Raw genomic sequence first — 72089 nt, 5'->3', positions numbered from 1 at the left:
TTTTCCTGTAGTCCACATTCATCTCCTTAGTCTTGGTTACGTTGAGGGAGAGGTTGTTATTCTGGCACCACCTAGCCAGGTCTCTCACCTCCTCCCTATAGGCTGTCTCGTTGTTGTCGGTGATCAGGCCTACCACTGTTGTGTCGTCTGCAAACTTAATGATGGTGTTGGAGTTGTGCCTGGCCATGCAGTTGTTGGTGAACAGAGAGTACAGAAAGGGACTGAGCACGCACCCCTGGGGGGCTCCAGTGTTGAGGATCAGCGTGGCAGATGTGTTTCTACCTACACTCACCACCTGGGGGCGGCCCGTCAGGAAGTCCAGTATCCAGTTGCAGAGGGAGGTGTTTAGTCCCAGGATCCTTAGCTTAGTGATGAGCTTTGAGGGTACTATGGTGTTGAATGCTGAGCTGTAGTCAATGAATAGCATTCTCACATAGGTGTTCCTTTTGTCCAGGTGGGAAAGGGCAGTTGTTGAAGGAATTTAATTCCTCTGTTTTAATTCCCAATCAAAATTAAACACTCTGTCAATGCATAAGGGTTTGTAAGACCCTTATTTTATTAGAATGGACAGAGCCCCGGTCTTAAAAGTCAAGTAACAGCCTTTATCAAGAGAGTACTGAGTTCATACACATTTTACCACAGGTTATAAACTGAAAATGACGTCCGCGTTTTCTAAATGTTCCATCTCTTCTTGACACTGGTAGAAAGGCCCTATAGTTCTCAAGCCGTCCCTCCTCGCCTAGAGCCAAGGTCAGTCAGTGTAGATAAGCATTCTAGACAGTCTGGAGATAGTCCGTCCCTACCATCTGGAGATAGTTCATTCATTTGTACAAAGGAACAGACCGTCATTGTACTAAACTCCCGACTACATTCACTACATTATATTCAATACTGGGAGCAAGAGAGAAAATTCATACATGTACAGTAACATAACAGCATTTGGACTAGTCAGTCCTGATTGAAATGTATACATAATTAGTCATCATTGATAGAAATTCCCTTAACAGCAGTGTGGAGTGCAATAGAGACTGCATCATCTGTGGATCTGTTTGGGCGGTATGCAAATTGGAGTGGGTCTAGGGTTTCTGGGATAATGGTGTTGATGTGAGCCATGACCAGACTTTCAAAGCACTTTATGGCTACAGAGGTGAGTGCTACGGGTCTGTAGTCATTTAGGCAGGTTGCCTTCGTGTTCTTGGGCACAGGGACTATGGTCGTCTGCTTGAAACATGTTGATATTGCAGACTCAATCAGGGACATGTTGAAAATGTCAGTTAGCGATGTACACATCCATCTTATTACTTAGGCTTACATACTTGATGATGCTGACTTGATTATCGCCTTAGGGAAGTGTTATTTGGCATCACGTATACACAGAAAGATGTGGGATTTCATTACTGTATCTTTTATCAGTTTTCTGTTTCTGTGTCCAACAGCAGGGCTATTTTTTGCTAAGCCAATGAGATCACAGCGCTACGTGACGATGATGGACCCGTTTCAGCTTCGCTATGGAAACTCGATCACCGTCGCGTTGCTGCTTCCCGCACTGATTAGTGACGTGCTCTGGGTGGCCTGCATCCTCGCTGCCCTGGGTCAGTAACCCCTGACCTCTGACCCTAACACTCAAAACTAATGGTTGGCTATTGATTAACTCTGCATCCAAACAATGTATTTGAAATATGTGTGTGTGTGCGTGCGTGTGTTGCAGGAGGGACGATGAGTGTGATTCTGGGCTTGTCCTCGTACTATTCCATTGCTCTGTCTGCAGCAGTAGCCATCACCTACACACTGTTGGGAGGGCTCTACTCTGTGGCCTACACAGACGTCATCCAACTCTTCTTCATGTTCATCGCTCTGGTGAGAGAAACAGAGAGGTTTTTCCACTTCTCAGTCAAAGCACAGCGTAGATTAGATGTATGAATTACATCAGTTCTGGGTTATATTAGGTTGATTCTGCAGTATAATGTAAAGCCCAGTGTAAAGTGCAATATGAATAGTGTGGTTTTGTTTTTCAGTGGCTCTGCGTTCCCTTTCTGGTTCTCAACCCAGCATCCTCGGAGATCACACTCGCAGCCTTTTTCAACCAATCACAGCAGGTGCCCTTGATGGGCGAACTGAAGTTGGAACATGCTGGGAAATGGATAGATGATCTGCTTTTATTGGTTAGATTTTAGTTGTGTTTGTGTGTGTGTGTGTGTGTGTGTGTGTGTTGATTCAGTGTGGAGGGAAAAACCAGTACATGAGGATTTTAGGTAGAGTTTAGGGGTAAGTAGTTAGGGTAAGTGTAGGGTTTGTTTTGGTAGAAATTGGTTGTGAGGATTAAACTGCATTTCTGAAATGGTTTAGTTCTAATTTTTCACACCACCATTTTGTCTGGAACCTCCACTAGGGGTGCTCATGAGTAAAAGAGGGTCCTGAAAGATGGCCTCAAATGTGCACAGGAGCAAAATAAATTGTTTCATGATATATTATGTATGTTATGAACCATACATTTTAAATTTGAGTCCGAACATGAGGTAAAGAATTTACAACCAAAGTCCTGGACTGTCTTTAAAATGTCAACTATAGACGACACAGGGTTGTTGGCACCTTAACTGGTGAGGACAGGCTCGTGGTAATGGCTGGATTAGAATAAGTGGAATGGGATCAAATAAATCAAACAGATGGTTTCTATGTGTTTGATACCATTCACTCCGTTCCAGCCATTATTAGGAGCCACCCTCCCCTCACCAGCCTCCTGTTGTAGACAACAAAGTCTTCGAAAAGTCACCATCATATACAGTATCTCTACACTACATCATATCTCTACACTACATCATATCTCTACACTACACCATATATCTACACTACATCATATCTCTACACTACATCATATCTCTACACTACATCGTATATCTACACTACATCATATCTCTACACTACATCATATATCTACACTACATCATATCTCTACACTACATCATATATCTACACTACATCATATCTCTACAGTACATCATATCTCTACACTACATCATATATCTACACTACTCTATACTACATCACTACATCATATATCTACAGTACATCGTATATCTACAGTACATCATATATCTACAGTACATCGTATATCTACACTACATCATATATCTCTATACTACATCATATATCTACACTACATCATATCTCTATACTAAATCATATCTCTACACTACATCATATATCTACACTACATCATATCTCTACGCTACATCATATCTCCATACTACATCATATCTCCACACTACATCATATCTACACTACATCATATCTCTACAGTACATTGTATATCTACAGTACATCATATATCTACACTACATCGTATATCTACAGTACATCATATCTCTACTACATTGTATCTCTACACTACATCATATCTCTCTACACTACATCATATCTCTACACTACATCATATATCTACAGTACATCATATCTCTATACTACATCATATCTCTACAGTACATCATATATCACTTCATATCTCTACACTACATCGTATATCTACACTACATCATATCTCTACACTACATCATATCTCTACAGTACATCCTATCTCTACACTACATCATATCTCTACACTACATCGTATATCTACACTACACCATATCTCTACACTACATCATATCTCTATACTACATCATTTCTCCACACTACATCATATCTACACTACATCATATCTCTACAGTACATAGTATATCTACACTACATCATAACTACAGTACATCGTATATCTACAGTACATCATATATCTACAGTACATTATATCTCTACACTACATCATATCTCTACAGTACATCGTAAATCTACAGTACATCATATATCTACACTACATCATATCTCTACAGTACATCGTATATCTACAGTACATCATATATCTACAGTACATCATATATCACTACATATCTCTACATTACATCGTATATCTACACTACATCATATATCTACACTACATCATATCTCTACACTATATCATATCTCTACAGTACATCATATCTCTACACTACATCATATCTCTACACTATATCATATCTCTACAGTACATCATATCTCTACACTACATCATATCTCTACACTACATCGTATATCTACAGTACATCGTATCTCTACAGAACATCATATCTCTACACTACATCATATCTCTACACTACATCATATCTCTACACTACACCATATATCTACACTACTCTATACTACATCACTACATCATATATCTACAGTACATGGTATATCTACAGTACATCATATATCTACAGTACATCATATCTCTATACTACATCATATCTCTACAGTACATCATATATCACTACATATCTCTACAGTACTTCGTATCTCTACAGTACATCATATATCACTACATATCTCTACAGTACATCGTATATCTACACTACATCATATATCTCTATACTACATCATATCTCTACACTATATCATATATCTACACTACATCATATCTCTATACTAAATCATATCTCTACACTACATCGTATCTCTACACTACATCATATCTCTTCACTACGTCGTATATCTACACTACATCATATCTCTACACTACATCATATCTCTACACTACATCATATCTCTACAGTACATCGTACATCTACATTACATCATATCTCTACACTACATCATATACCTACACTACATCATATCTCTACGCTACATCATATCTCTACACTCCCTCATTTCTCCACACTACATCATTTCTCCACACTACATCATATCTCTACACTACATCATATCTACACTACATCATATCTCTACAGTACATCATATATCTACACTGCATCGTATATCTACAGTGCATCATATCTCTACAGTACATCATATCTCTACAGTACATCATATCTCTACTACATTGTATCTCTACACTACATCATATCTCTCTACACTACATCGTATCTCTACACTACATCATATCTACACTACATCATATCTACACTACATCCTATCTCTACAGTACATCGTATATCTACAGTACATCATATATCTACACTACATCATATCTACACTACATCGTATATCTACAGTACATCATATATCTACAGTACATCATATCTCTACACTACATCGTATATCTACAGTACATCATATCTCTACACTACATCATATATCTACACTACTCTATACTACATCACTACATCATATATCTACAGTACATCGTAAATCTACAGTACATCATATATCTACACTACATCATATCTCTACAGTACATTGTATATCTACAGTACATCATATATCTACAGTACATCATATCTCTACAGTACATCGTATCTCTACAGTACATCATATCTCTATACTACATCATATCTCTATACTACATCATATCTCTACAGTACATCGTATATCACTACATATCTCTACAGTACATCATATATCTACAGTACATCATATATCACTACATATCTCTACAGTACATCGTATTTCTACAGTACATCATATCTCTACACTACATTGTATCTCTACACTACATTATATATTTCTACAGTATGATGCATCACATGGCTGCTTTAAGACTAACGACCTCTATTTGTGGAGTGTGTAAGTATGTGGATGCTTGTGTGTGTGTTGTTTGTGCATCTCTGTGTGTTGCAGGCATTGGGAGGCCTGTCCTACCAGGCTCTGTATCAGCGTATCCTCTCTGCAGCATCGTCCACTCAGGCTCAGGTCACCTGCTTTGCTGCAGCCGGAATAGTCGTCATCATGGGAGTACCCTCGGTCATCATAGGAGCAGTGGCAGCCTCCACAGGTGCCCAGACAGACAGACAGTCAGTCAGTCAGCCAGTCAACCAGCCAGTCGGTCGGTCAGTCAACTAGGCAGTCGATCGGTCAACCAGGCAGTCGGTCAGTTGATCAATCAGTAAGTCAGTCAACCAGCCAGTCAACCAGTCAGTCCGTCATTTAGTCAACCAGCAAGTCGGTCAGTCAGTTGGCCGGTCAGTTGATATATCAGTCAACCAGTCAACCAGTCAGTCCTTAAGTCAGTTGGTTGGTCAGTCGGTCAGCCAGTCAGTCCGTCAGTCCATCAGTTACCCAGTCAGCTATCCAACCAGTCAGTCACTCCTCCCTGCCATCCCATTTTCAGACTGAACCATCTCTTTACCCCTTCCTCTCTCTCCCTTCTCTCCCCCTACAGACTGGAACCAGACAGGGTATGGCCTGCCCTCTCCGTTTGACCGTTGGGGAGGCAGGCAAGGTGCTGCCTCTGGCCCTGCACTACCTCACCCCTCCCTGGGTGTCTGTTGTGGGCATCGGGGCCGTGGCTGCAGCTGTCATGTCCTCCATGGACTCTGTCCTCCTCTCCTCCGCATCCATGTTCACTCACAACATCTACAAGCGCACTCTCAAGGCACAGGTGTGTGTGTGTGTGTGTGTGTGTGTGTGTGTGTGTGTGTGTGTGTGTGTGTGTGTGTGTGTGTGTGTGTGTGTGTGTGTGTGTGTGTACACACTCAGGGGTTTTCTATTAACTGAAAGTATGAATAATTTACTTGTGAAAATTGCTGTTATGTCATTCAAGAAAAGTATACACGTTACAGTGCCTTCAGAAAGTATTCAGACCCCTGGACTTTTTCCACATTTTGTTACGTTACAGCCTTATTCTAAAATGGATTAAATCGTTTTTTCCCCCTCATCAATCTACGCACAATACCCCATAATGACATCACAATACCCCATAATGACATCACAATACCCCATAATGATATCACAATACCCCATAATGACATCACAATACCCCATAATGACATCACAATACCCCATAATGATAAAGCAAAAACAGAAATATCTCATTTACATTAGTATTCAGACCCTTTTCTCAGTACTTAGTTGAAGCACCTTTGGCAGCGATTACAGCCTCGAGTCTTCTTGGGTATGACGCTACAAGCTTGTATTTGGGGGACACACCTGTATTTGGGGAGTTTCTTCCATTCTTCTCTGCAGATCCTCTCAAGTTCTGTCAGGTTGGATTTGGAGCATTACTGCACAGCTATTTTCAGGTCTCTCCAGGATTGTTCGTTCCGTTTCAAGTCTAGACTCTGGCTGGACCACTCAAGCACATTCAGAGACTTGTCCCGAAGCCACTCCTGCATTGTCTTGGCTGTGTGCTTAGGGTCGTTGTCCTGTTGGAAGTTGAACCTTTGCCCCAGTCTGAGTTCCTGAGTGCTCTGGAACAGGTTTTCATCAAGGATCTCTCTGTACTTAGCTCCCTTCATCTTTCCCTCGATCCTGACTAGTCTCCCGGTTTTTGCTGCTGAAAAACATACCCACAGCACAATGCTGCCACCACCATGCTTCACCGTAGGGATGGTGCCAAGTTTTCTCCAGACGTGACGCATAGCATTCAGGCCAAAGAGTTCAATCTTGCTTTCATCAGAGCAGATAATCTTGCTTCTTATGGTCTGAAAGCCCTTTAGGTGCCTTTTGGCAAACTCCAAGTGGGCTGTCATGTGCTTTTTACTGAGGATTGGCTTCCGTCTGGCCGCTCTACCATAAAGGCCTGATTGGTGGAGTGCTGCCAAGATGGTTGTCCTTCTGGAAGGTTCTCCCATCTCCACAGGAAGAGTCTTGTTAGTTCCAAGCTAGTTACAAACATCTTCCGTTTAAGAATTATAAGGCCACTGTGTTCTTGGGCAGCTTCAATGCTGCAGAAATGTTTTGGTACCCTTCCCCAGATCTGTGCCTTTGACACAATCCTGACACAATCCTCTAACGACAATTTCCTTCAACCTCATGACTTGGTTTTTGCTTTGACATGCACTGTCAACTGTGGGATGTTATATAGACAGGTGAGTGCTCTTCCAAATCATGTCAAATTAATTGAATTTACCACAGGTGGACTCCAATCAAGTTGTAGAACATCTCAAGAATGATCAATGGAAACAGGATGCACCTGAGCTCAATTTTGAGTCTCATAGCAAAGGGTCTGAAAATGTATGTAAATAAGGGATTTTATTTTTTATTTTGCAAAAACTTCTAGAAGCCTGTTTTTGCTTTGTCATTATGGGGTATTGTGTGGAGATTGATGAGGAAACAATATAATTTAATACATTTTCGAATAAATCTGTAACATAACAAAATGTGGAAAAATTAAATGGGTCTGAATACTTTCCGAATGCCCTGCATGTGACTCCCCCCCCCCCACCCTCTATCTATCCCCCCCCTCCCCTCTCTCTCTCTCTCTCTCAGGCGTCGGACAGGGAGTGTGTGTGGGTGATCCGTGTCAGTGTGTTGCTGGTGGGTCTGGCTGGTACAGGCCTGGCGTTTGCTGAGGACAGTGTGTTTGCCTTCTGGCTGATCAGTGGAGACCTCATCTACTGCGTGGTCTTCCCCCAGCTGATCTGTGTTCTTCACTGCCGCTGTGCTAATGGCTACGGTGCTACCGCTGGTTACCTTGTGGCAGTCACTCTGAGGCTGCTGAGTGGAGAGCCTCTCATCCGTCTTCCAACGGCCCTCCTGTTCCCTGGTTGGAGGGAGGAGGGAGGAGTCATCCGCCAGTACTTCCCCTTCAGGACTCTGGTGATGTTGTCGTCTCTTGTGTGTATCCCCCTAGCCTCCAGCCTGGCCACTCTGGCCTTCAGCCACCGCCTGCTGCCCCGCTCTTGGGACCTGCTGGCCGCACTGGGGGAGGAGGAGAGGGGAAAGGAGGGTGACGATGGGAAACCTGCTGTCACCGAAAATCTCCTGGCCATCTCCAGCACCAGCTGCTAGGAACAGAGGGAGGGAGGGGTACGCTGGGAGTCAAGCAGCAACTTCTCCCCCCTAAGGATGGGCAGGGGTGTTCGTGTGTTTCTTCACTGTCTAATCATGCCATGGGGTTGTTTAGTGACAGACATGTATCTAAAATAAATCTATCGCTTGACAGTTTCATATTAGAGAGACAAATAACCATGTTGTTATAGCAAAATGCTGTATATCCTCCTCACTCCGGCTAGGTTTTACACAGTTAAAAGTAATAAATAATAAATAAAAAAATTATAAAGAACTGTATAAATTATACAATTGATACATCAATATTACATTTTTAAAGTAATTAAATACAGTAATATGAGATCTGTTTGTAAAACATTTACTTTTGTAACATTTTTGTTTATTAACAGATGCTCTTATGCAGAGTGACTTGACAGTTAGTGCGTTCATCTTAAGCTAGCTAGGCGAGACAACCACATATCACTGTCAAATATACAGGGTACGAACATTCCATTCCAGCTAAACAATGGTTATATAGTGTTTCTGAGAATTCAAATATTTTACACACTTGAAGTTACCCATGATGAGCAATCTTTTCTCATGAAAAAGCACACATGAAAAATTGGTGGATATAACATTTTGGAATTAAACTCTTCAATAACACTGCTTAAGGAGGGAGAAGTAATTGCTTGGAGGGGCTAATGAGTACTGAATAACTGCTCTGTTATTGTGACTGTCTAAGTGATCATTGAGTATTTGGTATAGGGTCAAGGGTCATAGTTAGCTTTAATCTCTGGAAAGATTTTCAGTTGTATGTTTTCCTGCATCTTCATTGTGTAATCTCTCTCTGCCATGTATGTACAGGCTACTCTGTCTTGCTTCAGAGTAGCCTATAGTCAAAGTCCCACCATAGAAACGTGGAGGCAATTACTTTTTATAAAGACTTCCTCATTATGCTTTCTCCTGTACTATTGGTTTTCTTTCAACTTCATTGTCTAGCAGCCAAAGGCATTATCATATTATCAACCCGTGATAGTGTAGTTGTTGAGTCTTTAAATCCCCTCTCCTTTTACATTTCTAATGGATATTTCCATCTCTGTCCATGTAACCTCCCACATGTGCAGTCGGCATTTTAGAAACGTGTTTTGCCGCAAATTGCATTTCAGAACATATACAAGTAGGCCTACCGACGTGCGTACATTGCTGTGCCTAAAATTTGAGTAAATAATAGTTTACCACAATTTTAAGTTAAACATTCCTATCGGTTCAATCAGTCTTATTAATTGATACAGCCTATACCTCCACTACACTACTTTGATACAGTGGGGAAAACAAGTATTTGATACAAATCAAATCAAATGTATTTATATAGCCCTTCGTACATCAGCTGATATCTCAAAGTGCTGTACAGAAACCCAGCCTAAAACCCCAAACAGCAAGCAATGCAGGTGTAGAAGCACGATTATGCTGGTTTTCCTACTTACAACGCATGTAGAGGTCTGTCATTTTAATCATAGGTACACTTCAACTGTGAGAGACGGAATCTAAAACAAAAATCCAGTAAATCACATTGTATGATTTTTAAGTAATTAATTTGCATTTTATTGCATGACTTAAGTATTTGATACATCAGAAAAGCAGAACCTAACATTTGGTACAGAAACCTTTGTTTGCAATTACAGAGATCATACGTTTCCTGTAGTTCTTGACCAGGTTTGCACACACTGTAGCGGGGATTTTGGCCCACTCCTCCATACAGACCTTCTCCAGATCCTTCAGGTTTCGGGGCTGTCACTGGGCAATACAGACTTTCAGCTCCCTCCAAAGATTTTCTATTGGGTTCAGGTCTGGAGACTGGCCACTCCAGGACCTTGAGATGCTTCTTACGGAGCCACTCTTTAGTTGCCCTGCCTGTGTGTTTCGGGTCATTGTCATGCTGGAAGACCCAGCCACGACCCATCTTCAATGCTCTTACTGAGGGAAGGAGGTTGTTGGCCAAGACCTCACGATACATGGCCCCATCCATCCTCCCCTCAATACGGTGCAGTCGTCCTGTCCCCTTTGCAGGAAAGCATACCCAAAGAATGATGTTTCCACCTCCATGCTTCATGGTTGGGATGGTGTTCTTGGGGTTGTACTCATCCTTCTTCTTCCTCCAAACACGGCGAGTAGAGTTTAGACCAAAAAGCTCTATTTTTGTCTCATCAGACCACATGACCTTCTCCACATGACCTTCTCCCATTCATTGGCAAACTTCAGACGGGCCTGGACATGCGCTGGCTTGAGCAGGGGGACCTTGCGTGTGCTGCAAGATTTTAATCCATGACGGCGTAGTGTGTTACTAATGGTTTTCTTTGAGACTGTGGTCCCAGCTCTCTTCAGGTCATTGACCAGGTCCCGGCGTGTAGTTTTGGGCTGATCTCTCACCTTCCTCATGATCATTGATGCCCCACGAGGTGAGATCTTGGGTGATTGAGGGTGATTGACCGTCATCTTGAACTTCAGACCGAGGGTGATTGACTGTCATCTTGAACTTCTTAAATTTTTCTAATAATTGCGCCAACAGTTGTTGCCTTCTCACCAAGCTGCTTGCCTATTGTCCTGTAGCCCATCCCAGCCTTGTGCAGGTCTACAATTTTATCCCTGATGTCCTTACACAGCTTTCTGGTCTTGGCCATTGTGGAGAGGTTGGAGTCTGTTTGATTGAGTGTGTGGACAGGTGTCTTTTATACAGGTAACGAGTTCAAACAGGTGCAGTTAATACAGGTAATGAGTGGAGAACAGGAGGGCTTCTTAAAGAAAAACTAACAGGTCTGTGAGAGCTGGAATTCTTACTGGTGTGTAGGTGATCAAATACTTATGTCATGCAATAAAATGCAAATTAATTACTTAAAAATCATACAATATGATTTTCTGGATTTTTGTTTCAGATTCTGTCTCTCACAGTTGAAGTTTACCTATGATAAAAATGACAGACCTCTACATGCTTTGTAAGTAGGAAAACCTGCAAAATCGGCAGTGTATCAAATATTTTTCTCCCCACTGTATGTATCAGTGGGGATTAAGAAGTGAGTATACACAATGCCCACTGGGAAAAAAAGTGGGTGTTTGGCGTATACCTGCGTATACCCTCCACCACATCACTGATTGAAAGTAATATGTATTGTGATCATCAGGGTCAGGGTAGGGGCTAGGTCCGGTTAACACCAGATCAGTAGGGTCAGGGTAGGGGCTAGGTCCAGTTAACACCAGATCAGTAGGGTAGGGGCTAGGTCCAGTTAACACCAGATCAGTAGGTTCAGGGTAGGGGCTAGGTCCAGTTATCACCAGATCAATAGGGTAGGGGCTAGGTCCAGTTAACACCAGATCAGTAGGGTAGGGGCTAGGTCCAGTTAACACCAGATCAGTAGGGTCAGGGTAGGGGCTAGGTCCAGATACCACCAGATCATCAGGGTCAGGGTAGGGGCTAGGTCCAGTTAACACCAGATCAGTAGGGTCAGGGTAGGGGCTAGGTCCAGTTAACACCAGATCAGCAGGGTCAGGGTAGGGGCTAGGTCCAGTTAACACCAGATCAGTAGGGTAGGGGCTAGGTCCAGTTAACACCAGATCAGTAGGGTAGGGGCTAGGTCCAGTTAACACCAGATCATCAGGGTAGGGGCTAGGTCCAGTTAACACCAGATCATCAGGGTAGGGGCTAGGTCCAGTTAACACCAGATCACCAGGTGTGTGTTAGTGTTACCCCAGGTGTCTGCGTGTGTGTTAGTGTTACCCCAGGTGTGTGTTAGTGTTACCCCAGGTGTGTATTAGTGTTACTCCAGGTGTGTGTTAGTGTTACCCAGGTGTGTATTAGAGTCAGTATAGTACAGTCTACATTAAAAGAACCCAACATTTTCTAGAAAGTACAGTCTCTGTTGGCTCTTTTTGTAGATCAGGTCTGTACATTTACTCCACTGAAGCTTATTGTCCAAAAAACCACCCAGATATTTATATTCCTCTACGATTTATATATTCTGACCTCTGATAGATGTTGCAGAGGGAGGTGTTGTACGCTTCCTGAAGTATATGCATGTCTTTGGTCTTGTTGGTATTGAGGACCAAGTGTGATTCCTCACACCACTCTACAAAGTAATCTAGGACCGGGCCATGATGTTCCTTGTCATCATGCAACAGGCTGATGAAGGCAGTGTCATCAGCGAACTTAACGAGGTGTCTGTCAGGATGGGAACTAGTACAACTATTAATGTACAAGATGTACAGAAGTGGGGACAAAACACATCCCTGAGGAGAGCCTGTGTTGGTATTGCGTATATCCGACACATGGGGACCTATTTTGACTCGCTGTGAGCGTTGGCTCAGGAAGTCCAACAGACACAAAACCAGCCTCCCATCTAAGGAGAAGTCCTGAAAGAGTCTCTGTGCCAGAATGTAAGGCTGGATTGTGTTGAAGGCAGAAGAAAAGTCAACAAACAGAACCCTGACATGGGATTTGGCTCCCTCTAGATGTCTATAGACCATGTTAATAGCCCCTCTAGATGTCTATAGACCATGTTAATAGCCCCTCTAGATGTCTATAGACCATGTTAATACCCCCTCTAGATGTCTGTAGACCATGTTAATACCCCCATGGTCTGTAGACCATGTTAATACCCCCATGGTCTGTAGACCATGTTAATACCCCCTCTAGATGTCTGTAGACCATGTTAATACCCCCATGGTCTGTAGACCATGTTAATACCCCCATGGTCTGTAGACCATGTTAATACCCCCTCTAGATGTCTGTAGACCATGTTAAGGAGGTTAAGAATGGCATCATCAACTCCTCTGCTAGGCTGATAGGCAAACTGAAACGGGTCGAGGAGCTACTGGGGGATGCTGAGAATATGACTCAAGGCATGTCATTAATAAGGATGTCAAGGCGACAGGGCGGTAGTCATTCAGCACAGAGGGATTAGATGCTTTAGGAATGGGTATAATTTATGTTTTTCCACCACTGGAACGTGTTGCTGGTTGAGTGAGGATTGGAAAATGTCTGTAAAAACACCAGCCAGTTGTTCAGCACAGTGCTTTAACACATGCCCACTTATTTTGTCTGGGCCTGGGCTTTTGTGTGTGTTACATCCCCTGAACAACTGAAGAACATCAGACTGTTGAACAACAACTCCCTCAAACATTTGTAATGATGCTTCCATTTGTTTTACTTCCGACACGAAGTTGTCTGATTCAAATCTTGAGAAGAAAACATTCAGTTCATTAGCCATGTTCTGGCCCTCATATCCCCCAAGGTCAGCACTGGGTTTTCCCCTGCCTATGTGGGGGGCGCTAGTCATGGATTTAATGCCTTGCCAGGCCACCCTTGTGTTTCCTGAGGAGAGGGTCCTCTCTACCCTTGTGTTTCCTGAGGAGAGGGTCCTCTCCACCCTTGTGTTTCCTGAGGAGAGGGTCCTCTTCACCCTTGTGTTTCCTGAGGAGAGGGTCCTCTCCACCCTTGTGTTTCCTGAGGAGAGGGTCCTCTCCACCCTTGTGTTTCCTGAGGAGAGGGTCCTCTCCAACCTTGTGTTTCCTGAGGAGAGGGTCCTCTCCAACCTTGTGTTTCCTGAGGAGAAGGTCCTCTCCACCCTTGTGTTTCCTGAGGAGAAGGTCCTCTCCACCCTTGTGTTTCCTGAGGAGAAGGTCCTCTCCACCCTTGTGTTTCCTGAGGAGAAGGTCCTCTCCACCCTTGTGTTTCCTGAGGAGAAGGTCCTCTCCACCCTTGTGTTTCCTGAGGAGAAGGTCCTCTCCACCCTTGTGTTTCCTGAGGAGAGGGTCCTCTCCACCCTTGTGTTTCCTGAGGAGAAGGTCCTCTCCACCCTTGTGTTTCCTGAGGAGAAGGTCCTCTCCACCCTTGTGTTTCCTGAGGAGAAGGTCCTCTCCACCCTTGTGTTTCCTGAGGAGAAGGTCCTCTCCACCCTTTGCTTGTATGCCTCCTTGTCCACCAGTATCTGTGTTTTTATCTCACGTTGTACATCTCTAAAAGCCTGTCTATCACCCCCAGCATAAACTGGTGTTACCCGAGGTGTGTGTTAGTGTTACCCCAGGTGTGTGTGTGTTAGTGTTACCCCAGGTGTGTGTGTTAGTGTAGTGATCTTGTGTTAACTGGGCCTAGCCCCTACCCTGACCCTGCTGATCTGGTGTTAACTGGGCCTAGCCCCTAACCTGACCCTGCTGATCTGGTGTTAACTGGGCCTAGCCCCTACCCTGATGAACTGGTGTTAACAGGGCCTAGCCCCTACCCTGATGATCTGGTGTTAACTGGACCTAGCCCCTACCCTACTGATCTGGTGTTAACTGGGCCTATCCCCTACCCTGATGATCTGGTGTTAACTGGACCTAGCCCCTACCCTGACCCTGCTGATCTGGTGATAACTGGACCTTGACCCTACTGATCTGGTGTTAACTGGGCCTAGCCCCTAACCTGAACCTGCTGATCTGGTGTTAACTGGGCCTAGCCCCTACCCTGACCCTACTGATCTGCTGTTAACTGGACCTAGCCCCTACCCTGACCCTACTGATCTGGTGTTAACTGGACCTAGCCACTAAATCAAATCAAATCAAATTTATTTATATAGCCCTTCGTACATCAGCTGATATCTCAAAGTGCTGTACAGAAACCCAGCCTAAAACCCCAAACAGCAAGCAATGCAGGTGTAGAAGCACGGTGGCTAGGAAAAACTCCCTAGAAAGGCCAATACCTAGGAAGAAACCTAGAGAGGAACCAGGCTATGTGGGGTGGCCAGTCCTCTTCTGGCTGTGCCGGGTGGAGATTATAACAGAACATGGCCAAGATGTTCAATGTTCATAAATGACCAGCATGGTCGAATAATAATAAGGCAGAACAGTTGAAACTAGAGCAGCAGCACAGTCAGGTGGAAGTTGAAACTGGAGCAGCAGCATGGCCAGGTAGACTGGGGACAGCAAGGAGTCATCATGTCAGGTAGTCCTGGGGCATGGTCCTAGGGCTCAGGTCAGTTGAAACTGGAACAGCAGCATGGCCAGGTGGACTGGGGACAGCAAGGAGTCATCATGTCAGGTAGTCCTGGGGCATGGTCCTAGGGCTCAGGTCCTCCGAGAGAGAGAAAGAAAGAGAGAAGGAGAGAATTAGAGAATGCACACTTAGATTCACACAGGACACCGAATAGGACAGGAGAAGTACTCCAGATATAACAAACTGACCCCAGCCCCCCGACACATAAACTACTGCAGCATAAATACTGGAGGCTGAGACACTACCCTGATAATCTGGTTTTAACTGGGCCTATCCCCTACCCTGATAATCTGGTGTTAACTGGGCCTAGCCCCTACCCTGATAATCTGGTGTTAACTGGACCTAGCCCCTACACTGACCCTACTGATCTGGTGTTACCTGGATCTAGCCCCTACCCTGACCCTACTGATCTGGTGTTATCTGGACCTAGCCCCTACCCTGACCCTACTGATCTGGTGTTATCTGGATCTAGCCCCTACCCTGACCCTACTGATCTGGTGTTATCTGGATCTAGCCCCCTACCCTGACCCTACTGATCTTGTGTTTTCTGGACCTAGCCCCTACCCTGATGATCTGGTGTTATTTGGACCCAGCCCCTACCCTGATGATCTGGTGTTAACTGGACCTAGCCCCTACCCTGATGAACTGGTGTTAACTGGGCCTAGCCCCTACCCTGATGATCTGGTGTTAACTGGACCTAGCCCCTACACTGATGATCTGGTGTTATTTGGACCTAGCCCCTACCCTGATGATCTGGTGTTAACTGGACCCAGCCCCTACCCTGATGATCTGGTGTTAACTGGACCTATCCCCTACCCTGATGAACTGGTGTTAACTGGGCCTAGCCCCTACCCTACTGATCTGGTGTTATTTGGACCTAGCCCCTACCCTGATGAACTGGTGTTAACTGGGCCTATCCCCTACCCTACTGATCTGGTGTTAACTGGACCTAGCCCCTACCCTGATGAACTGGTGTTAACTGGACCTAGCCCCTACCCTGATGAACTGGTGTTAACTGGGCCTAACCCCTACCCTGATGATCTGGTATTAACTGGGCCTAGCCCCTACCCTGATGAACTGGTGTTAACTGGGCCTAGCCCCTACCCTGATGAATTGGTGTTAACAGGGCCTAGCCCCTACCCTGATGATCTGGTGTTAACTGGACCTAGCCCCTACCCTGATGATCTGGTGTTAACTGGACCTAGCCCCTACCCTACTGATCTGGTGTTAACTGGGCCTAGCCCCTACCCTACTGATCTGGTGTTAACTGGACCTAGCCCCTACCCTGATGAACTGGTGTTAACTGGGCCTAGCCCCTACCCTGATGATCTGGTATTAACTGGGCCTAGCCCCTACCCTGATGATCTGGTGTTAACTGGACCTAGCCCCTACCCTACTGATCTGGTGTTAACTGGGCCTAGCCCCTACCCTACTGATCTGGTGTTAACTGGACCTATCCCCTACCCTGATGAACTGGTGTTAACTGGGCCTAGCCCCTACCCTGATGATCTGGTATTAACTGGGCCTAGCCCCTACCCTGATGATCTGGTGTTAACTGGACCTAGCCCCTACCCTGATGATCTGGTGTTATTTGGACCTAGCCCCTACCCTGATGATCTGGTGTTATTTGGACCTAGCCCCTACCCTGATGATCTGGTGTTAACTGGGCCTAGCCCCTACCCTGATGACACTTGCCAGTTGGTCAGCGCATGCTCGGAGTACAGGGCCTGGTAATCCGTCTGGGCATGCGGCCTGTTCCAAGGTCTTACATCGGCTGCGAAGAGCCTGATCACAGTCGCCCGGAACAGCTGATCCTCTCATGCATGTTTCAAGCAAGTATATAAGTTATATAAGTTGTGTCACTGGGTAGCGCTCAGCTGTGCTTCCGCTTGTAGTCTGTAATAGTTTGCAAGCCCTGCCACATCCGAGGAGCGTCGAAGCTGGTGTAGTACGATTCAATCTTAGTCCTGTATTGACACTTTGCCTGTTTGATGGTTCGTCGCAGGGCATAGAGGGATTTCTTATAAGTTTCCCGGTTACAGTCCCGCTCCTTGAAAGTGGCAGCTCTATCCTTTAGCTCAGTGCGGTCGTTGCCTGTAATCCATGGCTTCTGGTTGGAGTATGTACGTACAGTCACTGTGGGAATGACATCATCGATGCACTGATGTGGTGTACTCCTCAATGCCATCGGAAGAATCCCGGAACATATTCCAGTCTGTGCTAGCAAAACAGTCCTGTAGCTTAGCATCTGCTTCATCTGACCACTTTTTTATTGACCGAGTCACTGGTGCTTCCTGCTTTCATTTTTGCTTGTAAGCATGAAACAGGAGGATAGAATTCTGGTCAGATTTGCTTAATGGAGCGCTTTGTAAGCGTCTCTGTGTGTGGAGTAAAGGTGGTCTAGTTTTTTTCCCCTCTGGTTGCACATTTAACGTGTTGACATGAGGTAAAACTGATTCAAGTTTCCCTGCATTAAAGGCCCCGGTCACTAGGAGCACCTCCGCTGGATGAGCGTTTTCCTGTTTGCATATGGCGGTATACAGCTCATTGAGTGTGGTCTTGGTGCCAGCATCGGTCTGTGGTGGTATGTTGACAGCTATGAAAAATACAGTTGAAAACTCTCTAGGTAGATAGTGTGGTCTACAGCTTATCATGAGATACTCTACCTCAGGCGAGCAAAACCTTCCATACTATTAGATTTTGTGCACCAGGTGTTCTTTACAAACCCCTTGTCTTACCGGAGGCAGCTGTTCCGTCTTGCCAATGCAGCGTAAAACCTGCCAGCTGTATGTAATTCATGTCGTCGTTCAACCATGACTCGGTGAAACATACGATATTCGTTTTTAATGTCCCGTTGGTAGGATATTTGTGATCGTAGTTTGTCTATTTTGTTATCCGATGATTGCACGTTGGCTAAAAGTACTGATGGTAGAGGCAGATTACCCACTCGCCGTCAGATCCTTACAAGGCACCCCAATGCGAATCACAGGGATTTGGGCCTTGTCGGGTGACTGAAGTAAATCCTTCATGTCCGACTCGTTAAAGACAAACCTTCTTCCAGTACGAGGTGAGTAATCACTGTCATGATATCTAGAAGCGAAAAAACACAATAGCATAATTGGTTAGGAGATCGTAAAACGGCAGCCATCTCCTCCGGTGCCATTATCCAGAGGCAGTTTGGTAGTGAGTGTTGCAACTGAGGACAAGACGATTTTTAAGAGCTATGCGTTTCAACACTCGCCGTTCCCATTCTGTAAGCTTGTGTGGCTTCCCCCTTCATGGCTGAGCCGTTGTTGCTCATAAACGTTTCCACTTCACAATAATAGCACTTACAGTTGACCGGGGCAGCTCTAGCAGGGCATCCTGTGGCGGTGCCACATTGAAAAGCCATTCTACTGCCAATGTTTGTCTATGGAGTTCGCATGGCTGCGTGCTCGATTTTTATACACCCGTCAGCAACGGGTGTGGCTGAAATAGCGGACTCCACTAATTTGAAGGGGTGTCCACATATTAGATAGGTTTAGATTCTGAGCTTTATGTATTATCATCATTTGATATAATAGAGACATGAGGGGTGCAATAATGAAGCTTGGGAGGGGCTGAGTGCAGGGACTTGTAGCAGTACTGAAAAGGGGAGGAACCGTTTAAGGCCCAGATCACTCAGCTCCCTGCCTAGCAATAACGATGCAATGTTTAGCGATAAGGAGACTCCACCCAAAGTGTGGTATGTATACTACCACAGGTGAAACCATGCCTTTGTCTAATGCAGCTGTATTGACTCTCTGGGAAGAATAAACTTGGTTTAAAGCTTGCATAGTGTCCGTTGAGTTTGTCCTCTGAAAGTTAGAACCTAACAGTGTAGATGTGAAGGATGCAGTGCCTGATCTTTGGGTTCCCACATCAGACAACTCTAAACGATCTGTATTACTCCCACACTGCAATACCAGCTATACACCACCATGGACCAACTGGTTTCCTGGTTGATGTCTGGTCGGCCACACATTGTCCGTCTGCCTACCTACACAGTGGGAAGTCAATTGCATACTTCTCTCGTCTCCTTCTTAAAACCCATCGGAGAAGGACAAAGGGGAGGGACCTTTGGCTTTCTCGTCCAATGGGTTTTGAGAAGACACGGGGGGACACGAGAAGTATGCAGTTGAGATCTTCCATGTGTTCACTACCAGGCCTAACCAGATGTTACCATGGAAACAGAAAAAACAACGCTGACCTTATTTGACCTGTGTTGTACACTGTAGGGCCAGACACTGGACATGCGTTACTCTGTTCAAGTGGCCAAACCTAAATAAACATACCTTTGTCCTTCCTTGAACTATCACAGCTCTGACAAAGTTGGCTCAAGGTCTCCGCCATGATTTCACGTGTTCCACTTAAATGACACATACCAGAAATAGCCGTTTCACACGGGAAATGTTGAATAATTTGTATTGGGCCAGTCCCAATACCCTGCTCCAGAGCATGGCCATCTAATCCTGAGCTAAGGTTGGTATTACCCCACAACAGTATATACAAGTGTGAAAGAAAACTGCCAGTGTGAAAATCCCTCGTCATGTCAGTGCTGCACTCAAGGAGGGAATGAGAAAAGGCAAAACTTTGGATATATTTGTACAGGACCCCATTTGATCATATCCCTGAAGCATCAAAGGTTGTTGTTTTGGCCTCCCGGGTGGCGCAGTGGTCTAGGGCACTGCATCGCAGCGCTAGCTGTGCCACCAGAGACTCTGGGTTCGCGCCCAGGCTCTGTCGCAACCGGGAGGTCTGTGGGGCGACGCACAATTGGCCTAGCGTCGTCCTGGTTCGGGAAGGTTTGGCCGGTAGGGATATCCTTGTCTCATCGCGCACTAGCGACTTCTGTGGCGAGCTGGGCGCAGTGCACGCTAACCAAGGTCGTCCGGTACACGGTGTTTCCGCTGACACATTGGTGCGGCTGGCTTCCGGGTTGGATTCGAGCTGTTAAGAGGCTTGGTTGGGTTGTGTATCGGAGGACGCATGACTTTCAACCTTCGTCTCTCCCGAGCCCGTAAGGGAGTTGTAGCGATGAGACAAGATGGAAACCACGAAATTGGGGAGAAAAAGGGGGTAAAATTTTTTTAAGGTTATCGTTTTAATAGTTTTTTATTTTATTTGTCCACTGTCCTGTAGATAAATCTCAATCATGTTTGCGTCCTCTCCATGCCTCCTCCTTAAAACGCATTGGAGGAGAAGATCTGAGGGAGGACCTCAAGGGAATACAATTGAGATTTACCGTTTAGCTCGTCTTGTGTGCGTTTTAACACAGCGGGTGTGAATGTCAACAAGTGAGTGTGTGTGTAGGTGCATCAAACAGGAACAGTAAACACACACCTGAAATAGAAACAGGAAGTATTTAATAAATTTGCTGAAAGCAGACGGTCGCCATGGTGACTGAATGGGTCCAATACTGACCAATAACAGGGCTCAACAAAACTGACTAATGACGCTTTAGGAACTCAGAACGGCCAATCAACAGTCAAAGCAGGTCTTCAGATGGTATGGAAAAGTCCAGCTAGAAGTTAGAATGAATGGAAACCTAATAGGGCTGGGACCTCACCGTACGACATTATCTCACAATTAAAAAGATTGAGAACAAGCTATAGGATGAAAAATAAGAGTTTAGACACAGGTTCAGCCAGCTAAAGCTTCCTCTATTCTGAACAGGCAGTGTATTGGCAGCCCAGGGGTCCATCGTCAGGACCAGGTGTGAAGAACTATGGGTAAGTTAATCATACATTCACAGCTCACTAGCCAATAAGAAACATGAACATTGTCCAAAGGGGCGGGGTTAAAGCTATCGCCGGCCACTCCTACTGGAGCCTTTAAACGGGTCAAAGTCCTCCTGAGAGAGAGAAGGGAGGTTAGACAGACACACACTACAACCGGCATATTTCAGTCGTCTCACAGGTCTAATACCTCATCATCGTCGTCATCAAATGTCACTCCTCTGTATGATTGGCTCTGACTCTGGGAGCCCCGCCTACTGGAGGAGGAAGAGGAGGTCGTCCTAGAACACAAAACGCAGAACCGTTAGTGGTCCAATGCAGCTGTTTTTTACTCTTATCAAATCATTACAGGGTAACAGTTAGGTGCCTTACTGTGATTCTTTTACATTAAACTGGTCCAAAAAAAAGAAACAAAAATAGCTTATCAAAAAGCTATATTTCAAGCAAGAATTTAGCTAGAAGTGGTCTGAGTGAGGAGCCTAATGGGAGGGAAATGCAACCTGAAAACTAGCTGTTATTGGTCTATAAACTCCAACCATGCAAAATAAGCTGACATTTCAAACAGCTCTAACACTAAAAAGGAAATGTATAGAAAACAGAAAACCACGTTTATGACTGCACTGCCCCTTTAACACCCTCTACAAACAGATCACTAATCAATGTCCAAATCCTACACAAAACACACTTTCCTACCTCTGTGTTGGTCGTGATGCAGGTGTTGGTCTTGATGCAGGCTTCACAAAGGAAACATCGTCAGAGTCATCATCATCAATGGTTATCTAGAGATGATGGAGGAGGGAGGAGAGATGGAAGATGAGGGAGGAGAGATGAGGGAGGTGGGATGGAAGATGAGGGAGTAGAGATGAGGGAGGTGAGATGAAGGAGGAAGAGGGAGGAGAAGAAAGGAGAGATTGAGATGGAGGAGGAGAGATGGAGGAGAGATGGAGATGGAGGAGAGATGGGAGGAAGGAGAGATGGGAGGAAGGAGGGAGGAGAGATGGGAGGGAGGGGGGAGGAGAGATGGGAGGGAGGGGGGAGGAGAGATGGGAGGGAGGGAGGGGGAGGAGAGATGGGAGGAAGGAGGGAGGAGAGATGGGAGGGAGGGGGGAGGAGAGATGGGAGGGAGGGGGGAGGAGAGATGGGAGGAAGGAGGGAGGAGAGATGGGAGGAAGGAGGGAGGAGAGATGGGAGGAAGGAGGGAGGAGAGATGGGAGGAAGGAGGGAGGAGAGATGGGAGGAAGGAGGGAGGAGAGATGGGAGGAAGGAGGGAGGAGAGATGGGAGGAAGGAGGGAGGAGAGATGGAAGGAGGGAGGAGAGATGGGAGGGGGGAGGAGAGATAGGAGAGGGGAGAAGAGATGGGAGGAGAGATGGGAGGGGGAGGAGAGATGGGAGGGGGAGGAGAGATGGGAGAAGAGATGGGAGTGGGAGGAGAGATGGGAGGGGAAGGAGAGATGGGAGGGGGAGGAGAGATGGGAGGGGGAGGAGAGATGAGGGAGGAGAGATGGGAGGGGGGAGGAGAGAGGGGGGAGGGAGGAGAGATGAGGGAGGAGGGAGGAGAGATTGAGATGGAGGTGAGATGGAAGGAGAGATGGAGGAGAGATGGAGATGGAGGTGAGATGGAGGAGAGATGGAGGAGAGATTGAGATGGAGATGAGATGGAGGAGGGGGGATGAGAGATGGGGGAAGGAGAGATTGAGAGGGAGGGGGAGGTGAGATGGAGGGGGAGGAGAGAGGAGAGATGGAGGAGGGAGGTAAGATGGAGGAGAGATGGAGGAAGAGGGAGGAGAGATGGAGGAAGAGGGAGGAGAGATGGAGGAAGAGGGAGGAGAGATGGAGGAAGAGGGAGGAGAGATGGAGGAAGAGGGAGGAGAGATGGAGGAAGAGGGAGGAGAGATGGAGGAAGAGGGAGGAGAGATGGAGGAAGAGGGAGGTGAGGACACCAACATTAGAACATCTATGTACAACACACACATTCACTTCAAGACCAGTAAGAAGGTCTATAAAAGCAAGCAGAGATGGGAGTGTGAGGGACTAACCTCATCTGTGTAAGATTTAGCCGCCACCGCCCCTCTGGATGGGCGCTGAGGTGGCGCCAGGAACGCTGCAGAATGGAGGGAGGAGAAAGAGGGAGGGATGGAAGATGAGTAGTAGATCAGTACAATAATACACACACACACACTTAGGTTTGAGAAACACAGCAGCCACTCACCATCCATGATGTTTCTGCCCTGGGTGGGGTTGACCACTGAGGCCTTCTGAGAACGGGCCCGACCTGCTGGCTTTGGCTCTGCTGCACCTAGACACACAGGCACAAATACATTCACACACAAAACGCACCCACACATACAAACAAATGCAGTCGTTAATATATACATGCATAAATATAATTTACCCTTTCTCATGAGTGAATAGATCTTGGAGAGAAACAAACCTCTTCCTCTCCTGGCTGTGGTTTGGCCCCTCCCCCTTCCCCTGCCACCCCGCCCCCTGCCCCTGGTGGGGGGAGGTGGGGCAGAGTCCTCGTCCGAATCCATGGAAACATCAGGCTCATCTGATAGGTCCAGGTCTTCGCCTCGCTCTATGCGGTGAGCTTTAGCTCTGTTGAGGGCCTACACAGAGAGGAGAGTACTGGTATGAACGTATACATGTGGTGTGTGTGTGTGTGTGTGTGTGTTCCTGACTCACCACCTGAACCTCTTCATCCTCCTCTGCAGTGTTTTTCTTAGATTCTCTGAAACGGCGAATCTGAGGAGAGAACAGGTTGCTGTGGTTACTATCATCTCTCCCCTCTCCACCTCCTGGTCAATCTCCTCTGTCAGTACTCCTCTCTGCTGCAGGTGTCTACCCCCATCTCTCCCCCTCATGGTCAATCTCCTCCTCTGTCAGTACTCCTCTCTGCTAGAGATGTCTACCGCCTCTCCCATTCCCCCCCATCTCCTCTGTACCTCCTGGTCAATCTCCTCCTCTGTCAGTAATCCACTCTGCTGGAGGTGCCTACCCCCTCCTCTGCACCTCCTGGTCAATCTCCTCCTCTGTCAGTACTCCACTCTGCTGGAGGTTACTACCCCCTCCTCTGTACCTCCTGGTCAATCTCCTCCTCTGTCAGTACTCCACTCTGCTGGAGGTGTCTACCCCCTCCTCTGTACCTCCTGGTCAATCTCCTCCTCTGTCAGTACTCCACTCTGCTGGAGGTGTCTACCCCCATCTCTCCCCCTCATGGTCAATCTCCTCCTCTGTCAGTACTCCTCTCTGCTGGAGGTGTCTACCCCCTCTCTCCATCCTCTGTACCTCCTGGTCAATCTCCTCCTCTGTCAGTACTCCTCTCTGCTGCAGGTGTCTCTGGGTTTTCTCCAGCTGGTATCTGATCAGTTCCTCGATGGCATCCTTCTCCTCCTTGTCCACATACTCCTGCACCGCCTTCCCCATGCCCTGCTCCGTCAGCAGGGAGAGCTGCACTGTCTACACACACAGTCATGTTAACACACATCCACACACACAGTCATGTTTACACACACACACAGTCATGTTAACACACACACAGTCATGTTAACACACACACACACACACACACAGTCATGTTAACACACACACACACACACAGTCATGTTAACACACACACACACACACACAGTCATGTTAACACACACACACAGTCATGTTAACACACATCCACACACACAGTCATGTTAACACACATCCACACACACAGTCATGTTAGCACACATCCACACACAGTCATGTTAACACACATCCACACCCACAGTCATGTTAACACATATCCACATCCACAGTCATGTTAACACACATCCACACCCACAGTCATGTTAACACACATCCACACCCACAGTCATGTTAACACACATCCACACACACAGTCATGTTAACACACATCCACACACACAGTCATGTTAACACACATCCACACACACAGTCATGTTAACACACATCCACAGTCATGTTAACACACATCCACAGTCATGTTAACACACATCCACAGTCATGTTAACACACATCCACACACACAGTCATGTTAACACACATCCACAGTCACGTTAAAACACGTCCACACACTCACTTGGGTTGTCCTTAAGAGGTCGACCGAATATGGTTTTTCAACGCCGATATCGATTATTGGAGGACCAAAAAAGGCTGATACCGATTATTTAAATGTATTTGTAAAAATAACAATTACAACAATACTGAATGAACACTTATTTTAATATAATACATCAATAAAATCAATTTAGCCTCAAATATATAATGAAACATGTTCAATTTGGTTTAAATAATGCAAAAATAAAGTGTTGGAGAAGAAAGTAAAAGTGCAATATGTGCTATGTAAAAAAGCTAATGTTTCAGTTCCTTGCTCAGAACATGAGAACATATGAAAGCTGGTGGTTCCTTTTAACACGAGTCTTCAATATTCCCAGTTAAGTAGTTTTAGGTTGTAGTTATTATAGGAATTATAGGACCATTTCTCTCTATACGATTTGTATTTCGTATACCTTTGACTATTGGATGTTCTTATAGGCACTTTAGTAATGCCAGTGTAACAGTATAGCTTCCGTCCCTCTCCTCGCCCCTACTTGGGCTCGAACCAGGAACACATCGACAACAGCCACCCTCGAAGCATCGTTACCCATCGCTCCACAAAAGCCACGGCCCTTGCAGAGCAAGGGGAGCAACTACTCCAAGTCTCAGAGCAAGTGACGTTTGAAACGCTATTAGCGCGCGAAAGTGCTGTTTAAATGAATGCTTACGACCCTGCTGCTGCCTAGCACCGCTCAGTCAGACTGCTCTATCAAATATCAAATCATAGACTTAATTATAACATAATAACACAGAAATACGAGCCTTTGGTCATTAATCTGGTCGAATCAGGAAACTAGCATTTCGAAAAAACTAAACGTTTATTCTTTCAGTGAAATATGGAACCGTTCCGTATATTATCTAACGGATGGCATCCCTAAGTCTAAATATTCCTGTTACGTTGCACAACCTTCAATGTTATGTCATAATTACGTAAAATTCTGGCAAATTAGTTCGCAACGAGCCAGGCGGCCCAAACTGTTGCATATACCCTGACTCTGCGTGAAATTAACGCAAGAGAAGTGACACAATTTCACCTGGTTAATATTGCCTGCTAACCTGGATTTCTTTTAGCTAAATATGCAGTTTTAAAAATATATACTTCTGTGTATTGATTTTAGGAAAGGCATTGATGTTTATGGTTAGGTACATGTTGGAGCAACGACAGTCCTTTTTCGTGAATGCGCACCACATCGATTATGTGCAACGCAGGACACGCTAGATAAACTAGTAATATCATCAACAATGTGTAGTTATAACTAGTGACTATGATTGACTGATTGTTTTTTATAAGATAAGTTTAATGCTAGCTAGCAACTTACCTTGGCTTCTTACTGCATTTGCATAACAGCCAGGCTCCTCGTCAGGCAGGTGGTTAGTGTTGGACTAGTTAACCGTAAGGTTGCAAGATTGAATCCCTGAGCTGACAAGGCAAAAATCTGTCGTTCTGCCCCTGAACAAGGCAGTTAACTCACCGTTCCTCGGCTGTCATTGAAAATAAGAATTTGTTCTTAACTGACTTGCCTAGTTAAATAAAGGTGTTAAAACATTTTTTCATTTTTTAAATAAATAAAAAAAATCACACAAAAAAATTGGCATCCAAAAATACAGATTTCAGCAGGAGTCGGGGCAAGAGCGGCCTCAGCAGAAGTCGGGGCAAGAGCGGCCTCAGCAGAAGTCGGGGCAAGAACGGCATCAGCAGAAGTCGGGGCAAGAACGGCATCAGCAGAAGTCGGGGCAAGAACGGCATCAGCAGAAGTCGGGGCAAGAACGGCATCAGCAGAAGTCGGGGCAAGAACGGCATCAGCAGAAGTCGGGGCAAGAACGGCATCAGCAATGTTTTGAAAATGTTTTGTTTGATAAAGTTCATATTTATATAAAAAAATCTGAGTTTACATTGTCGCATTACGTTCAGTAGTTCCAAAACATCTGGTGATTTTGCAGAGAGCCACATCAATTTACAGAAATACTCATCATATGTTGATGAAAATACAAGTACTAGGCATGGAACTTTAGATAAACTTCTCCTTAATGCAACAGTTGAGACAGATTTCAAAAAAGCTTTACCGAAAAAGCACACCATGCAATAATCTGAGTACAGCGCTCAGAGAACAAAACAGCCAAACAGATATCCGCCATATCGTGCAGTCAACAGAAGTCAGAAATAGCATTATAAATACTCACTTAACTTTGATGATCTTCATCAGAATGCACTCCCAGGAATCCCAGTTCCACAATAAATGTTTGATTTGTTCGCGCGTTTAGTACATAATCCAAAATCACGACGCACCGGCAAGTCCATGCGAAAGTTCAGACGAAAAGTTATATTACAGTTCGTAGAAACATGTCAAACGAAGTATAGAATCAATCTTTAGGATGTTTTTATCATAAATCTTCAATAATGTTCCAACCGGAGAAATGCAATGGAACAGAGCTCGCTCTCACGTGAATGAGTGCCACGAGCTCATGGCACTCTGCCAGACACCTGGCTCAAACAGCCCTTATGAGCCCCCACTTCACAGTAGAAGCTTCAAACAAGGTTCTAAAGACCGTTGATATTTAGTGGAAGCCTTAGGAAGTGCAATATGACCAATATCCCACTGTATCTTCAATATGGCATGAGTTGAAAACTACAACCTCAGATATCCCACTTCCTGGTTGGATTTTCTCTCAGGTTTTTGACTGCCATATGAGTTATGTTATACTCACAAACATCAGTCAAACAGTTTTAGAAACTTCAGTGTGTTTTCTATACAAATCTACTAATATGCATATATTAGCAACTGGGCCTGAGTAGCAGGAAGTTTACTCTGGGCACCGTATTCATCCAAGCTACTCAATACTGCCCTCCAGTCCCAAAGAAGTTAAGTGTGCCTTGAATTCTAAATAAATCACAGACAGTGTCGCCAGCATAGCATCCCCACACCATCACACCTCCTCCATGCTTCACGGTGGGAACCACACATGTGGAGATCTTCCGTTCATTTACTCTGAGTCTCACAAAGACACGGTGGTTGGAACTAAAAATCTCAAATTTGGACTCATCAGACCAAAGGACAGATTTCCACCAGTCTAATATCCATTGCTCATGTTTCTTGGCCCAAGCAAGTCTCTTCTTCTTAATGGTGTCCTTTAGTAGTGGTTTCTTTGCAGCAATTCAACCATAAAGGCCCGATTCACACAGTCTCCTCTGAACAGTTGATGTTGAGATGTCTGTTAGTTTTACATTTATTTGAGCTGCAATCTGAGGCTGGTAAATGAACGTATCCTCTGCAGCAGAGGTAACTGGGTCTTTCTTTCCTATGGCGGTCCTCATGAGAGACAGTTAACTCTAATGAACGTATCCTCTGCAGCAGAGGGAACTCTGGGTATTCCTTTCCTGTGGCGGTCCTCATGAGAGACAGTTAACTCTAATGAACGTATCCTCTGCAGCAGAGGTAACTGGGTCTTTCTTTCCTATGGCGGTCCTCATGAGAGACAGTTAACTCTAATGAACGTATCCTCTGCAGCAGAGGTAACTGGGTCTTTCTTTCCTATGGTGGTCCTCATGAGAGACAGTTTCATCATAGCGCTTAATGGTTTTTGCGACTGCACAATAAAAGTTATCGAAATGTTCCATATTGTCTGATCTTCATGTATTAAAGTAATGATGGACTGTCATTTATCTGTCATTTATGGACTGTCATTTATCATTTATCTTCGTGGCCCCATCCTCGGATGGGGCCACAGTGTCTCCTGACCCCTCCTGTCTCAGCCTCCAGTATTTATGCTGCAGTAGTTTATGTGTCGGGGGGCTGGGGTCAGTTTGTTATATCTGGAGTACTTCTCCTGTCCTATTCGGTGTCCTGTGTGAATCTAAGTGTGCGTTCTCTAATTCTCTCCTTCTCTCTTTCTTTCTCTCTCTCGGAGGACCTGAGCCCTAGGACCATGCCCCAGGACTACCTGACATGATGACTCCTTGCTGTCCCCAGTCCACCTGGCCATGCTGCTGTTCCAGTTTCAACTGACCTGAGCCCTAGGACCATGCCCCAGGACTACCTGACATGATGACTCCTTGCTGTCCCCAGTCTACCTGGCCATGCTGCTGCTCCAGTTTCAACTTCCACCTGACTGTGCTGCTGCTCTAGTTTCAACTGTTCTGCCTTATTATTATTCGACCATGCTGGTCATTTATGAACATTGAACATCTTGACCATGTTCTGTTATAATCTCCACCCGGCACAGCCAGAAGAGGACTGGCCACCCCACATAGCCTGGTTCCTCTCTAGGTTTCTTCCTAGGTATTGGCCTTTCTAGGGAGTTTTTCCTAGCCACCGTGCTTCTACACCTGCATTGCTTGCTGTTTGGGGTTTTAGGCTGGGTTTCTGTACAGCACTTTGGGATATCAGCTGATGTACGAAGGGCTATATAAATAAATTTGACTTGATTTGATTTGATCTTTGCTTATTTGAGCTGTTCTTACCATAATATGGACTTGGTTTTTTACCAAATAGGGCTATCTTCTGTATACCACCCTACCTTGTCACAACACAACTGATTAGCTCAAATGCATTAAGAAGGAAATTAATTCAACAAATTCACTTTTAACGAGGCACATGTGTTAATTGAAATGCATTCCAGGTGACTACCGCCTGGTTGAGAGAACGCCAAGAGTGTGCAAAGCTGTCATCTAGGCAAAGGGAGGCTACTTTGAAGAATCTCAAATATAAAATACAGTGGAGCAAAAAAGTATTTAGTAAGTTCTCCCACTTAAAAAGTATTTAGTAAGTTCTCCCACTTAAAAAGTATTTAGTAAGTTCTCCCACTTAAAAAGTATTTAGTAAGTTCTCCCACTTAAAAAGTATTTAGTAAGTTCTCCCACTTAAAAAGATGAGGCCAGTAATTTTCATCATAGGTACACTTCAACTATGACAAATAAAGAAAAACCCTTGAATGAGTAGGTGAATGAGTAGGTGAATGAGTAGGTGAATGAGTAGGTGAATGAGTAGGTAAATGAGTAGGTAAATGAGAAGGTGAATGAGAAGGTGAATGAGTAGGTGAATGAGTAGGTGAATGAGTAGGTGAATGAGTAGGTGAATGAGAAGGTGAATGAGTAGGTGAATGAGTAGGTGAATGAGTAGGTGAATGAGTAGGTGAATGAGTAGGTGAATGAGTAGGTGAATGAGTAGGTGAATGAGTAGGTGAATGAGTAGGTGAATGAGTAGGTGAATGAGTAGGTAAATGAGTAGGTGAATGAGTAGGTGAATGAGTAGGTGAATGAGTAGGTAAATGAGTAGGTGAATGAGTAGGTAAATGAGTAGGTGAATGAGTAGGTGAATGAGTAGGTGAATGAGTAGGTAAATGAGTAGGTAAATGAGTAGGTGAATGAGTAGGTAAATGAGTAGGTGAATGAGTAGGTAAATGAGTAGGTAAGATGAGTAGGTGAATGAGTAGGTAAATGAGTAGGTGAATGAGTAGGTAAATGAGAAGGTGAATGAGAAGGTAAATGAGTAGGTAAATGAGTAGGTGAATGAGAAGGTAAATGAGTAGGTAAATGAGTAGGTGAATGAGTAGGTGAATGAGTAGGTAAATGAGTAGGTGAATGAGTAGGTAAATGAGTAGGTAAATGAGTAGGTGAATGAGTAGGTAAATGAGTAGGTGAATGAGTAGGTGAATGAGTAGGTGAATGAGTAGGTAAATGAGTAGGTAAATGAGTAGGTGAATGAGTAGGTGAATGAGTAGGTAAATGAGTAGGTGAAATGAGTAGGTAAATGAGTAGGTGAATGAGTAGGTGAATGAGTAGGTAAATGAGTAGGTAAATGAGTAGGTGAATGAGTAGGTAAATGAGAAGGTGAATGAGTAGGTGAATGAGAAGGTGAATGAGTAGGTGAATGAGAAGGTGAATGAGTAGGTGAATGAGTAGGTGAATGAGTAGGTGAATGAGTAGGTGAATGAGTAGGAGAATGAGTAGGTGAATGAGTAGGTGAATGAGTAGGTAAATGAGTAGGTGAATGAGTAGGTGAATGAGTAGGTAAATGAGAAGGTGAATGAGTAGGTGAATGAGTAGGTGAATGAGTAGGTGAATGAGTAGGTGAATGAGTAGGAGAATGAGTAGGAGAATGAGTAGGTGAATGAGTAGGTGAATGAGTAGGTGAATGAGTAAGTGTCCAAACGTTTGACTGGTACTGTGTATTTGTTACTGCTCAACTAAAACAATCTCGGTCGACCAACAACTGTGTGTGTAGTGGGGTCAGCCCTACAACAGTCATGTTAACACACATCGTCATGTTAACACACATCCAGAGACACAGTCAAGGTATGGAGAAATGTGTGTGTAGTGGGGTCAGCCCTACAACACACAGTCATATTAACACACAGTTAAGGTATGGAGAAATGTGTGAGTAGTGGGGTCAGCCCTACAACACACAGTCATGTTAACACACAGTCAAGGTATGGAGAAATGTGTGAGTAGTGGGGTCAGCCCTACAACACACAGTCATGTTAACACACAGTCAAGGTATGGAGAAATGTGTGTGTAGTGGGGTCAGCCCTACAACACACAGTCATGTTAACACACAGTCAAGGTATGGAGAAATGTGTGTGTAGTGGGGTCAGCCCTACAACACACAGTCATGTTAACACACAGTCAAGGTATGGAGAAATGTGTGTGTAGTGGGGTCAGCCCTACAACACACAGTCATATTAACACACAGTTAAGGTATGGAGAAATGTGTGTGTAGTGAGGTCAGCCCTACAACACACAGTCATATTAACACACAGTCAAGGTATGGAGAAATGTGTGTGTACCTTTTCTGCTGTCAGGAAGTACTCTTTAACGAGGTCCTCCACCCTCAGACCCTCAGTTGAGGAGTGACTCAGGAGCTGCCCAAAGTCAACACCCTCTTCGCCTACACTTACACAGCAAAGACAAACAGGAGAGTGATCTGAACATCAGAAAAAGTAGGCTTGTCAAATGTTATGATTATGGTTTGTGTGTGTGTGTGTGTGTGTGTTACCTTTAACTTTGGCCTTGTACTCCTTCTGTCTGATGAAGTGAACAACGTCTTTGGGGTTTGCAACCTGCTCTACAAACTTCTGACTGAAACGAGTGGCATTGAAGGCCTCAAAACCACCGCTGTAGTCCACCTTGAGAGAGAGACAAATATTAAACTGTGACAAATACTCAAATTGTACCTTGAGAAATACCCTTGATGCTGTTGCAGTGTTCAACAGAATAACGTGTATTATAATCTGGGTGGTTTGAGCGCTGAATGCTAACAGCCGCGGTATATCAGACCGTATACCACGGGTATGACGAAACATTTATTTTGACTGTTCTAATTACATTAGTAACCAGGTAACCAGTTTATAATAGCAATAAGGCACCTCAGGGGTTTGTGGTATATGGTCAATATACCACGACTAAGGGCTGTATCCAGGGACGTGTGCATAAGAACAGCCCTTAGCCGTGGTATATTGGCCATATACCACATCCCCTCAGGCCTTGTTGCTTAAGTATAAAAGGTTACTTGTGTCTCACTCACTCTGAGGCGTATGAGGGGTTTCTCAGGGGTAAGGGGGTTTCCTAGTCGATCTCGCTCTGCTTCCTCAATCATCGCTTCCACCTGGGAACAGACACACACACACAGAGTCAGAGAGAGCAAACGAGGGACAGACAGCCAGGCAGAGAAAGAGAAAGCGAGGGACAGACAGCCAGGCAGAGAAAGAGAGAGCGAGCGAGGGACAGACAGCCAGGCAGAGAAAGAGCGAGCGAGCGAGGGACAGACAGCCAGGCAGAGAAAGAGAAAGCGAGGGACAGACAGCCAGGCAGAGAAAGAGAGAGCGAGCGAGGGACAGACAGCCAGGCAGAGAAAGAGAAAGCGAGGGACAGACAGCCAGGCAGAGAAAGAGAGAGCGAGCGAGGGACAGACAGCCAGGCAGAGAAAGAGCGAGCGAGCGAGGGACAGACAGCCAGGCAGAGAAAGAGAGAGCGAGCGAGGGACAGACAGCCAGGCAGAGAAAGAGAGAGCGAGCGAGGGACAGACAGCCAGGCAGAGAAAGAGAAAGCGAGGGATAGACAGCCAGGCAGAGAAAGAGAAAGCGAGGGATAGACAGCCAGGCAGAGAAAGAGAAAGCGAGGGATAGACAGCCAGGCAGAGAAAGAGAAAGCGAGGGATAGACAGCCAGGCAGAGAAAGAGAGAGCGAGCGAGGGATAGACAGCCAGGCAGAGAAAGAGAAAGCGAGGGATAGACAGCCAGGCAGAGAAAGAGAGAGCGAGGGACAGACAGCCAGGCAGAGAAAGAGAGAGCGAGCGAGGGATAGACAGCCAGGCAGAGAAAGAGAAAGCGAGGGATAGACAGCCAGGCAGAGAAAGAGAGAGCGAGGGACAGACAGCCAGGCAGAGAAAGAGAGAGCGAGCGAGGGACAGACAGCCAGGCAGAGAAAGAGAGAGAGAAAGAGCACCTTGTGCTCACCTTCTCCTGGCAGAAGGCCTCTACCCTCTGGTTGACCTTGGGCATGTCAGGGTTGAAGAGGTCAGGGTGCTCTGAGAGGACCAGGTCCTGGATGAAGAACTGACGCACCGTGTGCAATGGGATCTTCTGGAGGTTCATCTTACGCCCCTTCACCCTCAGCAGACCTATGTGCCTGCACACACACACACACACGCAGGCAATGACACACACGGACACAGGAACACACACAAGGGCATACAAATATGCAGACAAACACACACAGCGAGTGCTGTTTGAGCGTATATAAAAGAGTGTGTGTGTGTGTTGGCGTACTTCTTGACGGCCTCTCCGGGGGACAGTGATGTGGCAACAGAGCTACCAGGCTGGGTGACATAGAACAACCGCTGTTCGTTCCTGCTGGGGTTTATCAGACACTCATGTTCATGACCCCACACTACCAGGTCCAGAAAGTCATCCAGAAACTGCTCTGGGATGTAGTTGGTGGCCCCATGCTTACTCCTGCAACACACACACACACCTCAGAGATGTGGCTTTTGTAAAACACACACATACAGTACCACACACACACACACTTAGCATATACACACACACACACACCTGTTCTGGTGGACAGTATATACACACACACACCTGTTCTACTGGACAGTATAAATACACACCTGTTGTGGTGGACAGTATATAGACACACACCTGTTGTGGTGGACAGTATAAACACACACCTGTTCTACTGGACAGTATATAGACACACACACCTGTTCTACTGGACAGTATATAGACACACACACCTGTTCTACTGGACAGTATATAGACACACACACCTGTTCTACTGGACAGTATAAACACACACACCTGTTCTGGTGGACAGTATAAACACACACACCTGTTCTGGTGGACAGTATAAACACACACCTGTTCTGGTGGACAGTATAAACACACACCTGTTCTGGTGGACAGTATAAACACACACCTGTTCTGGTGGACAGTATACACACACACACACCTGTTCTGGTGGACAGTATACACACACACACACCTGTTCTACTGGACAGTATAAACACACACCTGTTCTACTGGAAGGTATAAACACACACACCTGTTCTACTGGACAGTATAAACACACACCTGTTCTACTGGACAGTATAAACACACACCTGTTCTACTGGACAGTATAAACACACACCTGTTCTACTGGACAGTATAAACACACACCTGTTCTACTGGAAGGTATAAACACACACACCTGTTCTACTGGACAGTATAAACACACACCTGTTCTACTGGACAGTATAAACACACACCTGTTCTACTGGACAGTATAAACACACACCTGTTCTACTGGAAGGTATAAACACACACACCTGTTCTGGTGGACAGTATAAACACACACACACCTGTTCTACTGGACAGTATACACACACACACACACCTGTTCTGCTGGACAGTATAAACACACACACACCTGTTCTGGTGGACAGTATATAGACACACACACACCTGTTCTGGTGGACAGTATATAGACACACACACACACACCTGTTGTGGTGGACAGTATAAACACACACACCTGTTCTGGTGGACAGTATATACACACACACACCTGTTCTACTGGACAGTATACACACACACACACCTGTTCTACTGGACAGTATATAGACACACACACACCTGTTCTGGTGGACAGTATATAGACACACACACACCTGTTCTGGTGGACAGTATATAGACACACACACACCTGTTCTGGTGGACAGTATATAGACACACACACACCTGTTCTGGTGGACAGTATATAGACACACACACACCTGTTCTGGTGGACAGTATATAGACACACACACACCTGTTCTGGTGGACAGTATATAGACACACACACACCTGTTCTGGTGGACAGTATATAGACACACACACACCTGTTGTGGTGGACAGTATAAACACACACACCTGTTCTGGTGGACAGTATATAGACACACACCTGTTCTGGTGGACAGTATATAGACACACACCTGTTCTGGTGGACAGTATATAGACACACACCTGTTCTGGTGGACAGTATACACACACACACCTGTTCTGGTGGATGGTGAAGAGGTTGAACCATTGGTCCTGGTCTTCTTTGGGGCGGAGCATGGTCACCTGGTTGTTAACAAACATCCTGTAGAGGCGCTCATCAGGAATAGAGCCAATGCCGTACAGGGCTAACTTAGTGCTGCCTTTCTGCAGGAGGACGGGACTAATCTCTATCCTCTCTACTGATTGGCTGCGGCCAAAATGATTGACAAGTCCGGCAGAGCTCAGGAGATCCAACGCACACAGACCATCCGCCTGGATTGGAGACGAGAGAGATAGAGTTACACATAGAGATACAGACATATACGCATGTGGTTCAAGATGGATGACTGAAACCGTGGCAACGGAGCTTACCCCTGTAGGATCGTCATGGTTACCGTGCACGCTGAACACGGGGATGGAGATGTTCAGGTTCTCATCCTGGTAGTTCACCCACGGAAACCTGAGAACACACAGAGAAACATTTGATGCACATACTGTACTTTACATACAACCCACGTTTGTAAAGTCTTTAATAATACGTGGATATTTGATCTAGTAAGTTCAACTAGAATATTATTCAACATGTGTGACAGGTAGGTTTTCAGCAATTTAAAAAAAGTGTGAGGATGCTGTCCAAGCAAGGGCTAACGTCGCCACCTCGGGGCTAACGTCGCCACCTCGGGGCTAGCGTCGCCACACCGGGGCTAGCGTCGCCACACCGGGGCAAACGTCGCCACACCGGGGCTAACGTCGCCACCCCGGGGCTAGCGTCGCCACCCCGGGGCTAGCGTCGCCACCCCGGGGCTAGCGTCGCCACCCCGGGGCTAGCGTCGCCACCTCGGGGCTAACGTCGCCACCTCCGGGCTAACGTCGCCACCTCCGGGGCTAACGTCGCCACCTCGGGGCTAACGTCGCCACCTCCGGGGCTAACGTCGCCACCTCGGGGCTAACGTCGCCACCTCGGGGCTAACGTCGCCACCTCGGGCTAACATCGCCACCTCGGGGCTAACATCGCCACCTCGGGGCTAACATCGCCACCTCAGGGCTAACATCGCCACCTCAGGGCTAACATCGCCACCTCAGGGCTAACATCGCCACCTCAGGGCTAACATCGCCACCTCAGGGCTAACATCGCCACCTCAGGGCTAACACACAGACTGACTTGCTGTTGCTGAAGTTGACAGCCTGGTCACTGAGGACATCGAAGAGGATAGGAGTGTCTCCCATGCAGTACTTCCTCAGCAGAGAGATGCAGGAGTGAAGACATCGTCTGGAAGGCTTGTTCTCATGGAACAGATCACCTCCCAACAGGATGAAGTCAACCTGTGGACAGAGACAGAGGTGAGTGTGGGGGAGAGAGAAATTACATTCTACTGTGTGTGTGTGTACACACACACACACACCTCTGTACACACACACACACACTTGGTTCTGTTTGGCACACTTCAGGATCTCGTCGAAGGTGTTGAACGTGTCGTTGCCACGGACAGCATCTTTCTCCAGGTAACCAAGGTGAATATCCGTGGCGATCAGGATCTTGAAGGTGTCCTCATCGTCCCTGGCAACAGAAGCACAATCAGAACCCCAGAGTCTCCAGATGCACTGTGACAACTACACCACGAGGAGACAGATTATTCTGATGTTACATACAGGGTGTTCTCTGATGTCATGTTGAATGGAAACGGGTCCAGAGCAGAGAACCCTTCAGCAGCAGAGGTAGTGAGAGGGAGTGATGTCAACACCTGTATCAATACAGTTAACAAGTCTCCGGAGATGTCACCTACAGACAGACAGACAGAGTGAGAAAGAAAAGTCTGGTTGTCTCCTTAACTTATAGCCTGTAATTGGGGCACAGAGTTTTCCCTGGTCAGGTCATACTGTTTGCCACAACATTGTGAGCCAATGCAAATCTCCCATAGCTATGATTCTGAGGTTGAGCCGCTCGGCTAACTGTAGGAAAGACTCCTGGATCCAATATGACAAATGACTGAATACACGGATTAAGTTGAATTTTCCCCGGCCTTGACGCTGATCTAACGACTAAGGTAACGTTACAGTTTTGCATTTCCCCCTAAGCAGTTAGGTAAGGTTAGGATTTCCGGAGGTTAATGCATAACGTTACATATTAACTAAGAGCACTCTGCAGTTAGCTAGCCAATGATGGCTCCAACAACGCATTAAAAGCACATTTAGCTAACGTTAGCGCGCTAACTAACTCTAGCTGGTATAAAGCTAATCTTGGGAAATGACTGTGCATTAGATGATACCACAACTGGCATATCTGACCCCCATGTGAATATCATGTTCTCAAGTACTAGCTAATTCCATTATACACGAAGATAGCTACTCTTCACAAACCACGCACCTCTCCTACTCCCCGCGCTCGATTATTGTGTACATGTGAACAACTCCCCTTACGGAAGTTAGCACAGGAAACGTCGTTTCCGAGAGGCAAATGTAGTTTTCTTTACATGAAGCATCCGCATGTAGCCATACTATGTCTGACGAAGAAAAACAGCAAATCCCAAAAGAAGACGATATACCCCCATTAAGCAGAGTTAGATGCGCTCGATTTGTAGTGCGCCGGCGTGAGCAGTGTAGGACATGTTCAATTTTAGGTCTAAATCAGCTATATGCTTTTATAGCGGCATAGAGGTTTTATTTTAGAGACATGAGAGATTAGGAACAAATGGGAGATTAGGATAGAATGATGTCAGACTTCTCAGAAAAGTAGGAATATACTCTCTACTCACTAGAGGGCAGTGAGAGCACGGTATGCAGTGGTGGAAAGGTCCTAAGTAAAAACACTTTAAAGTTCTACGTAAGTCGTTTTTTGGGGGGTATCTGTACCTTACTATTTATATTTTTGACTACTTTTACTTCTACTTCACTACATTCCTTAAGAAAACATTGTATTTTTTACTCCATACATTTTACCCCATACATTTTTACTCCAGACACCCAAAAGTACTCGTTACATTTTGAATCGTGAGCAGGACAGGAAAATGGTCCAATTCACACTTATCAACAGAACATCCCTGGTCATCTACTGCCTCTGATCTGGAGGACTCACTAAACACACATCCTTCATTTTTAAACGATGTCTGAATGTTGGAGTGGCCCCTGGATGTCCTTAAATAAATAAAAAACAAGAAAATGGTGCTGTCTGGTTTGTTTAATATAAGACATTTGTAATGGTTTATACTTTCACTTTTGATACTTAAGTATATTTTTAATCTAAATACTTTTAGACTTTTACTCAAGTAGGAGTTTGCTCTGTGACTTTTACTCAAGTAGGAATTTGCTCTGTGACTTTTACTCAAGTAGGAGTTTGCTCTGTGACTTTTACTTTAACTTGACTCATTTTCTATTCAGGTATTTTACTTTTACTCAAGTATGACAGTTGGGTACTTTTTCCACCACTGGCAGTGTGTGTAATAGGACACATTTGGTGGGTGCCTATATTTGTCCTATTTCACACATGTACAAGTATGTATTGAACATGTTTCTTTGTTGCATATCCCTCTCCCTGAGACATTCTCTGAGAGTGGGGTCATGGCCAGGGTCTGCTTATCAATGACAACCCTGTAGCAATTAGGGTTCAGTGTCTTGCTCAAGGGCACAACGTCCGATTTTTCACCTTTTTGGCTCGGGATTCGAAATAGTGACCTTCCGGTTACTGGGCCAATGCTCTGAGAGAGAGAGAGAGAGAGTGAGAGAGCGAGAGAGCGAGAGAGAGTGTGTGTGTGTGTGTGTGTGTCCTTTCCCTCAGTAGCCAGATAACAGAACAGACAGAATGTCTCTAAACACAGACGAAGAGGCAGAATGTAGGATAAATTAATATTTCTTCCTCTCTCTCTCTCTCTTTCTTTCTCTCTCTCTACTTGGTTATTTAATTCTTCCTCTCTTCTTCTTCTCTCTCTATCCCACCTCTATCACTCCCATGCCTCTTTCTCTCCCTCCCTCATTCCAAGGACGCCCCTATGTGTGTGTGTGTGTATGTGTGTGTGTGTGTGTGTGTGTGTTGAGGCAGGTCTGGGCAGAGTCGGCATGTCTGTGTGACTGTGGGGTTTGATGGTTTGGTGGATTTAGAAGCCCCAAAGCACACACTCATCGCTGACTCTCACCATCATCGTTCTCATCAGACATTATCCACGGGCAACACTCAGGTAGGACAATCTCCATTAAACGGTGGGGCGAGGGGGCAGAGGGAGACAGATGGGGAGGAAGGGACGGAGAGAGAAATTGACAGACGGAGAGAGAGGGGGGGGGGAATAAAGCGTAGGTACTGTGAGAGTGATCTGTGACTGACTTTCTCTTCTGATCTCTTCTGTAGTGTGAATAAGCAAGGGGAAAGTGTGTGAGAGATAAAGGGAAATAAGGATAGAGATCTTTCACACATCTTGTTGCTGTAGGGAATGTTTTTTCATTACACACACACACACACACACACACACACACACACACACACACACACACACACACACACACACACACACACACACACACACACATATATAAGTAGGTGTTTACAGACTGTAGTTGAGTACCAAGCAAGTTCTCACATGCAGGAATAAAGCTAACCACACACACACCCTAACCAGAGCTTCCTCTGACCAGGGGGAAAGCAGGCATGGAGTCAGGGTCTGAAAGAAATGCTGGACTGGATTCTGAACCCAGGGTGAAGACTGGTCTGGAGTCAGGGTCTGAAATAAATGCTGGACTGGATTCTGCACCCAGGGGGAAAGCAGGACTGGAGTCTGGTGAGAACTGGATTCCAGAAGATGTGGCCCAATGGCTGGATCACATTGGAGTGTCTAACGAGCCTGAGCCCGACGGAGGTAGTCTACACATGCCCCCCCTTCTCTCCCTGTGTGTGTGTGTGTGTGTGTGTGTGTGTGTGTGTGTGTGTGTGTGTGTGTGTGTGTGTGTGTGTGTGTGTGTGCGCGCGCATTTGGTTTTGTTTATCAAACCTTGTGGGGACTTGAAATCCTCAAAAGTCCCCACAAGGATAGTAAAACAAGGAAGCTTCTCCCTCATGGGGACATTTCCCACATCCCCATGAGGACAAATGTTATTTTAAGCTTAGGGGTAAGGGTTAGGGTTAGGGTTAGGGTTACGGTTACGGTTAGGGTTAGGGGTTAAGGCAAATAGGAATGGAAGTGGAAATCAATTTTAGGTCCCCACTAGGTTAGAAAAACAAGTGTGTGTGTGTGTGTGTGTGTGTGTGTGTGTGTGTGTGTGTGTGTGTGTGTGTGTGTGTGTGTGCGTGCGTGCGTGCGTGTGCGTGTGTGTGAAAAATAGGCTCTGATAAATATTACCTGTAACAAAACGCCAGGTGAGACAGAGTTAGGTAGAGCTCTCTTTCCATCCATAAATCAGCATCCGTTTTACAGTTGAACCTAACTGAATCCATTAGGTTTTTGTTGGGGGCGTGACATCATTGGAACCCTATATCCTGGGGTTGAACTATGACCCCCGGTTAGAGCCTTTCCGATTGGTATTGGTGAAAAGGCCCAGGGAAGAAAACGGCGGATGTTCTGTTTGAATAAGATGGCGTGAGTAGAGATGAGAGTGAGACGAATTGGATTACAGAGGCAAATATACAAGGAAATAAGAGAAGTAAAGGGGCTGTGGAATCATATAAAAATCCAAGCCTAGTTCTGAGTCTTTTTTAGTCAGAGTAAGGGTTGGATGTTGTTATCTGGGAGATCCATTTGAAGCCTCTATAAAAATTGAGGTGGTGTCGATGACAGTAACGAGGGCTTATTTTTTTGTATCTAATGAGAAGAGCGTGCTCTGCGCCTCAAGAAGATTGGATTGGAGTGTGTTGTGTGGGGATCTTTATTGATTTATATACATGTATATATGTATATATTTTAACTTAACCCGGATGCAAGCCGCACGAATGTGTCAGATAAAACGTGTGTGGATCTTTGAAGCAGGGCGATAACTCTGCAACATGACAGGATCTCTGTAGACAAGGAATATTATCTACTCCTACTGCCATTACTTGATCCAATTCTTCACGTATATGCTGTATCCTGGTGCTAGAAGTAAATGCAAAGGATACAGTATATATGTGAAGAATTGGATCAAGTGGTTGATGCACGCAAACTGACCCACATAAGAGCTGTCCAGCATGTCTCCTATCCGGAAGCAGTGAGACAAGTGGAAGAAAGAAGTGGAGTTGAAGAACTAATGGTAGCAGGAGTAGAGACACCAGAGAATATTCCTTGTCTGCAGAGGGATTCTGACATGTCTCATGTTAAGGTGGATTTTGTAGCATTTACTGCATTGGTTATCAACTGCACAGTGCGAACAGAGAGGAAATCTGAGAAAGCAGGCATCATTGTGAGTGTGGCTGAGTGTTTATTGGGACTCACGTATTTTACAGCAGAGGTATTACAAGGAATCCTGTTGATGAATGCTCCATCTTCACAGGCCCCGAGCCTGTTCAGGAGGTGATCTCAACTGTTCCTGAAGGAGTGGGGTGTTTGTTTATTAATGTTTTGTATGGAATATCAATACAGTAGGTGGCAGCAATACACCAGTCTGTCATAAAACCTTAATTAATAATAAGAAGAAGACCCCTGGTTATTATACTGCGGGCGCTAGGACCCCGGCACGCCCCCCTGAACTGCAGGTCTTGCTTTGGTATTCCGCTCATGCCAGAACGAACGGTCCGGGGCTGATTACGATCGCGCTACTGTCGCAGACCCACGGCTGTTTGCGCCTCTGTCCGAATCGGCTTTTCTTAAAGCCGGGGGAGTCAGCATCAAGACCGGTTGCACCATTAGCGCGCGGAGAGAAGTGTCTCAACACGAGCGGTCATTTAGTACCGAGGTAAACGTTTATGCCTGTATAAGGGAAAGAAGTGCGTGAGGTCAGCTTTCTTACAGCATGTGATGTTTTGGTCAGTTCAATCCACGCGCTCCTTGCGCACGCACAGACTCATTGAGCTGTATCAAATTTTGTAGGGCCGTCTCTGACCGGCTTTCGGGAAGTTAACTAGCCAAAATAACTTTTGGGTGTTTGTCTTCAAAGTGTGCATTGCGGCTTGGTCGCAATTATAGCTGACTGTATAGTGCTAGCATTTGGCTCCGGTTTTACTTCGTTCCGTAATGTGTCAGTTCAGTTGTCTATTTCTGTCCTTAAGTGCGTCAGTTGTCTATTTCGGCCTGTTAGTGCAGGGTTTACCAAACCCGGTCCTGGGGCCCCCCCTGGGTTCACGTTTTAGTTTTTGCCCTAGCACAACACAGATGATTTAAATACCAACTCATCATTAGCTTTGATTATTTGAATCAGTTATGTAGTGCTAGGGCAAAAACCTAGACATGAAGGGGGGGGGGGGGGGGGGGCAGGACCGAGTTTGGGAAACGGGGGGGGCAGGACCGAGTTTGGGAAACGGGGGGCAGGACCGAGTTTGGGAAACGGGGGGCAGGACCGAGTTTGGGAAACGGGGGGGAAGGACCGAGTTTGGGAAACAGGGGGGGGAAGGACCGAGTTTGGGAAACGGGGGGGAAGGACCGAGTTTGGGAAACGGGGGGGAAGGACCGAGTTTGGGAAACGGGGGGGAAGGACCGAGTTTGGGAAACGGGGGGCAGGACCGAGTTGGGGTAACCCTGGGTTAATGTGTCAGTTGTCCAGTAGGCCACAACAGCAAGCTTGCTATGCATATGGTTAAAATATTCTCTGGACATCTTCCACCTTTTACTGTGTGTGTGTGTGTGTGTGTGTGTGTGTGTGTGTGTGTAAGAGAGTGTGTGTGTGAGAGTGTGTGTGTGTGTGTGTGTGAGAGTGTGAGAGAGTGTGTGTGTGAGAGTGTGAGAGAGTGTGTGTGTGAGAGTGTGAGGGAGTGTGTGTGTGTGTGTGTGTGTGAGAGTGTGAGAGAGTGTGTGTGTGAGAGAGTGTGTGTGTGTGTGTGAGAGAGTGTGTGTGTGAGTGTGTGTGTGTGAGAGTGTGTGTGTGTGTGTGTGTGTGTGTGAGAGTGTGAGAGAGTGTGTGTGTGTGTGTGAGAGTGTGAGAGAGTGTGTGTGTGTGTGTGTGAGAGAGTGTGTGTGTGTGTGTGTCTCAGAGGACAGGCAATAGTTGGACATGTGGGTGAGTCTGTTTGCTTTGAGAGGTACTGGAGGGAAACACCAGGATGGGAATGCTGAGGACAGCAGATGACCAGACAGTGTCGTCTCCCGAGAACTAGGCACTAACACTCACCTGGTCCCTAACCTATTATAACTTATAAGTAAAAACAACAATTTAATTTTTGTTTCTTTTCCAGGTCTCTCTTTGTACCATAGTTTCCCAGGAGTCTTTGCACTGGAGGACGTCGTTCAGTGCCCCCCAGAAACAGTCCCCTTCACCATCAACAATGACCCCACCTCAATGACCACTCATCCACCGTTACTGTCCATCCTTCTCACCCGTCGCACCTCCACACCTGCCAGGGAACCAGGTACACTAGCAGTTAGGGGGAGATAAGCTAGGCCTTAGGCATGATACACCTGACATTGACCTCTGACCCCTGCTGTTTCCTAGGTGATGCAGCCTTGACGTTTGTGTCCCACCCCTGTGTGAGCGCCATGCGAGGAGAGGAGGACGAGGGCGGGAAGCTTCTCTCAAGCACCATACAAGAACAAACCAGCTACGGAGGAGGAGAGGGAGGATGGGGGCCTCAGAGTGACAACCTGAACCCCATGCAGCCCTCGCAGGTGGCCTCCCCACCCCTGCTGCAGCAGCCGCCCAGCGGTGCCCCCACCTCAGACAGCCAACTACCACCTTACCCCCTTACCTTCCCTCACCGCCCACTAGCTCACCCCCAGTTGCGCTGGGCTCGGCAGGAGCCTCAGGGGCAGGAGCAGCAGGCTGACGGTAGCTCCCTGGAGAAACATGGACCTCCCCAGCCCCCTCTCCCTCACCCCCCCCAACCCTCCCTCCAGCCCAGTTTAGAGGAGCTGCCGAGCTATGAGCAGGCCAAGGCCCAGACCCAGGGACAACACCACTACCAGGACCAGCTGTATTATACACTGGAGGACCACGAGAGCCTGCCTAGCCCCTCTCACACCCCAGACAGCCAGCCCTCAGCCTGGACCAGCTTAGCTCCTAACAGCCCCTCTGAGACCTCTAGCCCTGACACCAACACTGACCCCTCTCCTTTCCCCAGCCCCAGCCCACCCCTGGGCCCTCAGCAAGGCTTTATGAGTGATGGGGATGGGGATGAGGCTGAGGGTTTGTCTATCTGGGGTGGAGGGGCCAATGGAGACTCTACTCTGAGGCAACTGAAGCAGGGTCATGTGTATTCCCTCAGCCAGAGGATCCTCCAAATCAGCGTTGAGGCCAATGGAACTAGTAATCTTCCCTCTAGCAACCCCTCCCTCAGTTACCCCCCACCCCTAAACATAACCCCACTCACAGGATCAGTAGACTCCCGCGGACCCCCACCAGAGTACCCCTTCAAGGCCACCCAGCCGCCCTTCTGCTCCCCCTCAGGGAAACCCCAGCCCCCCTCCTCTCATTCTGAGCTAGGCCCTCCCTTCATTGACCCCCCCTCTTCCACAATAATGGACTGGTCCACAGCCCAGCCAACCAGAGCTGAGAGCAACCCCCCACCTGAGTACCAGAGCAGGCGGCACCACCCCGGGACCCTAGGGGGTCCCTCAGTCCAGTACCACCACAGTCCCACACCCTCCCAGACCCATACCTCCACCCTTCTCCCCAACATCCAGGTCCAGACTTCAACCCTTGTCTCTCAGCTCCAACCCCAGCCTCAACAACCTTCCCCAGGCCCCTCCGGTGTGGAGGTGGTCATGGCAGCCAAGGTGCAGCAGATGGTCCAGCTGCTGTGTGAGGAGAACCAGACTCTGAGACACGAGCTGCTGACACACAGAGAGAAGGCCTCCAAACTGCACTGGGTACGAGGAAGTTTGTATGTGACTGTATAACTGACTCACTATAACCTTATAGGCCCCATTAGTCAATATTTTAATGTTTTGTGTGTTTTATATCACATTGTACAACAGCTGATAAAATGAACACTGTAAAAGTATGAACACATTTGCTCATTGTTATTTCCTGATAGTTGCTGGTTGAAAATATCTCAACACAGGATCTTATAATCAGCAGTTTTGGCTTTCCATGGTGACATCACCATGTGGTAAATTGATTAATAGACCAATAAGAAAGAGTTCCAAACCTCTCTGCCAATAACAGCTACGTTTTGGTTTTCCCCTCCCCATTTAGACTCTTCCCAGACAGTCCTAGCAAAATGCTTGCTTGAGAAATGGTTTTGCTATAAAGCTATTTTGAACATTTGAATGGAACTATATTACGGTATGGTACTTAATTGTTACCCAGAAATGATTTGATATTGATATGAAAACGGCTTCATTTGGCCTTAAACCAGGGTTTAACAAACTCACCCCCCCCCCTCCCCCCTAGACGCTTCACATTTTTGTACTAACCCTAAACTGGCACACCTGATTCACTTAGTCAACTAATCATCCACCCTGTCTTAAAGCAGTAGAAGAAGAAACATATCTGACCCTATTTCAGTCATTTCTACAAACTACTCTTCCTTGTGCTGCAGTTAGAGGAGGAGCTCCAGAGGATCTCTGAAGAGTATGATTGGCTGATGAAGAGCTCGTCAAAGAGGGAGGGGCTGGACCGAACAATGAGATGCAAACTGGAGGGGGAGATAAGACGCCTGACTGTCTTCAACAGAGACCTGAGAGGTAGGACAGGAGGGAGGGACCTGTAAAAGGATGTTGAAAATAAAATAAATAATTGGGTCCTTAAAGTGCCGTTACCCTTTTTTCAACCTTCTTCTTAGCTGTATGTGTGGGATTTGGGTCATTTTGACCAATAAGTTGTGTTGATAGAAGAACGAGGAGTTGAACATGTTAATCTATGTTGTATGACTATGTTATGTCTGTGTATGACTATGTTATGTCTGTGTATGACTATGTTATGTCTGTGTATGACTATGTTATGTCTGTGTATGACTGTGTTATGTCTGTATTACTATGTTATGTCTGTGTATTACTATGTTATGTCTGTGTATGACTGTGTCACGTCTATGTAATGTCTATGTCTCAGATCGCCTGGAGACTGCCAATCAACAGCTAGCGTGCTGTGAGCCAGAAGGAGAGGAGGATGGACATGCTGCTGAGCTTAGTAAGTGTGTGTGTTTGTGTCTGTACTTGTGGTATTGATGAGTACTTGTGTGTTTGTGGTGTTGATGAGTGTTAGTGAGTGGGAATGAGGACACACCCAGCATTTAGGTTTTCCTCTCTTCTTTCCTCTCTTCTCTCCACCACTCCCTCTCTTCCCAGGCTAAATTCAGCACACATACAATTATCCCATTTCCTTTTAGCCACACACACACACACACACACACACACAAACACACACACACACACACACACACCCATGCACGGACGTGCACACACACACTTACTTTTATTAGAGAGTCAGTGTGAATACAGACAGTGACCTCGTCTGGCCTGGAAACCCAAACAGAGAGAACTTTCTTCTCTTGACCACCACCTTTCTCACATTATCACGCTCTGTCTCCCTCCCTCTCTCTCTCTTTCCCACTCACTCCCCTCTCTCTCTTCCACTGACACTCTCCCACTGCCTAGCTCTCTCTCTCTCTCTCCCACTCCCACCACTCCCTCTCTCCCCATTTCTCTCCCTCCCTGGGCACCATGAGAGAGGAGAGGAAGTGTTTGTTGTATTTCACTGGGCTGTCTGGTATGTAACACCAGGAATGAGGGATAGAGTGGGGAGGGAGAGATAAAGAGAGGGGGAGGCCAGTAGAGACAGGCATAGGGGAGGGAAAGGGTGTATATCTTATAGCAGTTTTAGGACAGGTGCTGCTTCAGCGTGTCAGCCCCCCCCCCCCCCCCCCCAAACTACCCAAATACTCTGCACCATATCTCCTCCCCTCCTCCCTTTACACACACCTGTCTCTCTCCCCTCCTCCCTTTACACACACCTGTCTCTCTCCCCTCTTCTGCATGTGTGTGACATGTTAACCCAGAGACAAAGGGGAATGATCTGGTCTGTGCTGGGAATGCAGCCTCAGCAGATTCCACCCCCCCCTCCCCCTTATCCTTCCCTCCCCCACCCAACACACATCCACCCCTACCCAGAGTTTGGTCAACAATAGAGCTGGATGCCATGTTGCTACCTTTGAGCATTCCAGTCATGAGGAGTATTGGGTTCTCTAATTCTAACTTTAAAGGGTTGGTAAGTCTGATTTGAGCATTTTGTCTCTTATCTTTTATCTTCCCCCTTTCCTTCTCTCTGTTTCTCGCTGTCTCTCAGGGGATGGACTGATAGAGAAAGAGCGTTTGGAGGAAGAGGTGGAGAAGCAGCAGCGGAGGGCAGAGAGACTGGAGTCAGCTCTGAGCAGCGCCCAGCAGAGAGCACTGCACTTAGAGGAAGAGGTACACATTACGTCACGGTATATCACATTACGTCACGGTATATCACATCACGTCACGGTATATCACATCACGTCACGGTATATCACATTACGTCACGGTATATCACATTACGTCACGGTATATCACATTACGTCACGGTATATCACATTACGTCACGGTATATCACATTACGTCACGGTATATCACATTACGTCACGGTATATCACATTACGTCACTGTATATCACATTACGTCACGGTATATCACATTACGTCACGGTATATCACATCACGTCACGGTATATCACATTACGTCACGGTATATCACATCACGTCACGGTATATCACATTACGTCACGGTATATCACATTACGTCACGGTATATCACATTACGTCACGATATATATCACATTACGTCACGGTATATCACATTACGTCACGGTATATCACATCACGTCACGGTATATCAAATTATGTCACATCACGTCACAGTATATCACATTACGTCACGGTATATCACATTACGTCACAGTATATCACATTATGTCACATCACGTCACAGTATATCACATTACGTCACGGTATATCACATCACGTCACAGTATATCACATCACATTACGCCACTGTATATCACATTACATCACGGTATATCACATCACGTCACTGTATATCACATTACGTCACTGTATATCACATTACGTCACTGTATATCACATTACGTCACGGTATATCACATCACGTCACAGTATATCACATTACATTACGTCACCGTATATCACATCACGTCACGGTATATCACATTACAACACAGTATATCACATTACGTCACGGTATATCACATTATAACACAGTATATCACATTACGTCACATTACATTACGTCACAGTGTATCACATTACGTCATTCATTCAGACACTTATTCACACACCATATACACATACAGATCAATCCAACATACTGTATCTGTGTCCATTCCTCCCTGGTGTGTGTGTGTGTGTGTGTGTGTGTGTAGCTGCGTGTGAAGTGTGTGTATGCGGCACGTGTGGAAGGGTTGCAGCATGCTGTGGTGCAGTTGCAGACGGCCTGTGAGAAGAGAGAGCAGCTTGAGAGACGCCTGCGCACACGGCTGGAGAGAGAGCTACACACACTGCGCACGCAACAGGTACCACACATAACGCTCTCTTGGCGGGTGTCATAACAATGTCATAACAGGTCATATGCTATTTGTTAATGCATAAAATGGGTCTGGATTGTCCTAAACCTTTTTTAAAATTATTTTTTACATGTCTCTTCCTTCTTCCAAACCTCCGCCTCACTCTCCTCCCCTCAGAGAGTGTGTGGGGGTGTGCTTGGGACCACTGGGCCAGGTGGGGGTGTAGGGGAGGGCAGTGTCCCTGCTCTGAGGGAGCTGCTGAGGCAGAGGGAGGAGAGGGTTCTGGCTCTAGAGGCTGACTCTACCCGTTGGGAACAGAAGTACCTGCAGGAGAACGCCATGAGACACTTTAACATGGAGACTGCTGCTACAGCCAACACACACAGGTACACACACACATCCCAACAGGTCACTCATGCACACAGGTACACACACATCCCAACAGGTCACTCATGCACACAGGTACACACACATCCCAACAGGTCACTCATGCACACAGGTACACACACATCCCAACAGGTCACTCATGCACACAGGTACACACACATCCCAACAGGTCACTCATGCACACAGGTACGCACACATCCCAACAGGTCACTCATGCACACAGGTAGAGATGGCGTTGCAGTGGATAGAAGCTGTTTGGGCTCCTGACCAATTCCGCTGTTTGTTTTTTTATACTGATCTTAACATTTTTTGTACATAATATCTCTGCCATAATTTCCTATGACCGAAAACAGCTTCTTGAGATCAGAACAGCGATCACTAACCTCGATTTGGATGACAATTTCAACTTCAACGAATCGGCAGCTTTGGACGTGCTGCTTCCTCCGGACCAGGCCCTAATTCCCGGGGTTCAAAAGAGGCAGGCAAACCGGCATCCTGACGAGTACCTCTGGTGAATCTAATAACCATCTACCCTCCGTTCTGTTGGTGAATGTACAGTCATCAGAGAAAAAACTGGACGAGCTCCATTTGAAACTATCCTGTCAATTTTTTTTAAATTTTTTTTTTAATTTAACCTTTATTTAACCAGGCAAGTCAGTTAAGAACACATTCTTATTTTCAATGACGGCCTGGGAACAGTGGGTTAACTGCCTGTTCAGGGGCAGAACGACAGATTTGTACCTTGTCAGCTCGGGGGTTTGAACACGCAACCTTCCGGTTACTAGTCCAACGCTCTAACCACTAGGCTACGCTGCCGCCCCAATGGGACCCGAAGAACTGTAATATGTTTCTCGGAGTCGTGGCTGGACAAGGACATTGATAATATATGTCTCGCTGGCTTTTCTGTGCGTTGTCAAGACCGGTCGGCAGCCTCGGGTAAGATGAGGGGGAGTGGTGTTAACAGCTGGGGCACAATCTCTAATGGTAAGGAAGTCTCAAGCTTTTGCTAGCCTGAGTTAGAATACATCATGATAAGCTGCAGACCGTACTAACTACCAAGAGAGTTTTATACCATATATTTCCTAGCTGTCTATATACCTCCACAAACCGATGCTGGCACTAAGACCACACTCAATGAGCTGCATAGGGCCATAAGCAAACAAGGAAATCCACACCCTGTCGCAGCACTTCTCATGGCCAGTGATTTTAATGCAGGGAAACTGAAATCTGTGTGAACTCATTATCACCAGCACGTCACCTTTGCAACTAGAGGTGACAAAACTCTAGATCACCTTTACTCCACACACAGAACGGTGACAACTCTAGATCACCTTTACTCTACACACAGAACGGTGACAACTCTAGATCACCTTTACTCTACACACAGAACGGTGACAACTCTAGATCACCTTTACTCTACACACAGAACGGTGACAACTCTAGATCACCTTTACTCTACACACAGAACGGTGACAACTCTAGATCACCTTTACTCTACACACAGAACGGTGACAACTCTAGATCACCTTTACTCTACACACAGAACGGTGACAACTAGATCACCGGGGCGCCAGGTAGCCTAGTGGTTAGAGTGTAGAGGCGGCAGGTAGCCTAGCGGTTAGAGCGTTGAGGCGGCAGGTAGCCTAGCGGTTAGAGCGTCGAGGCGGCATGGAGCCTAGCGGTTAGAGCGTCGAGGCGGCAGGTAGCCTAGCGGTTAGAGCGTAGAGGCGGCAGGTAGCCTAGTGGTTAGAGTGTAGAGGCGGCAGGTAGCCTAGCGGTTAGAGCGTAGAGGCGGCAGGTAGCCTAGCGGTTAGAGCGTAGAGGCGGCAGGTAGCCTAGCGGTTAGAGCGTGGAGGCGGCAGGTAGCCTAGCGGTTAGAGCGTAGAGGCGGCAGGTAGCCTAGCGGTTAGAGCGTAGAGGCGGCAGGTAGCCTAGTGGTTAGAGCGTTGGGCCAGTAATCAAAAGGTTGTTAGATCAAATCCCTGAGCTGACAAGGTAAAAATCTGTCATTCTGCCCCTGAACAAGGCAATTAACCCACTGTTCCTAGGCTGTCATTGTAAATAAGAATTTGTTTTTAACTGACTTGTCTAGTTAAATAAAGGTTAAATAACAAAACACTCCACACAGAGAGGCATACTGTACATAGCTAACACGCCCCCCCGTTGGCAAATCTGACCATAACTATATCCTCCTGATTTCTGCTTTCAAAAATGTCAAACAGGAGGTACCAGTAACGTGCTCTATACAGAAGTAGTCTGATGAAGTGGACGCTAAGCTAAAGGACTGTTACCCTAGCACAGACTGAAATATGTTCTGGGATTCAACGGATAACATTGAGTTTACCACATCAGTCAGAAGGCATTATTAATATGTGCATCGACAACATTGTCCCCAAAGTGACCATATTCCAACCAGAAGCCATGGATTACAGGCAACATCCGCACTGAGCTAAATGGTAGAGCTGCCGCTTTCAAGGGGAGGGACACTACTCCAGACGCTTATAAGAAATCCCACTACGACCTCCGACGAGCCATCAAACAGGCAAAGCATCAATACAGGACTAAGATTGGATCTTACTACACCGGCTCTGACGTTTGTCAGATGCCACATCTGACAACCTATCAGGCAACCTATCACTGGTTACAAAGGGAAACCTAGCTGTGAGCCTACCAGACCAACCAAATTCTACCAGCTGTTCCAGATGACTGTGATCTCGCTCTCTGTAGCCAATGTGAGTAAGACCTTTAAACAGGTTAACATTCACAAGGTTGTGTGTGTGTGTGTGTGTGTGTCTGTAGGGACCCCTTGGTGGTGCACTCTCACAGTGGTAGCTACAGTGAGATGACGGGCTGCACACTGTGTCAGGAGGATGATGTACAGCAGGCTACCAGACGCTGCAATGACATGGAGCACAGGTACACACATTATACTGTATATATATAGAGTTGAAGTCAGAATTTGACATATACAGTACCTTAGCCAAACACAATTCCTGACATTTAATCCTAGTAAAAATCCGTTAGGATCACCACTTTATTTTAAGAATGTGAAATATCAGAATAATAGTATAATTATTTATTTCAATTTTTATTTATTTCATCACATTCCCAGTGGGTTAGAAGTTTACATACACTCAATATTTGGTAGCATTTCCTTTAAATTGTTTAACTTGGGTCAAACGTTTTGGGTAGCCTACCACAAGCTTCCCACAACAAGTTGGGTGAATGTTGGCCCATTCCTCCTGACAGAGGTGGTGTAGCTGAGTCAGGTTTGTAGGCCTCCTTGCTCAAACACACTTTTTCCAGTTATGCCCACAAATTGAGTATTGAGTATTTAGTATTGAGGTCAGGGCTTTGTGATGGCCACTCCAATACCTTGACTTTGAAGTCCTTAAGCCATTTTGCCACAACTTTGGAAGTATTCTTGGGGTCAATGTCCATTTGGAAGACCCATTTGCGACCAAGCTTTAACTTGATGTCTTAAGATGTCTTGAGATGTTGCTTCAATATATCCCCATAATTTTCCTTCCTCATTTAGCCATCTATTTTGTGAAGTGCACCAGTTCCTCCTGCAGCAAAGCACCCCCACAACATGATGCTGCCACCCCCGTGCTTCACGGTTGGGATGGTGTTCTTCGGCTTGCAAGCATCCCCCTTTTTCCTCCAAACATAACATTGATTATTATGGCCAAACAGTTCTATTTTTGTTGCATCAGACCAGAGGACATTTCTCAAAAAGTACGAACTTTGTCCCCATGTACAGTTGCAAACCGTAGTCTGGCTTTTTTATGGCGGTTTTGGAGCAGTGTCTTCTTCCTTGCTGAGCGGCCTTTCAGGTTATGCCGATAAAGGACTTGTTTTGTTTCCTCCAAAATTTCCACAAGGTCCTTTGCTGTTGTTCTTGGATTGATTTGCACTTTTCACACTGAAGTACGTTCATCTCTAGGAGACAGAACGCGTCTCCTTCCTGAGCGGTATGGCATCTGTGTGGTCCCATGGTGTTTATACTTGCGTACTATTGTTTGTACAGATGAACATGGTACCTTCAGGCATTTGGTAATTGCTCCCATGGATGAACCAGACTTGTGGAGGTCCCAGGTTTTCTTTCTGAGGTCTTGGCTGATTTATTTTGATTTTCCCATGATGTCAAGCAAAGAGGAACAGAGTTTGAATGTAGGCCTTGAAATACATCCACAGGTACACCTCCAATTGACTCAAATGATGTCAATTAGCCTATCAGAAGCTTCTATAACCATGACATAATTTTCTGGAATTTTCCAAGCTGTTTAAAGGCACAGTCAACTTAGTGTATGTAAACTTCTGACCCACTGGAATTGTGATACAGTGAGTTATAAGTGAAATAATCTGTCTGTAAACAATTGTTGGGAAAATGACTTGTGTCATGCACAAAGTAGATGTCCTAACCGTCTTACCAAAACTATAGTTTGTTAACAAGAAATTTGTGGAGTGATTGAAAAACAAGTTTTAATGACTCCAACCTAAGAGTATGTAAACTTCTGATTTCAACTAATATGTATATATATATCACACACACACCATCAAAGTGGCTATGATCTTGTCTAAAAGGCATCTTGATTGTTGATTTATTTGTATTGGTTCACTCTGACTTTTAGTCAATAGGATCAAGGTTGTGTTTTCTGTGTTTGTGTACAGGATAAGGAACCTGTATGCCCAGCTGATAGAGAAGGATGCGTTGATACAGGTTTTACAGCAACGGAACTCTCGCGGTGACCTCAGCGCCCTCCGTCCTGCCCGCTCCACCCCCTCCATCTCCTTAGCAACAGGACTGCACCCACGACAAGCTTCTCAGACAGACGAGAGGAAAGAGAGAAACCTCCTCCCTTCCCTACCCCTCCTTCTCTCTTCCCCACCTTCCTCTTTATCTACCACCTCCTCCCTCCCTTCCACCCTGCCTTTCTCCTCCACCCTCCCCTACTCCACTACACCATCTTATTCATCCACCCTGCCTTTCTCCTCCACCCTGCCTCTCTCCTCCTCCCTCCAATTCTCTATCCTCCCCCTCTCCTCCTCCCTCCCCTCCACTCCTCTACTATCCTCCCATTCTAAGACGGGTAGTAGAGACAGCAGCACTCAGACTGACAAAGGTTCAGAGTCCCTCAAAGTCCTGCCCCTCCCCAGCAGAGCCTGGCTAGGATTGGTCAGGACCCAGAGGACAGGTGAGTGACAGCTAAGACTGAACAATCAAGGAACAGTGAACCCAGTCCAAAATGTAATGTAAAACTGACCCTAGTTCAGCAACTTCATTCTAATGTTGGATCTGATATTCTACATGTCTTCAGCTAAGTGTTCTTTCTGTCTCCATAGATACGACTAGAACCCATCCCCCACACCACCCAGGCACAGACTTAGTGGAGATCCTCATCTAATGGACACGGTGGTGTCTTGTGAAGCTACTGCTTTACAACTGAGGATGAAACAAACTTAAGTAGTGATGGCTGACTGATAGATTGGAAACTGGAGGCTCATTGGATGGCAGAAAGAGAGAGAGAGAGAGAGATAGGGGAAGACCTCTGTCCTGCTCTAAAACTGTGCCTTTAGTCTGGTAAAGTTAATTTGCGTGTGTATGCGTGTGTTTTTCATCAGTTAAATGCATTTCAGAGGCAAGTTTACTTTGTTGGAAAGCATGCATTTTTGTACAAATGAACTGTACAGAAAGATTAGATTTGTAAAACTTTTATTTCTGCTGAGAGTTAATATTGATTTCGTCCACAAAGACATTTCAAACTTCTTTAATTTTTAAATGGATTTTACTGTGCTGCGTGACAATGAATATAAACATGTACTTTGTCTCCCCCTGCTGTCAGTCTGTGTAACTTTGTTTTCTAATCAATTCATTGTATTACCTATCAACAAGGTATGTTAAGGGCCTGTTCACTGCTGACTTTGTCCCTCCAGGATCGGCATTGTCTGCTCCTGCACTACACACAACACCAGGGTTGGGGTAGATGTGTTTAACTGTTCACATACACACACAGAGTCCTGGATAATGAGGCCATTTCTGTTCTACATGACTAAGCAGGAGAAACAGTGTGTGTGTTTCATACATACCTAATTACCTGCCTGAGCGATTAATTCTGTAAAGAATTGACAGCTGGTAAGCCTTCAGCGCAGGCACGTGGGCTGCTGTGGATGAGTGAAGCTGTAACATTACACTGTTGTGTTTCTGTTGCTTTTGCTGCCTTTCACTAAAGGCTAAATGTGTTTGGTCTTCTCTCGTTTATTTCCCAAGTCAGAGGGAGGATCTGCTGTGTCAATTCTGGTTGATGTAACCTCTGAGCTATTGACCCACAGATAGCACCATGCACTCGTCATGTACACACAGGTCTGGACAGTATTTTGGAGAGAAGCCCGAGCCGCTGTACGCCGTGTGACGTCATCTCGACGTAGCGCTGAGGGGAACTTCCGCGTTCAGTCTTCGCGCGGTGTTTTGTTTTCTGCGTCCCATAAATTATAGTAAAAATGCTGCCTTGACATTTTATATTTAATGTTTATGTGCTCGTTCTGAATTGAAAAGACCGTACGGATAGAAACGTTAGCCATGTAGCTAGCTCGGCTGGCAGGTAGCTATAGTTGGTTGCCATCAATGGAGAGAGTGTCAAAACCATCCGTCGGGCGAGAGAAGGTAAACATAGCTAGCAGGCTAACGTTAGCTATCCAACTCAACAAACCCGTCTTGACTAGTTAGCCAGCTAACTTAGCTTGCATTTTAATGGAGTAAAGTTTAGCTAGTTAACGTTAACTATTGTAAATTGCATGTTTGCTTCAGATCCAACGAGGTGTTTTTCAGCAAGCTATCGTTAACCATTTGACACAGCTTCTTGTCTTTACTTAGCTAGCAAGCGAACTTTGCTTTAAGCTAAGAGCTAGTCAATAATGTTATGGTTAAAGTGAGAGTGACCATAGTCGGCCTTTCTGTGCAACACTGAATTAAACTGAACACCACTAAACGTTAGTAGCTGTGTACCAGATAATTCCATTGGTGATGTAGAGGGGAGTGTGTGGCCTTTGTTTTGGGGGACAGTCCTAAGGAATTGACTCGATCATTAGAATGGGAGACAGTTTGGTAGTAATAATATGAATAATATTATCGGTGTTGGGAACAGTAATATCATGGTGTTAGAAATGGTGGTTCCATCATGGTGTTAGAAATGGTGGTTCCCTGACTGTCTCTGTCTGTCTGCAGGAGCTCTCTGTCGGTGTGATGTCTGACATTCTGTCTCTACCCTCCTACAAAGACTACCCCGCAGGCCGCCCCTTCGTCAACACCTCTCTACCCTCCTACACACTCACAACTCGCAACACACACACACCCTGCCAGACACTGTCCAGCAAGGCATTCCCAGAAAGCAGCAGTGCAGGTAACCAATCACTACCTGCACTGCTGCTAGAACCAAATTGTGTGTGGGTGAGACAGTTTCCATTGTGGTTGTGTGGTGAGGCTGGTCTCCATGGCAACAGCAGGTGACACATGACACCACAGCCTATTAACAGAGGCTCTGCTAAACGCTATCCCTCTATCCCCACTCTCACATCTCTATCAATCTACCTTCAGCCATCTCTCTATCCCCACTCTCACATATCTATCCTTCTACCAGCCATCCCTCGATCCCCACTCTCACATATCTATCCTCCTACCTTCAGCCTTCCCTCTATCCCCACTCTCACATATCTATCCTCCTACCTTCAGCCTTCCCTCTATCCCCACTCTCACATATCTATCCTTCTACCAGCCATCCCTCTATCCCCACTCTCACATCTCTATCCTCCTACCTTCAGCCATCCCTCTATCCCCACTCTCACATCTCTATCAATCTACCTTCAGCCATCCCTCTATCCCCACTCTCACATCTCTATCCTCCTACCTTCACCCATCTCCCTATCACGCTGTACTCATGTCACTATCCCTCCTACCTTCACCCATCTCTCTATCACTGTACTCATCACCTCTACTCTTCTGAGTGGCTGAATTAAGTTCTCGCTGATAACGTTTTTACTCATGAATGTCTGGTGGAGAATAAATTCAACTCTGAGTGTGTGGGATAACAGATAAGGCAAGATATGATGGTACGATATTCATCCTCAGAGGATTATTGTGTGTGTGTGTGTGTGTGTGTGTGTGTGTGTGTGTGTGTGTGTGTGTGTAGCGATCCTGTCTGCTCTGATGAACCTACAGGAGAAGATCAGGAAGCTGGAGTTGGAGAGAGGCAGAACGGAGCTGAGTTTACACAGCCTGGAGAGAGAGACCTCACACACTGCCCTAAGGAGTGACACACACAAACTGAGAGACACACATAAACCCACAGACACACATAACGAGAGAGAGACCTCACACACTGCCCTAAGGAGTGACACACACACACTGAGAGACACACATAAACCCACAGACACACACGAGAGAGAGACCTCACACACTGCCCTAAGGAGTGACACACACACACTGAGAGACACACATAAACCCACAGACACACACGAGAGAGAGACCTCACACACTGCCCTAAGGAGTGACACACACACACTGAGAGACACACATAAACCCACAGACACACACGAGAGAGAGACCTCACACACTGCCCTAAGGAGTGACACACACACACTGAGAGACACACATAAACCCACAGACACACACGAGAGAGAGACCAGCAACCAGTCAGAACACAGCCAAGGTGAGCGACGTGATCATTTTCCAATATATGTAGGTGTTTTGTTTGAGAGTAAACAGATGCTCTTTCTGCCCCCTGTCTCACCCTCTCTCTGTCTCTCTCTCCCCTCGGTCCCCTCAGTGTTAGTGACTCAGCTGGCTGCAGCAGAGGCTCGCTGTAAGCTGTTGGACAGACAACTGGAGTACATGAGGAAGATGGTCCGCAACGCAGAGGCCGACAGAACAACCCTGCTCAAACGCCAGGTTAGCATACACCTTACCTAGCATTATCTATGCTAACCCAGAGAGACAGGCTAACGACAGGATCTCTAGCTGTATGCATGATGCTCCGGTAGTACTCAGTTACCGTAGTGACCCTTTCAGGTTTCCCTGGAGATGACCAGGTCTGCTGCTCCTGCCCCTGCCCCTGACTCCGCCCACCTTGCCCAGTTAGAGAAGCTGGAGCTACTGGAGCAGGAATACCAGAGACTGACCCGCACACAGAACCACGCAGAGGTACACACACACACGCAAACTCATTTTCACCCCAAATAGGATATGGTGGGTCTGATGTCTGTATGTGTGTGTCTTAGAGGAAGATTCGTGAGTTGGAGTTGAAACTGCTGCAAGAAGAACACCAGAGGAAACTGGTCCAACACCAGACCAACCAGGTACACACACACACACAGGACCAGGTACACACACACACACACAGGACCAGGCCAACCAGGTACACACACACACAGGACCAGGCCAACCAGGTACACACACACACACAGGACCAGGCCAACCAGGTACACACACACACAGGACCAGGCCAACCAGGTACACACACACAGGACCAGGCCAACCAGGTACACACACACAGGACCAGGCCAACCAGGTACACACACACAGGACCAGGCCAACCAGGTACACACACACACACACACACACACACACACACACACACACAGGACCAGGCCAACCAGGTACACACACACACACACAGGACCAGGCCAACCAGGTACACACACACAGGACCAGGCCAACCAGGTACACACACACACAGGACCAGGCCAACCAGGTACACACACACAGGACCAGGCCAACCAGGTACACACACACACACACAGGACCAGGCCAACCAGGTACACACACACACACACACACAGGACCAGGCCAACCAGGTACACACACAGGACCAGGCCAACCAGGTACACACACACACACACACACACAGGACCAGGCCAACCAGGTACACACACACACAGGACCAGGCCAACCAGGTACACACACACACAGGACCAGGCCAACCAGGTACACACACACACACACAGGACCAGGCCAACCAGGTACACACACACACACACAGGACCAGGCCAACCAGGTACACACACACACAGGACCAGGCCAACCAGGTACACACACACACACACAGGACCAGGCCAACCAGGTGTACACACACACACACACACACACACAGGACCAGGCCAACCAGGTACACACACACACACACACACAGGACCAGGTCAACCAGGTACACACACACACACACACACACAGGACCAGGCCAACCAGGTACACACACACACAGGACCAGGCCAACCAGGTACACACACACACACACACACACACAGGACCAGGCCAACCAGGTACACACACACACACAGGACCAGGCCAACCAGGTACACACACACAGGACCAGGCCAACCAGGTACACACACACACACACACACACACACACACACACACACACACACACACACACACACACACACACACACACACACACACACACACACACACACACACAGGACCAGGCCAACCAGGTACACACACACACACACACACAGGACCAGGCCAACCAGGTACACACACACACACACAGGACCAGGCCAACCAGGTACACACACACACACACACAGGACCAGGCCAACCAGGTACACACACACACACACACAGGACCAGGCCAACCAGGTACACACACACAGGACCAGGCCAACCAGGTACACACACACACACACACAGGACCAGGCCAACCAGGTACACACACACACACACACAGGACCAGGCCAACCAGGTACACACACACACACACACACACAGGACCAGGTCAACCAGGTACACACACACACACACACACAGGACCAGGCCAACCAGGTACACACACACAGGACCAGGCCAACCAGGTACACACACACACACACAGGACCAGGCCAACCAGGTACACACACACACACACACACAGGACCAGGCCAACCAGGTACACACACAGGACCAGGCCAACCAGGTACACACACACACACACACACACTGGACCAGGCCAACCAGGTACACACACACACAGGACCAGGCCAACCAGGTACACACACACACAGGACCAGGCCAACCAGGTACACACACACACACACAGGACCAGGCCAACCAGGTACACACACACACACACAGGACCAGGCCAACCAGGTACACACACACACAGGACCAGGCCAACCAGGTACACACACACACACACAGGACCAGGCCAACCAGGTGTACACACACACACACACACACACAGGACCAGGCCAACCAGGTACACACACACACACACACACAGGACCAGGTCAACCAGGTACACACACACACACACACACAGGACCAGGCCAACCAGGTACACACACACACAGGACCAGGCCAACCAGGTACACACACACACACACACACACACACACACACACACACACACACAGGACCAGGCCAACCAGGTACACACACACACACAGGACCAGGCCAACCAGGTACACACACACAGGACCAGGCCAACCAGGTACACACACACACAACACACACACACACACACACACACACACACACACACACACACACACACACACACACACACACACAGGACCAGGCCAACCAGGTACACACACACACACACACACAGGACCAGGCCAACCAGGTACACACACACACACACAGGACCAGGCCAACCAGGTACACACACACACACACAGGACCAGGCCAACCAGGTACACACACACACACACACAGGACCAGGCCAACCAGGTACACACACACAGGACCAGGCCAACCAGGTACACACACACACACACACAGGACCAGGCCAACCAGGTACACACACACACACACACAGGACCAGGCCAACCAGGTACACACACACACACACACAGGACCAGGCCAACCAGGTACACACACACACACACACAGGACCAGGCCAACCAGGTACACACACACACACACACAGGACCAGGCCAACCAGGTACACACACACACACAGGACCAGGCCAACCAGGTACACACACACAGGACCAGGCCAACCAGGTACACACACACAGGACCAGGCCAACCGGGTACACACAAACACACACACACACACACAGGACCAGGCCAACCAGGTACACACACACACACAGGACCAGGCCAACCAGGTACACACACACAGGACCAGGCCAACCAGGTACACACACACAGGACCAGGCCAACCGGGTACACACAAACACACACACACACACAGGACCAGGCCAACCAGGTACACACACACAGGACCAGGCCAACCAGGTACACACACACACACAGGACCAGGCCAACCAGGTACACACACACACACAGGACCAGGCCAACCAGGTACACACACACACACAGGACCAGGCCAACCAGGTACACACACACACACACAGGACCAGGCCAACCAGGTACACACACACACACACACAGGACCAGGCCAACCAGGTACACACACACACACACACAGGTACAGGCCAACCAGGTACACAGGTACAGGCCAACCAGGTACACACACACAGGACCAGGCCAACCAGGTACACACACACAGGACCAGGCCAACCAGGCACACACACACACACACACACACACAGGACCAGGCCAACCAGGTACACACACACACAGGACCAGGCCAACCGGGTACACACACACACAGGACCAGGCCAACCAGGTACACACACACACACACACACACACACAGGACCAGGCCAACCAGGTACACACACACACACACACACACACACACAGGACCAGGCCAACCAGGTACACACACACACACAGGACCAGGCCAACCAGGTACACACACAGGACCAGGCCAACCAGGTACACACACACACACACACACACACAGGACCAGGCCAACCAGGTACACACACACAGGACCAGGCCAACCAGGTACACACACACACACAGGACCAGGCCAACCAGGTACACACACACACACACACACACACACACACAGGACCAGGCCAACCAGGTACACACACACACACACACACACACACAGGACCAGGCCAACCAGGTACACACACACACACACACAGGACCAGGCCAACCAGGTACACACACACAGGACCAGGCCAACCAGGTACACACACACACACAGGACCAGGCCAACCAGGTACACACACACACACACACACAGGACCAGGCCAACCAGGTACACACACACACAGGACCAGGCCAACCAGGTACACACACACACACAGGACCAGGCCAACCAGGTACACACACACACACACAGGACCAGGCCAACCAGGTACACACACACACACAGGACCAGGCCAACCAGGTACACACACACAGGACCAGGCCAACCAGGTACACACACACAGGACCAGGCCAACCAGGTACACACACACACAGGACCAGGCCAACCAGGTACACACACACACAGGACCAGGCCAACCGGGTACACACACACACAGGACCAGGCCAACCAGGTACACACACACACACACACAGGACCAGGCCAACCAGGTACACACACACACACACAGGACCAGGCCAACCAGGTACACACACACACACAAACACACACACACACACACACACACACACACACACACACACACACACACACACACACAGGACCAGGCCAACCAGGTACACACACACACACACACACACACACACACACACACACAGGACCAGGCCAACCAGGTACACACACACACACAGGACCAGGCCAACCAGGTACACACACACACACAGGACCAGGCCAACCAGGTACACACACACACAGGACCAGGCCAACCAGGTACACACACACACACACAGGACCAGGCCAACCAGGTACACACACACAGACACAGGACCAGGCCAACCAGGTACACACCCACACACACAGACACAGGACCAGGCCAACCAGGTACACACCCACACACACAGACACAGGACCAGGCCAACCAGGTACACACCCACACACAGGACCAGGCCAACCAGGTACACACACACACACAGGACCAGGCCAACCAGGTACACACACACACACAGGACCAGGCCAACCAGGTACACACACATACACAGGACCAGGCCAACCAGGTACACACACTCTAGAGATGTGTAATTGCAACTATTTTGCACACTGTTTTCTCACTGGTCCTCAGTTACAGACAGGTCTGGAGGCCAATCGTATCCTGATCCAGTCTGTGTCGCCCTCACCCCGCCTTCCCAAAGACAGAAGTACAATCAGAGAGAAGAAACGCCTCTCCAAGGTAGCAGCCTTCCCATGAGCCTTTGGGTGCTGGTGTTTCTGCTGGAGATGAATGTCAGTCGATGTGATCCTCCTCTCACACAGACACTAAACTAATTGTTCAGGCCACATATCTGATTGGCCAAAAAGCCTTTGATTCATACCAATATCTACAACACCTTTCCTGATGTGAATTTGTGTGCTCTACCAGAAACCTGTTCTGCAGCAGACCTCATACACACAGCCACACTACAGACTGAGCCTAGGAGACGTCCCATTTGTTGCAGGGAAGGTACGAACATGCACATCATATATGCAGAACACATTTTTGTATGCAGACATACCAGACACGGACTCTCTAGTCTGGAGGGTGCAGTCTCTCTGTCATCTCTCTCTCTCTAGTCAGTAGGGTGCAGTCTCTCTGTCACCTCTCTCTCGCTCTCTAGTCTGTAGGGTGCAGTCACTCGGTCATCTCTGTCTCTAGTCTGTAGGGTGCAGTCACTCTGTTATCTCTGTCTCTAGTCTGTAGGGTGCAGTCACTCTGTCATCTCTGTCTCTCTCTAGTCTGTAGGGTGCAGTCACTCTGTCATCTCTGTCTCTCTCTAGTCTGTAGGGTGCAGTCACTCTGTCATCTCTGTCTCTCTCTAGTCTGTAGGGTGCAGTCACTCTGTCATCTCTGTCTCTCTCTAGTCTGTAGGGTGCAGTCACTCTGTCATCTCTGTCTCTCTCTAGTCTGTAGGGTGCAGTCACTCTGTCATCTCTGTCTCTCTCTAGTCTGTAGGGTGCAGTCACTCTGTCATCTCTGTCTCTCTCTAGTCTGTAGGGTGCAGTCACTGTCATCTCTGTCTCTCTCTAGTCTGTAGGGTGCAGTCACTCTGTCATCTCTGTCTCTCTCTAGTCTGTAGGGTGCAGTCACTCTGTCATCTCTGTCTCTCTCTAGTCTGTAGGGTGCAGTCACTCTGTCATCTCTGTCTCTCTCTAGTCTGTAGGGTGCAGTCACTCTGTCATCTCTGTCTCTCTCTAGTCTGTAGGGTGCAGTCACTCTGTCATCTCTGTCTCTCTCTAGTCTGTAGGGTGCAGTCACTCTGTCATCTCTGTCTCTCTCTAGTCTGTAGGGTGCAGTCACTCTGTCATCTCTGTCTCTCTCTAGTCTGTAGGGTGCAGTCACTCTGTCATCTCTGTCTCTCTCTAGTCTGTAGGGTGCAGTCACTCTGTCATCTCTGTCTCTCTCTAGTCTGTAGGGTGCAGTCACTCTGTCATCTCTGTCTCTCTCTAGTCTGTAGGGTGCAGTCACTCGGTCATCTCTGTCTCTCTCTCTAGTCTGTAGGGTGCAGTCACTCGGTCATCTCTGTCTCTCTCTCTAGTCTGTAGGGTGCAGTCACTCGGTCAGGGCCAACGTCCAGTCTGTTCTCTCCCTGCTGAAGCAGCATCAGCCCCAGCTATGTAACGCACGCGTCCTCTCCCACACCCCTCTGGCCCAGCCAGCCAATGGCAGCGGCTCCTCCTCTTCCTGTGGGGAGGAGCTATCAGACCTCCTGCTGGCCCTGCAGGATGAACTGGGACACATGAGTCTGTGAGTGTGTCTGTCTGTTAGAGAGTCTGAGACTTTGTTTCAGCATGAATAGCTATCTCAGTTGTGAATGTAAATGTGTGTGTGTGTGTGTGTGTGTGTGTGTGTGTGTGTGTGTCAGTGAGCAGCAGGAGTTGGTGCGGCAGGCTGAGACCTGTGTGTGTGAGCGGGAGAGGAGGGGGGTGGAGAGAGAACAGGAGACTCTACTCAGGAGAATGGAGAGAAAAGCAGAGCAGATCAGCAAGCTACGCAGACACCAAGCACAGGTACACACACACACAGTTTGATGACTAAGAACTATGTAACTGTGGTTTTGCCTTCAACATATCCACAAACGCATACATTTGATTAAGGAGTTTTTCCCACTGTTTCTCACTTTCTGTCTCTGTGTAGGTGAAGAGGTTTAGGAGAGATGCTCGTCAGAAGCAAAGTGGAGAGGTGAAGGTGACCACGCGCGGTCGCTCTGCCGGGGCGGTCAAGGTTCGACCGGGGGACCGTAGCAGGAAAAGTCTAACACTGCTCAGGGACATGAAGTCCCTGCAGACCTCGCTACACCCCAACCAACCACAATGGAGCTACTGACCACAACAGGACCAACCACAATGGAGCTACTGACCACAACAGGACCAACTGACCACAACGGGACCAACCACAATGGAGCTACTGACCACAACAGGACCAACCACAATGGAGCTACTGACCACAACAGGACCAACCGCAATGGAGCTACTGACCACAACAGGACCAACCGCAATGGAGCTACTGACCACAACAGGACCAACCGCAATGGAGCTACTGACCACAACAGGACCAACCGCAATGGAGATACTGACCACAACAGGACCAACCTCACTGACGTGACTGAGACACTGTTACTCACCAACAACAGGACCAGGACCATGATGCTGAAGATCAGACTTTATCAACCTGAACTTCTCTGATGGACATCCCGTGGGTGTCGTTGTTTAGGGAAGAGGAATGAGGCCTACCAAGGACATTTGGAAGAGAAGGATGCTGATGAATGACCTCCAGGGACATTGGGGTGTAGGGAAGAGGAATGAGGCCTACCAAGGACATTTGGAAGAGAAGGATGCTGATGAATGACCTCCAGGGACATTGGGGTGTAGGGAAGAGGAATGAGGCCTACCAAGGCCATTTGGAAGAGGAGGATGCTGATGAATGACCTCCAGGGACATTGGGTTGTAGGGAAGAGGAATGAGGCCTACCAAGGACATTTGGAAGAGGAGGATGCTGATGAATGACCTCTAGGGACATTGGGGTCTAGGGAAGAGGAATGAGGCCTACCAAGGACATTTGGAAGAGGAGGATGCTGATGAATGACCTCCAGGGACATTGGGGTGTAGGGAAGGCGGGTAATGATGTTGTATTTCAGATGTCTTTGGTAGAGCAGCATAGCAGTGACATCACACAGAACACTCCTCCTGATGTTACAGTAAATCTGCTTCATCTATTGGCTCTCCCAGGGGGTTTAACAGGGTGTGTTGTATACATCTGATACTGTGTGTTCCACTGTTGCTGCAAACCTCAGCTCACTGCAATAGACTGAATTTTGTGTGTAGTTTTGTGTATTAAATAGTGTAACCACTCTGCTCTGCAATGATTCCCTAAGATTAAGACACATTTGAGTGTGTGAGTAGGGAACGAACAGGTGGAGGGGGGGGGTGTTGTTGTGGGTTGGGAAACCTTATGATTTCCCTAAAGATGGTGTGTGTGTGTGTGTGTGTGTGTGTTGAGGATTGCTGTTGTTTACTTGGACCAACATTTTACATTTGTTCGATTTCTACAGTTATGGCTTGTGTAACTTGTCTATCAAATGGTCTGAAATAAACCATTTATTTTCTAGTGTTGACACTTTCCTTGATATGAATAACATAACTTTCCTTATGGTGTTTAGTTTGTCAGCTTCCTGAAACTCAGACCATCTATATTTGAATAAAGATATCTCCTGCCAGCTGTTAGAAGTTGTTGAAAAATGTTTTTCTCGTAATGTTGGGTCCCATCAGCACCAGACAGAATGACTTGCCTGGACCTTCTCCATCCCTGAGATGTCAGTGTGCTAAATGGAGACGACCCTGTCTTTCAAAGATAATTTGTAAAAATCCAAATAACTTCACAGATTGTAAAGGGTTTAAACATTTTTCCCATGCTTGTTCAATGAACCATAAACAATGAATGAACATGCACCCGTGGAACGGTCGTTAAGACACTAACAGTTTACAGACGGTAGGCAATTAAGGTCACAGTTATGACAACTTAGGACACTGAATAGGCCTTTCTACTGACTGAAAAACACCAAAAGAAAGATGCCCAGGGTCCCTGCTCATCTGTGTGAATGTGTCTTAGGTATGCTGCAAGGAGGCATGAGGACTGCAGATGTAGCCAGGGCAATAAATTATGTAGTGTTTCCAAACATGTCAAGAGGACTTCCACCAAGCTGAATACTTCACCAAACAATAACAAATAAAAACTAGGCAGAAATATGTTGAGATTGCATTTTATTGTGTATGTATGCTGGTGTGTTAGTGTGTGTTGGTGTGTAGCCTATACTGTATCATGGTATGAAACATAAAATTGAGCATTAACCAAATTTATTACACAAAAAATACATATTTTTATATAGTGTGTTCTCTTTCCAGAAGGGTCTATACAGCATTTAGATAACACACACAGACCATCACTGGTATACACCTTCTACAACAAAAAATACATATTTCAGTAACTTCAGTCTTTGTTTTCAGAATTAGTATCAATTTGATGATGAAATAGCATTTTGGTTTTATCCTCCTCTGTCTGAGCCGTAGGTCTGCATGTTTTGGCCCTTCAATAACACAATGAAAATGAGAGAAAAAGATGATTCAACTACAACCACAGTATACAGTTGATTTTATTTTACCTTTATTTAACTAGGTAAGTCAGTTAAGAACAAATTCTTATTTTCAATGACGGTCTAGGAACGGTGGGTTAACTGCCTGTTCAGGGGCAAAATGACAGATTTGTACCTTGTCAGCTCGGGGATTTGAACTTGCAACCTTTCGGTTACTAGTCCAACACTAACCACTAGGCTACCCTGCCGCCCGAGTTGAAGTTGGAAGTTTACGTACACCTTAACTAAATACATATAAACCCAGTTTTTCACAATTCCTGACATTTAATCCTAGTAAAAATTCCCGTTTTAGGTCAGTTAGGATCACCAGTTTATTTTAAGAATGTGAAATGTCAGAATAATAGTAGAGAGAAGGATTTATTTAAGCTTTTATTTCTTTCATCACATTCCCAGTGGGTCAGAAGTTTACATACACTCAATTAGTATTTGGTAGCATTGCCTTTAAATTGTTTAACTTGGGTAAAATGTTTCGGGTAGCCTTCCACAAGCTTCCCACAACAAGTTGGGTGAATGTTGGCCCGTTCATCTTGACAGAGCTGGTGTAACTGAGTCAGGTTTGTAGGCCTCCTTGCTCACACATGCTTTTTCAGTTCTGCTCACAAATGTTCTATTTGAGGTCAGGGCTTTGTGATGGCCACTCCAATACCTTGAGTTTGTTGTCCTAAAGCCATTTTGCCACAACTGGAAATGTGCTTGGGGTCATTGTCCATTTGGAAGACACATTTGCGACCAAGCTTTAACTTCCCGACTGATGTCTTGAGATGTTGCTTCAATGTATCCACATAATTTTCCCTGCCTCATGATGCAATCTATTTTGTGAAGTGCACCAGACCCTCCTGCAGCAAAGCACCCTCACAACATGATGCTGCCACCCCCGTCCTTCACGGATGGTGTTTTTCAGCTTGCAAGCCTCCCCCTTTTTCCTCCATGGTCATTATGGCCAAACAGTTCTATTTTTGTTTTATCAGACCAGAGGACATTTCTCCAAAAAGTACAAACTTTGTCCCCATGTGCAGTTGCAAACCTTAGTCTGACTTTTTTTATGGCGGTTTTGGAGCAGTGGCTTCTTCCTTGCTGAGTGGCCTTTCAGGTTATGTCGATATAGGACTTGTTTTACTGTGGATATAGATACTTTTGTACCTGTTTTCTCCAGCATCTTCACAAGGTTCTTTGCTGTTGTTCTGGGATTGATTAGCACTTTTCACACCGAAGTACGTTCATCTCTTGGAGACAGAACGTCCTTCCTTCCTGAGCGGTATGACGGCTGCGTGGTCCCATGGTGTTTATACTTGCGTAATATTGTTTGTACAAATTAACGTGGTACCTTCAGGTGTTTGGAAGGAGGAACCAGACTTGGTCTACAATTTCTTTTCTGAGGTCATGGTTGATTTATTTTTGATTTTCCCATGATGTCAAACAAAGAGGCACAGTGTTTGAAGGTAGGCCTTGAAATACATCCACAGGTACATCTCCAATAGACTCAAATGATGTCAATTAGCCTATCAGGAAGCTTCTATAGCCATTACATCATTTTCTGGATTTTCCCAAGCTGTTTAAAGGCACAGTCAATTTAGTGAATGTAAACTTCTGACCCACTGGAATTGTGATACAGTGAATTATAAGTGAAATAATCTGTCTGTAAACAATTGTTGGAAATATGACTTGTGTCATGCACAAAGTAGATGTCCTAACCGAATTGCCAAAACTATAGTGTGTTAACAAGAAATTTGTGGTGGTTGAAAAACGAGTTTTAATGACTCCAACCTAAGTGTATGTAAACTTCCGACTTCAACTGTATAACATGAAATAATTAAAATAGTCCTCATTGTAATAATTACATAGAATCAAGTAACACTTCATAAACTGTTATTTACAGCATTTATATATAGCCTATGAGATTACATCACAGGTAAGAATCCTGCGTTTCCGTGGAGATGGAGATTGGCACATGACGGAGCCCTGACTCGCTGACACAAACACACTAACGTAAAACAAAGTTAAGAGAGACAACTGTCTAAAGTAATCATTTAAGATCAGACTGTATTTACATCAGAGTTTCTGCATCATCATCATCAAAACACATATGAAGAAGGCAGATCTGGAATGGAAGGGCGGAAAACAACAACAACAGGGGAAAAGAGGAAGTTAATCTGTGTTCATCAGGGGTCAGAGTTCACAGGTATACAGCACTAGAGCGAGGCTTCAGATCGCTAGCCTACCTGAATGCCATTAGAACAGTTCAAATCTGTACAATAACATGAAGTCAAAGTCAGTGAAGTCATACACACAGACATCCTGAGGGAGAATCATCTACAAAATATATTAAGCTATATGCAGTCCATCCATATATTCACCTATACCCCATTCATCTAACAAATATATTGACCTGCACGCCCCAATCACTTAACCAAGATCCCCAGTTCATTCATCTAACAAATATATTGACCTGCACGCCCCAATCACTTAACCAAGATCCCCAGTTCATTCATCTAACAAATATATTGACCTGCACGCCCCAATCACTTAACCAAGATCCCCAGTTCATTCATCTAACAAATATATTGACCTGCACGCCCCAATCACCTAACCAAGATCCCCAGTTCATTCATCTAACAAATATATTGACCTGTACGCCCCAATCACCTAACCAAGATCCCCAGTTCATTCATCTAACAAATATATTGACCTGTACGCCCCAATCACCTAACAAAGATCCCCAGTTCATTCATCTAACAAATATATTGACCTGCACGCCCCAATCACCTAACCAAGATCCCCAGTTCATTCATCTAACAAATATATTGACCTGTACGCCCCAATCACCTAACCAAGATCCCCAGTTCATTCATCTAACAAATATATTGACCTGTACGCCCCAATCACTTAACCAAGATCCCCAGTTCATTCACCTAACAAATATATTGACCTGTACGCCCCAATCACCTAACCAAGATCCCCAGTTCATTCATCTAACAAATATATTGACCTGCACGCCCCAATCACCTAACCAAGATCCCCAGTTCATTCATCTAACAAATATATTGACCTGCACGCCCCAATCACCTAACCAAGATCCCCAGTTCATTCATCTAACAAATATATTGACATGTACGCCCCAATCACCTAACCAAGATCCCCAGTTCATTCACCTAACAAATATATTGACCTGTACGCCCCAATCACCTAACCAAGATCCCCAGTTCATTCATCTAACAAATATATTGACCTGTACGCCCCAATCACTTAACCAAGATCCCCAGTTCATTCACCTAACAAATATATTGACCTGTACGCCCCAATCACTTAACCAAGATCCCCAGTTCATTCAACTAACAAATATATTGACCTGTACGCCCCAATCACCTAACCAAGATCCCCAGTTCATTCATCTAACAAATATATTGACCTGTACGCCCCAATCACCTAACCAAGATCCCC

The 72089-nt window shown here is 46.5% G+C and overlaps 4 protein-coding genes and 1 pseudogene across 9 annotated transcripts in view; 3 read left to right on the top strand and 2 right to left on the bottom strand.

The window, feature by feature from the left end:
• The window catches only part of LOC109883041 (high-affinity choline transporter 1-like), a 21375-nt pseudogene extending 11719 nt beyond the window's left edge, over positions 1-9656 (top strand).
• Positions 9657-21083: 11427 nt separating this feature from the next.
• On the bottom strand, positions 21084-41605 carry mre11a (MRE11 homolog A, double strand break repair nuclease). 4 transcript variants are annotated; one of them, XM_031791181.1, is made up of 19 exons: positions 41392-41605; positions 37721-37850; positions 37496-37628; positions 37233-37393; positions 36443-36530; positions 36087-36343; positions 34334-34519; positions 34022-34193; positions 33091-33171; positions 32563-32692; positions 32354-32454; positions 24767-24937; positions 24164-24223; positions 23910-24087; positions 23688-23774; positions 23515-23579; positions 22171-22256; positions 21668-21758; positions 21084-21593 (listed from the first exon to the last, which is right to left on the bottom strand). In XM_031791181.1, the coding sequence occupies exons 2-19, from the start codon at positions 37738-37740 to the stop codon at positions 21546-21548; spliced, it is 2115 nt and encodes a 704-aa protein (XP_031647041.1). In that variant the 5' UTR covers positions 37741-37850; positions 41392-41605; the 3' UTR covers positions 21084-21545. The 4 variants fall into 4 exon arrangements, with proteins under 4 accessions (XP_031647041.1, XP_031647039.1, XP_031647040.1 ...); XM_031791179.1 differs by lacking the exon at positions 41392-41605 and adding an exon at positions 38436-38554; XM_031791180.1 differs by lacking the exon at positions 41392-41605 and having other exon boundaries at positions 37721-38461.
• Positions 39785-55870, top strand: amotl1 (angiomotin like 1). 2 transcript variants are annotated; one of them, XM_031791177.1, is made up of 12 exons: positions 39785-40239; positions 40691-40911; positions 44349-44522; positions 44606-45978; positions 46653-46797; positions 47162-47239; positions 48395-48516; positions 49508-49657; positions 49826-50034; positions 52835-52951; positions 54710-55233; positions 55382-55870. In XM_031791177.1, exons 2-12 carry the CDS (start codon positions 40704-40706, stop codon positions 55441-55443), a joined length of 3162 nt encoding a protein of 1053 aa, XP_031647037.1. In that variant the 5' UTR covers positions 39785-40239; positions 40691-40703; the 3' UTR covers positions 55444-55870. The 2 variants fall into 2 exon arrangements, with proteins under 2 accessions (XP_031647037.1, XP_031647038.1); XM_031791178.1 differs by lacking the exons at positions 39785-40239; positions 40691-40911 and adding an exon at positions 42682-42916.
• A 571-nt stretch (positions 55871-56441) lies between these two features.
• cep57 (centrosomal protein 57) lies at positions 56442-67718 on the top strand. 2 transcript variants are annotated; one of them, XM_031791183.1, is made up of 11 exons: positions 56442-56699; positions 57261-57435; positions 58222-58740; positions 58858-58979; positions 59100-59231; positions 59309-59386; positions 64091-64198; positions 64388-64468; positions 65541-65749; positions 65868-66012; positions 66140-67718. In XM_031791183.1, exons 1-11 carry the CDS (start codon positions 56661-56663, stop codon positions 66326-66328), a joined length of 1797 nt encoding a protein of 598 aa, XP_031647043.1. In that variant the 5' UTR covers positions 56442-56660; the 3' UTR covers positions 66329-67718. The 2 variants fall into 2 exon arrangements, with proteins under 2 accessions (XP_031647043.1, XP_031647044.1); XM_031791184.1 differs by lacking the exon at positions 56442-56699 and having other exon boundaries at positions 57425-57538.
• A 3151-nt stretch (positions 67719-70869) lies between these two features.
• The window catches only part of LOC109883037 (cGMP-dependent 3',5'-cyclic phosphodiesterase-like), a 74913-nt gene continuing 73693 nt past the window's right edge, over positions 70870-72089 (bottom strand). The window contains exon 26 of the mRNA XM_031791445.1: positions 70870-72089. This exon is cut by the window's right edge and continues 3262 nt beyond it. The gene's annotated coding sequence lies outside the window, so the exon portion shown is untranslated.

This window comes from Oncorhynchus kisutch, linkage group LG15, assembly GCF_002021735.2.
Source record: "Oncorhynchus kisutch isolate 150728-3 linkage group LG15, Okis_V2, whole genome shotgun sequence".
Lineage (NCBI taxonomy): Eukaryota > Metazoa > Chordata > Actinopteri > Salmoniformes > Salmonidae > Oncorhynchus > Oncorhynchus kisutch.
The sequence above is the reverse complement of the archived record's forward strand: the minus strand, read 5'-3'. Positions and strand labels throughout refer to the sequence as shown.

What these genes read in the sequence shown, in the direction of transcription:
- mre11a (XM_031791181.1), bottom strand. Translation starts at nt 37,740, where the DNA reads ATGACATCAGAGAACACCCT. An exon ending in GGGCAGAAACATCATGGATG is followed by an intron (nt 23,580 to 23,687) that starts GTGAGTGGCTGC and finishes TCCATTCTGCAG; the next exon opens with CGTTCCTGGCGCCACCTCAG. An exon ending in CTAAATCTTACACAGATGAG is followed by an intron (nt 22,257 to 23,514) that starts GTTAGTCCCTCA and finishes CATCATCTCTAG; the next exon opens with ATAACCATTGATGATGATGA.
- amotl1 (XM_031791177.1), top strand. Translation starts at nt 40,704, where the DNA reads ATGGAGTCAGGGTCTGAAAGAAATGCTGGACTGGATTCTGAACCCAGG. An exon ending in TGGACATGCTGCTGAGCTTA is followed by an intron (nt 47,240 to 48,394) that starts GTAAGTGTGTGT and finishes GCTGTCTCTCAG; the next exon opens with GGGATGGACTGATAGAGAAA. An exon ending in ACACACTGCGCACGCAACAG is followed by an intron (nt 49,658 to 49,825) that starts GTACCACACATA and finishes TCCTCCCCTCAG; the next exon opens with AGAGTGTGTGGGGGTGTGCT.
- cep57 (XM_031791183.1), top strand. Translation starts at nt 56,661, where the DNA reads ATGGAGAGAGTGTCAAAACCATCCGTCGGGCGAGAGAAG. An exon ending in AGAAGAAACGCCTCTCCAAG is followed by an intron (nt 64,199 to 64,387) that starts GTAGCAGCCTTC and finishes GTGCTCTACCAG; the next exon opens with AAACCTGTTCTGCAGCAGAC. An exon ending in TACGCAGACACCAAGCACAG is followed by an intron (nt 66,013 to 66,139) that starts GTACACACACAC and finishes GTCTCTGTGTAG; the next exon opens with GTGAAGAGGTTTAGGAGAGA.